Genomic DNA, 72089 nt, shown 5'->3' on the forward strand with positions numbered 1-72089 from the left:
TGCATGGCTGTCTTTTGAGGATACTTTCAGGGGGCCTGGCAAGAGTCGGCTTTATGAGGACCTTCACTGGTCTACTTGGCAAGATCCTTACTTTGCTTTCCCAAGCCCAGCTATATTTCCCCTTTATACTTATAAAGATGGATTTAATGTTGAGGCCCATGGGAAGGGGAAGAATAGGAACATTGGAAGATAAATTGGTGTAGGCAGGATGCTATATGAAAAAAATGATAGGGGAGAGTATGGAGTAGTAAGTCCATGGAGGTATTCCACTGGGGAATCAGAAATATTATGGCCATGTTTTTTTACCTGTCCTTCAGTTAATGCTATTCTCCACCATCCCTGATTCATTAACATAACAACATTGTTCAACAAGAAATATATATGCCCTGCATTTGTCTGCTGTGATCAAGTCCAAGGTATGTTGGTTCTGGAGGACCACCAGTCAACGAAGTTGTAGAGTGACCAGGGATGCAATGGACATGTTGATGGTCTCTTGCAGGTGCTGGGTGAAATCACAGACCAAGATCAGTCTTTGTGCCAGGGCCCTACTCCAAAGGTCAATCAATGTCAGGTTGCAAGTGGTAGTACTCTTATTCTATTGGCATGAAGCTGAAAGGGTAAAGTTGCACCCAACAAAAGTGGCAAGGTGGGGGGTGGCACTTCAGGGCACAAGAATACAAGAATACAGGGGTAGTTGTGTCTGTAGTTGTTGTGACATTACTGATTTGGTGCTCTGTGGAGTCAGGTTTGTAAAATTAACAGGGATAATAGCGAATAACAGCCAGGATAGAAAAGCACAGAGAAAGCAAACTTGTGTCCTGTTGCATTAAATAATTAACGATGGTTGCAGATGGTGAAGGGATTTTTCTCTGCCATCTCAGGCCACATAGCTCCGTAACCCCCATCCAGCTGGCAGGTCCCAGGTTTAGGTGAACGGCGGAATCAGACTCATCCAGAGACAGGCATCAAGAAGCATCTTTATTCATGCCCTATTCACCACATGTGTGTGGCCTATATCATAACCTTTCAAGCACAGTCATTCTTAGCTACCCTGCATCTTAACTCCTTTCAGCCATCTTCCCTTTGACCTCCATGCTGGCCAAAGACCAAAAGGGCAAAGACCCTAATCCCCTGGGTCAAAGGCTTTATATAACCTTCCAAGACCACTCCCCGGAATGGGAGGGGTCTTGCAGGTAAGGTTACACCTAATATCCGGTTCCCAAGACCCCTCCCAGAAAAGGGCGGGTCTCAGGTAGGTACAGCTAAATCCAGGGTGGAGTTACAGTGTCCCATCTGGTTGCCAGGATCTAGGACCTGTATTCCTGGCTATAATAATTCACCATAACACAGACAGACATATGAATTAATTATAAACAGAAAAGTACCTCCTATACCACATACAGTTGATCTATCAATTTGTTCCAGTTGTTATTCTGACCCTTCTAGGGTGGTAGGGATGAAACTGATGTGGGCTGAGAAAGGATAGGACAGATCCCAGTGCAAAAACTGAACTATGGACCATGTTTAAAAAAAAAAAAGTAAGTCTACGGCCTTACCACCCTGAATGCGCCCTATCTTGTCTGATCTCGGAAGCTAAGCAGGGTCTATCTTGTCTGATCTCGGAAGCTAAGCAGGGTCGGGCCTGGCTAGTACTTGGATTGGAGACTGCTGGGGAATACTAGTGCTGTAGGCTATAAAAAAAAAACCTGAAAGTTGAACTGTTGGCGAACTGAACTTTGTCCCATATTTACCAACTCACATACTGGACTCTGGACCCAGACTATTTGACATGCAATTGAGTCAAAGCCCTTCTTTGGTATAAAGCTAGCAAGTATGGCCTAGTAGATTAATCTAAGACAGTAAGATGTTAGCATTAGAAGCCAGAGTGGTGGTGCAGCGGTAAGGCGTTTGCCTTGCACGTGGCTGACCTAGGATGGACCTCAGTTTGATCCTCCGGTGTCCCATATGGTCCCCCAAGCCAGGAGTGATTTCTGAGTGCCACTGGGTGTGGCCCAAAACTAAAAACAAAACAAAAAAAAGAGATGTTAGCATTGAAAGTTCTCCTGTTCTGAGAGAGGTAATTAATATTTTCTTAGATACAAGGAGATGCTGCCATAGTGACCTTTACCAAAAGAATAGTAAGGAAACTTTAATTTTCATTTTCTAGGAATTACTGCCAGTGAGAGTAGGCTTGGCTGTAAAGGTCCCATTGGTTAAATTTCTGCATTCACCATTCTCAAACCAATCAGCTTTTTCCATATCTCTGTATTGCATATCACAAAAACTAAGGAGTTCCAAAGACTGTGGAAAAGTTTTTTTATCTAAACAAATTCTTTGATAAGATCTTTTACCTCAGCCAATTTTTTTAATTTAAGGGTCACTGTCCCACCCAGATGGCCTGAGTAGATTCCATACCAAGTGTGTGGGTTTACTATTCACAGCAACAGTAGCCCAGGTCAAGATTTTAGAAGTCAGGATCTTGCCTTAGGGGATTTTCATTTTCTTTAGCAGGCTATAGAGTTGTAGGGTGCCAATTTTTAAATCTAGCTTTTCACTTTTAAGAATTTGCCTCATTTCATAAAAAGGACACGTATGTCTTTTCAACATTTTATGGGTGTTTTCTTTGACGGCTATAACTTTTGCTGAATATTTTCTTATACAATGACGACCCGCCCCCTTTTTTTTATCTTCTCTTTGTGAACTGCTCAATATGGAATTTGGTGTGAAAGAATCCCTCAGTTTAATGCTTATGTTTGAACCAAGTCATGGGTATTGTTAGACGTGTTCTTACACCCCCATATGCTCAGATAACATCACATGGCTTTATTTCTTGTTTGCTTAGGCACACTAAAACGGGAAAATACTATACATACCAATAAGTTCTTATCTAATAGAGATGGGAACACACAAATCTTGTAGTGCAATGGAACCTTACACTCTGAACATTGACATAAAGACCTGGCACAGGCCTCAGAAGAATGGGCATTCTCCATTCACCCCTGATCTAGAGAAGACATCTACAACACATCCAAGGTTGTCTATAACATCACCTGGAGGCAATTCTCTACCAGGGAACACCCTACAGCTGCTCTGACATCGATCTACTCAAAAGAAACTTCCTTTAACACTGAGAAGACTTAACAAGAACAATGACCTGCTTACTGGACAGGGCTTGCTGTATTGCCCTTTAATTGTGAGGTGAAACTAGAGGATACTCCACACCAGCCTGATTTCAATGTAGGATGTGCAGATTCCAGGATCTTTAATACAGAAACCTGATGCCAACAATAGGACTGCGTGAAAAATAAAACTGTATTGGCACTACAGACAATGACTTGGATTGAATAAACTAGTTTGCCTGGAGCCTAGAGTTGGCCTTATGCCAGGAAACCTCAGAGGTAGGGTCTCCTTGTATTTAGACCAAGGCTATTCCTTTCTATGACCCCCATATTTTGGTGGGCCTATGCAAACAATATTTGCCACCCTAACACCATTTTTACTGTGCCCTTTTGACTAACCCTTAAAAAAAAATCTCAAACTTTTGATGTTAACTTAAACTAATATGTATGTGCATGAATATATAAAAATACTATGCCTTCAAAGTTAAGGAGTCACATAAATCTCATGGCTTTAGGTTGCTTTGTGTACTGCCAAGAAATGTTATAATGTACTACAATCTGGGGACTTGTGGACAAAGCAATTTGTACATGGGTTCTGCCTTATTTTTCTTAATGTTTTTTTGACTGTAAGTTTAATATTTAGGCGTCAGCAAGGGGATTTCTTCTGAGAACTTTGTTTATGGGCGATTGTTCTTTCACTATAACTTTACCTTGTCCTCTTTGCATCATTGTTCTCATAATTAAAAATTAAAAAAAAAGAATTTGCCTCATTTAACAATTTGTCTCATCTTGTACATTGCTGGTGTTAAATGGCTTGAGGTCAAATATTACATGAAACTAAAATAATACTGTCCTGAGCATGAGGCAATGGATACTGGGTTGCCAAGGTCTCCATCTTTTCAAAGGAGATGGAGATTTGTTCAGCAGCATCAGATGCCTCATCTTCTTGGCCAACTGGAGGAATCAGCCATGCCTCCCTGGGACCAACACTGACTTCTTTCCCTTCATGGGTAGGACAGAGACAAATCCTCACCTGATGAAATAAAAGGGTCTGGGCAATTAAATTGTTTGAATTTGAGGTTGTCAATATCTGAAAAAGATCAGATTAGAGAAAGAAATGCCTTTTAAAATTTCAAGCCCTGGGGCCGGAGAGATAGAATGGAGGTAAAGTGCTTGCCTTGGTTGCAGAAGGTTAGTGGTTCATCCTATAAGGTCCCCTGAGCCTGCCCGGAGCAATTTCTGAGTAAAGAACCAGGAGTAACCCCTGAGCGTTGCCAGGTGTGACCCAAAAACAAACAAACAAAATTTTCAAGCCCTGGAGCAATATAGGGTCCTCTCTCCTTGGAAGGGCAGAGCAGTTCACTGTTCGAAGAATCTCTCTGGAATGGTGACACAGAAGTTGAAGCAACAAAATCTTTCTCAGTTTACAGAACACACAGAACAACAATTACATACATAATTTTGAATTCCATTCAGAAAATCTTGACTTAAATTTTTCTATACTTGGATGTGCATGGAATCTATTATGTTAATTGAAATAAGTCAGAGGGAGAGAGATAGACATAGAATAGTCTCACTCATCTATGGGTTTTAAGAAAAATAAAAGATATTACTGTAATAAGGCCCAGAGACAATAAAGTTAAGGACTGGAAGAGCGGGAAGGACTGGGTCACCATTTGAAGCTCACCACAAAGAGTGGTGAACTCTGTTAGGGAAATAACTACACTAACAGCTAACATGACAATGTTAAAGAATGAGAGAAGTAGAATGACTGTCGCAAATACAGGTAGGGGTGGAACAGGAGGGCGGGCATTGGTGGTGAGAATGTTGCACTGATGATGGGAAGGGTGTTCTGTTTATAACTGAAACCCATGGTGCTTAAATAAAGATTTATATTAAAAAAAAAAAAAAAGAGAGACATGCCAGGATTTCTGGGTCTTTGACTGGTATGTTGGGGGCTCTGGGTAGGACAGCTAGCCACAGGCCCCCTGAGCTGAACTCCTAGTCCAGGGGACCAAGATCCCCCCAAACCTGGTGGGTCTTCAGGGCCACGCCTGGTTAATCGGGCCCTGGGGGGAGGGGGGAGAAATCCCTCCCTATGCATCCCAAAACTGCAGAGGCGCAGCTGGGCTCAGAACACTCCACATGCCAGGATTCCTGGGTCTTTGACTGGTATGTTGGGGGCTCTGGGTAGGACAGCTAGCCACAGGCCCCCTGGGCTGAACTCCTAGTCCAGGGGACCAAGATCCCCCCAAACCTGGTGGGTCTTCAGGGCCACGCCTGGTTAATCAGGCCCTGGGGGGAGGGGGGAGAAATCCCTCCCTATGCATCCCAAAACTACAGAGGCGCAGCTGGGCTCAGAACACTCCACATGCCAGGATTCCTGGGTCTTTGACTGGTATGTTGGGGGTTCTGGGTAGGACAGCTAGCCACAGGCCCCCTGGGCTGAACTCCTAGTCCAGGGGACCAAGATCCCCCCAAACCTGGTGGGTCTTCAGGGCCACGCCTGGTTAATAGGGCCCTGGGGGGAGGGGGGAGAAATCCCTCCCTATGCATCCCAAAACTTCATGTATTAAGAGTATTCCTTACTGTTATGTTACGTTTTACGTATCCAGAATCTTTATTTTGTATTGTGCCCTTTCCCACATCCCTACAAAGCTCTTTTTTATCCCTTTACTCTCTATCCCCCCCCCAAAACATCTCTAATCTACATTACTCTTTTTAATCAGTAGTGTACAAGCCTTATCACAGACCAAAGGCGTGTATTGTGTGTTACAACCCCAAACTGTTTCAAGATACATAAAATGGACATGTATTTCTTTAGAATATTTTGTGTTTTTTCTCTGACAGCTACAATTCTTACTAAATGTTGTCTTATATAGTGATGATTCTAACCACTTTTCATCTTCTCTTTTTGAGCTGTTTAACAAGGAATGTTAGAGAAAGAGTCCCCCAGATTAATGCTTATGATTGAACCATAATTGTTCTTATCACCCCCATATGCGCCAAGAACACCACGTGGCATTGCTCCTTTTTTGCATAGGCACATTAAAATGGGAAAATACTATACATATAAATAAGATCCTATCTAATAGAGATTGGTACAGACAAATCTTATAGTGCAAAGGGACCTTACACCCTGAACATTGACATAATGACCTGGCACAGACCTCAGAAGAAAGGGCATTTCCCTGAACCAGGGAAGCCATCCACAAAACATCCAGGCTGGTCTATAGCATCACATGGAAGCAATCCGCTACCAAGGAAGACTCTACACTGCTCAGACATTGTCCTGCACAAAAGAGACTTCCATTAACACTGAGAAGACTTAACAACAACAACGACCTGCTTACAGGACAGAGCTCCCTGCGTTGCACTTTGACTGTGAGGTGAAACCAGAGGATGCTCCACATCCTGACTTCAATGTTGGATATACAGATTCCAGGATCTTTAATACAGAAGCTTGATACCAACAACAGAGACTGTGTGAAAAATATAAGTGTGTTGGCACTACAGACAATGTCTTGGATTGGACGATCTAGCTTGCCTGGAGCCTAGAGTTGGTCTTGTGCCAGGAACCTTCAGGGGTCGGGTCTTTTTGTATTTAGACCAAGGTTATTTCTTTCCAGGTCCCTCATATTTTAGTGGGCCTATGCAAACAACAATTGCCACTCTAACACCGTTTTTGCGGTGCTCCTTTGACTCTAATCTTTAAAAAGAACCCACTTAAGATTTGAGGTTAACTTAAGCTAATATGCATGAATATGGAAATGTAAAAAAAATGCTATGCCTATAATGTCTAAGGAGTTATGTAAGTTTTATGGCTTTAGATTGCCTTGTGTGCTGTTAAGAAATATTACAGTGTGTTACAATCTTAATGTTCTTTGGATGAAATTTCAAAGTTGGGATATCAGCAAGGAGACTTCTGAGAATTATGTTATGTATTGTCCTTCCATTGTAACTTTACCTTGTCCTCTTTCTTTGCATCCTTGTTCTCATAATTAAAATAAAAAATTAAAAAAAAAAAAAAAGAAAACTTTGATTTCCAAAGGCTCAATTTTCTAAGACCTCAGTTCTATAGATAAGTTGTTAGATATTCTTAGCAGGACAAAACTGTACTCTATGTTACATAGTAAAGACCTTTAGGGCCTTCTTAAATCAGTTCTATAGACTTCCAATGGCTTTCAGATATTCACAATTACTATTACATTTGGAAAACAATCACTAAGATTAGCATGAACCACTAAGAATCTCACAGGTAGGGGCTACGCTCCCGGGTGTGACCCAAAAACTAAAAATAATAAATAAATAAATACATACATACATAAGTAAAAGAATCTCACAGGTAAAGCTATCTTAATGCCAACATTAAGTTTGATACTTGGTGACAAAATTGACATGAATTAAGTTTCCTTAACAATATCATGCATTTCCCCAAACTGGACAGACTAATAAACAATGTGGCCTGAAAAAAATAACCATAGTAATTTGCAACATTTGATTTATAATTTCTTTACTTAAGCACCGTGGTTAGCATGGTTACTTAAGTACATGTTCATAGTTGTGTTTCAGTCATTGAATTTACAACATTTTAAACCACTAGTGCTCTTTGCTGGAGCTTTTAACTTATTAAACTTGAATTTTCTTTTTTCAGTCAGAAAAGTCTTTTTCAGCGGCTGACTGTTGGGATTTTGTGTTCTCTGATTTAAGGGCAGACATGGTTTCCCTTTAGGCTGCTCTGCTAACCTGGAAAGAATTTTCATTGTTAGGAAAGTCTTGAGCCACAGGGCAAGGATTCACCATCTCTATCCCAAACATCTTTTGCACAATGGTGGGAAGCTTTGAAGATCCCCCTGACATGTTGGATCCAAAATAGAAAAAGATGTTTCTTCCAGACAGGTGGGATTGGGAGTGGTCCATGAGAGTGGTGCCCTGGAGGTGCTAATCAGCAGACAGACTCTCCCTGAAGATCCCCCCCTAGTAGATTCATGGAGAGATAGCTGGTGACTAGGAGGGTAATTAGGGCAGAGGTGTCTGGGCTAAACCATGCTAAGGTGGTGCTGGTGATATAGGAGAAAGTAGAGCCTCCCACTCCCATTAATTCAGAGCCTGGCATCAACCTCCAGGAGTCAAGCACTTCCTCTTTATGGGGGAGGATGAAGTCAGCCCCAGTTTCAAGCAGACATTTAAAGTTTAGTAATACTTGATCTTGATAGTAATAATGAGATAAGTGCCCTTCGTGATGGTTTTAGTCCAAAAAATCTACAGGGGGAAGGGAAAGGGCGGGGATTTAGAGGATCCCAGTGTTTCCCTTGTATTGAGGGCAGGGATTTGCCCCTTAATTAGTTTAAAGGCTACACTAGAGAGCCATCCTTAAGGTAATTAGATATGCAATTCTTTTTTCAATGATAACCTTTATTGCAGGGTGGGCATATACTCGCTGGATCCTTTTTTTTTTTGGGGGGGGGGAGTCACATCTGGCAGCGCTCAGGGGTTACTTCTGCTCAGAAATCACCCCTGGCAGGCATAGGGGACCATATGGGATGCCGGGATTTGAACCAATGACCTTCTGCATGAAAGGCAAGCGCCTTACCTCCATGCTATCTCTCCGGCCCCCTCGCTGGATCCTTAATTGGGTCTTTCTTTCCCGTGTGGGCATGCCCTTTTCCAGTGATCTTTACTTCCGCAGAAAAAAATATGGGCAAGAAGGATCTTTATTGGAGCCAGTCTTTTGTTCCTTAAAGGCAGCGGCCATGGCCATTGCCTAGTAGGAGACAGACCCTACAATTCAGTCCCAATAATGGCTATGCCTCATGCCTTCACAAGCCCTTTTGCATTCAGGTTCATTCCTTCCCAAATATATTGGTGCAGCATTTCCTCCTGTTGGAGTGGGTCAGAGATCTCTCTATGGCCCTTTGAACAAAACTGGGGAAGGGCTTGGTGGCCTTCTGGCAAAGCGAGGCAAGAGAGGCCTATTGGAAATCTTCATCTGTAGGGGTAGGGTGTCTCAGTACTGCATTGTGAAAAGGCGCACCTCATCAAAGTAGCTGGGGGCAGTCAGAGTAGTGTTCAAGGGTTTCTCCCTTGCCCTCAGCCAATAGCAGGCTGAGGGTCCAGGGTGACAGTACAGAACACCTAATACTGTGCCTATCTGCCTCAAGACATTTGTTATGGTAAATGTTTCTCATTGTAGGAACAGAGATCTGGGCAGGGTGGCATCCCTCCAATCCTGGGGAGTACTAAGAGATTGCCCTATGGAGTAGATGGACTTGGTTCAAGGGGCTCAGACTCTGTTCTTTTCGAGAGTTGTTCTCCGTCCTTTTGAGTTCCTGAGAGACGTAAGACCAAGTGGGGATGCCCCAGGGATGGTTCAGACAAGGTAGAATTCAGATCCATTGAAGAGAATTGGCCTCTAACTTTTATGGAGTATGGAGGATAACCCATGTTATTAGGAGGGTCAGTGTCTGAGGGGTGAGTGGTAAATGGACAGAGGGTATCACCTTGTGGCAGAGACAGGAGCAAGTTTCCTGAGAGGGAAGGTGAAGTATCAAGAATGCCTATGTTTTTGTCAGGCAGAGGTTGAATCTAGTTGAGCTGCACAGGGTTGGGGAGGTTCATACAGAGCTAAATTTACAAATTTGGAGTACAAAGATGATATCAGAGAAGTTAAAAAGAACTTTCTGGTACTGAAATTGGGCACAGGCTGCTAAACATATGTGAATTTTTTTTAGTCAAATTCTATAATTAAAATAAAATCACAACATTAATTCCTAACAAGTAACTGGTACTGGTGAGTAGCTTAATACGCTAACAAGCTAAAAATTACTGTACAGACAACATAAATATGCACTTAACTTTATTTTTCCCATGTAGAATAAAGTTTCACATGCTTTTCAGATTTCTGGAAAGAACATCAGGAAAATTTCTACTCTAAAATACTAAACTCTTCAACTTCACAAATATTTATGCCTAATAATCAAATGTTGAATACTGAATGTACTAGAAATTATAGTACACTGACACAAAAGAGCAACTGGGTGCCATTTCTTTAGAAAATAATTAGGGCTTAGCTATTAAAGTCCATGCATGCTTTTTATCATACAATACAACAATTCTATTCAAATTATACATCTATGCTTGTGTTTGTGCATCAGGATTAATATAATAGTCATAGCAATATTTCCTGTTTCTATTCAATATCCACCAACAGGAGAAGAGGAGAAAAATAAATATATTCATATAATAAAATAGTAGTTAACAGTAAAAAAAATTTAACTAGATTCTTGTTTCAATCAGTAACAGCCAAGAACAAAAAACAAAAAGAACTGACAGAAGAATAAGGTTTAATTTCATGTTTGAGAGTATATAATTTACATGGTGGCTCAGGACTCAGGAGAGGGGAGCCTGGTCCAAATAAATAAATAAATAAATAAATAAATAAATTAATAAATAAATGGAATAGTACAAAGGAAAGTGAGCAAGTTGGTGGCAGGCACTGAGGAGTATCTATTATTCTTTACATCGTTGTGTGTGTGTGTATGTGTGTGTGTGTGTGTGTGTGTGTGTGTGGAAAATATACTGAATATATGAAATAACTTTCTAAAACTGGAGCTGTTATAATAAAGAGAAACATGGATAGTGTTTCATGTGCTGAACCAAATATGGCCTGGAACAAATATCATGAACTGAAATCGCCACTTGGTTGTAACTGCTTTTCTTACATTTCATTCTCTTCCATCTGAACAGTAGTGGAGACAACTATCCTTACACAGCACTTAGAACATCTTTTGATTCATGGAGGCCGGAGCAGTGGTGCTAGCTGTAAGGCATCTGCCTTGAGCACACTAGCCTAGGATGGACCGAGGTTCAATCCCCTGGCATCCCATATGGTTCCCCAAGCCAGGAGCGATTTCTGAATACATAACCAGGAGTAACCCCTGAGCGTCACCAGGTGCTTATAATGATTTAGAGGTTGACCTAACTCACTTGACCTGTGTCTCTAGAAGAACTGGTAAAAATATCTGGAAAAAGCAGGTGGCAATTTGTTGGTCTGGTTTTACCATTTAGCAAGGTTCTGCAAAATTAGAATCTATTATTTTTGTTTGCTTGTTTTTTGGGTCACACCCAGCAGCATCAGGGGATACTCCTGGCTCTCTGCTCAGAAATCACTCCTGGCAGGCTCAGGGGACCATATGGAATGCCAGGATTCGAACCAATGACCTTCTGCACGAAAGGCAAACGCCTTACCTCCATGCTATCTCTCCGGCCCAGAATCTATCATCTTTTATCTCCCCTACAGACACACCTTCCAATTGGTCTTGGTGTTTTGGGGGTTTGGTGTCCATAATTGGCCATTCCCAGGTCGTGTCCCTGTGGCACTTGGGTAAACCATGGAATAAATGCCAGGGACTGAACCAAGATTTCTACATGCAAAGCAACATTCCAGTCCTTTCTTGCCAGCCCTGTGTTGAGTTCTAAATGTTGAAACAGTTGAGTTTCTACTGCTGCCTTCAGAGACATCTGCATTCAGAGAATGTAGTTAAGAGACTTGCTAAGAGTAGTTGAGGCTACATTTCTCTACTTTCTGTAGCCAACTGAAGAACAAATCAACCAGTTGTGGGTTCCATGCACTCAGAATCAGTTATCCCTCTGAACCATGCATGTGGTTCAGAGGGGTAAGTGCATAATGCCAGTATGGGCTATGTTCACAGTTTGAGAAAATTCTGTGGCCATTTTCCAACAAGCACACACAAACATGGGACAAGGTATGCATTTCCTAGAATGGTCAAATGATTCATCTGCATTTAGTATTCATCTGCAGCTTTTATGTACAGGCTTCACAAATGGGAACAGGAAAGCTTTAACCAAACAGAACCCCAAAATAGAGAAAAACATTCCATTTACAGAATGAGTTTTCTGGAATTTATTTCTCTTTATTGCTGAAAATAAAATACCAAACTTACCAGTGCTTTTAGGAACGAGCATATACAAATTTAAATCTAAGAACAATACTCATGCAAATCAAATGGACCCTAACACTTAAGAAACACTATGCCACAAAAGTTAACAAACAAAATTAGACAATCAGAAAAAGGCTTTTGTACAAATAACAAGGACAAATTTAATTAACTATTAAATTCATGTAATATAAAACATCTATGAAGGAGTATTGCATTCAATCTGTAAAAAAAGGAAATATATTCAAAATATATTAGAATCTAAGAGAGCAATAACCTTCATTTTTCCCTTCTTTGATTTAAAAGATACCAGAACTTGCAATAACAAGTATGTCTCCAGATAAATTGTCCCTTGATCTACTTATCTAGCAGAATAGTACTCTATCTTACCTAATTTTAAAATGATGAGATTGATTAATTAGCAGCATTATTTTCTTTGCTCTAATAAGCCTAACACAGGAAATAAAAATTCTATTTTAAAATACCTTTGATACCATATCTATATACTCTTTCTCTTCTTTCCTAGGTTTTTAAGACTGATTATCAAAATTAAAGGCAACTAGTTAAAGAAGTGAACAGAACTCAGCTGGTTAAAGGGACAAGTGGGGATCCAACACTCTGAACATGGAATGTGTGTACATACTTCCAGTTTGCTCCACAAGTCCAGTAGAGTAAAATTTTTTTATAGTCAACAGGGTGTGTGCTTGCATGCATATGTTTGTTGTGTGTGCATGTGTGCCTCTCCTTTACTTTTCTGATTTAAAAAAATTTGGGTTTGTAATATCTGTTCCAGTCAAATAGAAATCTGTCTCATACTTTTCTTCTGGAGATTAAAATTTCAATTTGGGGGCCGGAGAGATAGCACAGCAGTGTTTTCCTTGCAAGCAGCCAATCCAGGATCTAAGGTGGTTGGTTGGAATCCTGGCATCCCATGTGGTCCCCTGTGCCTGCCAGGAGCTATTTCTAAGCAGATAGCCAGGAGTAACCCCTGAGCACTGCCGGGTGTGCCCAAAAACCAAAAAAAAAAAAAAAAAAAAAAAGTCAATATGGGAGTTTATTTTTAGCATTCAACAAGTTTTCTAGAACAGTCCACATTTAGCAATCTGGGAGGTGAGAGGGGTAGGAGGTGGAAGCCACCTGACATGGCTTTACCTCTTCTGTTCTTTTTAGCCTCTTACAAATGTCCCTCTTGAGATCTGAATGGCAAGACCAATTCTAGGATATAGAGAACAGCAGACTGTTTTAGGCATCAGACTAAGAGTACATCTATCTTTAATTGTTCCCATGTTTTGCAACTAGGCAACTACCACTGAAAAGTGTAAGCAGGGATAGGGATGTATAGAAGTTATCTATTCCCTAATGAAATACACATGCTCAGCTTCTCACAACAGTTATTCTAACAGACTAGAGATTCTGTGTGTAAAGACAATTCAGAGTTGATCTCCAGTAGCCCCTCTCCCTTATATGCTGCTCTGAAAACTCACTGGTGCTTATATATGGAATGAGACATTTGCAATATTTTGAAAAATCTTAAATTGCATTGGCAAGAAAAAAGAGCTAGTAAAGTGTAGAGGATCAAATACAATAACACAGAAAATCAAATAGTACAGCACAATTAGTTTTTTAAATACATCTCATCAAGAGTTTACAAAATATAAACTTTAATATCTTCCCTTCTCAAAAAATATAATCCCTTCACAAAATAGAATAAGCAGCTATTGGCATTAAAATATATATGTGCCTTTACACATAAGTGGCTAGAGCTAAAAATGATTTTAGATATTCAATTTCACATATATTTACTACCCGATTAGTATACTTCTTAAAATATAACTTTTAAACAGCCTTATGCATTTAGGTGAAATTTTCTCCCGTTAAGAGATAAAGAAGCATATATTTTTCAGAAAAGCAATTATTTGCTTCCCTGTAACTTAGTCTGATTATAGTTACAACAGTGGTTTTGGAAATAATCTGTAGGAGAATTTGGCAAGGTAAGCATTTCCATTACCAAGGGAACAACAGAGCATCTGTTTCTACAGATACAACACAAATGCAGTGGAACAGCAAAATTGGCATTCTGCAGGATAAGCCTTGGTCTTCATCAAACATTGTTGCTTTTTTTCTATTCTAACAGCCTGACAAATCAACTTCAAGACTGCAGTGCAAGTAGTCTAAAGAGAAACAGTTCTGAACAATAGAGGTGTCAAGGGCAATTCAGGGCAGATGTGCTATGTGCTCTCTGATGATGGCACACACTTCTCTCTCAGTCATCAAGAAGCAATCCTGGAACAGGTTCATGAACCTCCAGGTGAGAGAGGCACCTGCAGGTAAATCTGAAAACAAGGGGGAAAAAACCCACCCAGTTTTGATTTGGTTTAAAATTGTTCATGCAGTCCCATCACACCCACTTATCCAAAACCCTTTTCCTGGTTAGCAATATGACTTATGACGCATGAGGCTTCTGGCACGGTGATGCATTATGTAAGTAGATGTAAACGAAGTTTCGGGGTGCTATATCCAAAATGCATCTCCATCATCTTCCACTTTTCTTCTCTAAGGTTTTGCCTGTTCATTTAAAAAAATATTTAAAGCCAATTACTGGATTGCATTGCACTGACAAAATAAAACAGCCTAGCAGTGAATTCTGAAATGTCACAAAGAGGAATGCCGGAGAGCACAATTAATCACCCACATGTGCTAGATAAGAGAACATTGTGGGTTTCAGGATCAGAGCCCAGATTTAAGTCATACCCACGCCTAACCTGCCAAATAGGAAAATAGACAGACATCAACATGTTTCCAGTAACGTTTATCACAACTGGATAATCTGTTTCTGAAATATTGGCAACCCAATAAAATCCTACATTTTCCACAGGAAAAATATTCCTAGGAGCCATCATGGCCTGCAGGCTATCCTCTGACCTGCTTTTCTACATCCTGTCCATTTTTGAACCCTGTCAATTTTCACTGCAGCTGTGGCTATGGAGCCTATAAATATTCTTTCCTTGCCATTCTCTCTGCTGTATAAGCACCATGACAGAAATCAGTTGATGCCTTTATATGGCCCTGGATCACATTCTAGTTCTGGCCTTCATCACATGTAGACTGCATGTAGGAGCAGACAGTAGAAAGAGAGGCTTCCAGTGTTTCGTACAATGTATCTGTAGGTGCTCTACCATGGCCTTAGACTCTGTAGCTGTGAAATAATTTACTGACAAAGCAAGCCAAGTGTCTTAAGTCCTGTACTATCCTTCTGACCCTTGACATATATAACTAGGAAGGGGGAAAACTCATAAGTATTTTCCAGTTTATTTCTAAGAAAACAAGTATGAGTTGCTATTAACCTTCTAGGCACTGCATGCTTCCTGAGAAGAAGTGGCACAAATCCTGCACCCCACACCTACACTCTGGTTCCAAGCATTCCTGTTGAGGTGTGGCACTTAAAAATGGAGGCTAGAATGTGTGGAGAGGCCCAGAATGGTCTATAAAAATCAAGACCACTGACTTTGAAGTCAAATAATGACATCAAGTCTAATTTCCAAACTACAGCCCAATAAGTCATTTGAAAATCAACTAGAGAGCATAGATAAGGCTTATGAAGAAGTTATTGGGTTTTTCTCCCATACAAAGTGCAATTAGACCTTTGGCCTCTCATATTTGGGGACTAGAAATGAACCCCTGGTTTAGGCAAAAGAGTGGGGCCTTGGGGACGGGATCTAGGGAAAACAGTGGTGCCTGAACACTTGTTCACCTGCCCAGAGCCAGCTGCATCCTGTTTTCCTACAGAGAAGGGAAGAATCCCTTGAGAGAAGAGGCACAGAAGGGTATCATAAACTCAAGAATTTTCCCTGACCACAGAATGGCTGGGGAAGGCAGATAGTCACTGCTGCCCCTGGCCCATGAGAAAGCAGAGTTGTGAGGAGACCTGAGAGTCACAGGCTGCCCCAATCCTTGAGAGCAGAGCCCAGAGTTGCATCTAAGACAGAGATCACTAAGAGAGAGAAAGCAGATAATCTAAGAAATGATCTAAGAAAGCTACCACCTAAGAAAGAGAGGCCATCTAAGAAAGAGAGGCCATGGGAGAGGGATGGTGGAGGCTCCAACAAAGGAGGGTCTGTCCCTCCTCTGCTTCCACTCCAGGAAGGCCCAGAGATTCCAAAACAAGAATCCACCACATGGCCCCTCATTGGCAAGGCATGAAACTCAACAAGAGGTGCACAACTGGCAGGACTCGGTGGAAAGAGCATCATAGTGTCAGACAATAGATATCCTAGTTATTCCTAAATTATTTTGAGAATTTTTTTTAAGAGTAAAAAAAAAAAAAAGGCAGCCTAGCCTCAAGAGCCTCTAAGAAAATTAGCATTTCTGGGGAAATGAGAACAAAGATAAGATGGGGCTTACAGGTTTTTGCACAGGCAATGATAGCTACTGAATTGATGTACAATTGACTGTTACCCCATTTTTCCCTCCAGCCTTTAGAGATAAATCTAGATCATTTAATATCTTTAGAAAAAACATTTTATAAAAATACTATGATTTCATTACAAACATTTCAATGTTTTAACTATAAAAATAAGCCTTAAAAACCTCTAAGTACTGTACATGTGAGTTTGCCACAAATGCATGGGAACCATCTATGGGTTTATTGATGTGAAAACAAGACTTCACAGCACCCCAAGTTGCAATTCCTGGTATATAATTTATGCTGCTTAAAGTCTTCATTTTCCACCCACAGGTGTTCCAGAAATGGTACAAATCCTGGGAAGCCTCAAATAACCTGTTACTGGGGCTGGAGAGGCAACACAGTAAGTAGGTGCAAGGAGCTGACTCGGGTTCGATCCCTGGCATCCCTAGAGTCGGTCTCTGAGCCTGCCAGGAATAATATCTGAGCACAGAGTCAGGAATAATCCCTGAGCGCCACCAGGAGTGGCCCCCAAAACAATAAGCAACAAAAAATAAACAAAATAAACAAAAAGACCTGTTACTTATAGTATTGAAGTTCTCAGTAAGGTACTTTCATTTCAATTAAGAGTTAAAAATAGGTAAGTTAATTAGAAATCAGTCTCAATTTGAAATATAGTCAAAACCTCAACTACAATGTACTATATAAAGTAATACGACAAAAGTTCTATGCAATTGTCTCTAGGTAGGGGGCTAATAGGTGATTTTTACTTTCTATTTTTCTACTTACAACATGAGTCTAGCCTACTTTCATAATCAGAAAATAAACAGCATTTTTTTGTTTTGTTTTTTGTTTTTGGGTCACACCCAGCAACGCTTAGGGGGTTACTCCTGGCTCTACGCTCAGAAATCACTCCTGGGTGGCTCGGGAACCATATGGAATACGAGGACTTAAACTACCATCAAACCAGGCAAACACCCTACCTCCATGCTATCTCTCCGGCCCCATAAACAGTATTTTTAAAAAGGGGAATATAGCAATCAAAATTAACTTAACTTATTACCTACTTTGTAACTGATTGCTTAACCAATTAAGAATTATTTCAGGGCCGGAGAGATAACATGCAGGTAGGACATTTGCCTTGCATACAGAAGGATGGTGGTTCAAATCCTGGCATCCCATATGGTCCCCTGAGCCTGCCAGGAGCGATTTTTGAGCATAGAGTCAGGAGTAACCCATAAACACTGCCGGGTGTGAGGCCCCTCTCCCCAAAAATTGAATTATTTCAGGATTAGGCTGATGGTTTACAGGGCTGGGTACATGAACTCCAGGTTTGAATCTCAGAAATACACTTTTTGACAACCACAGAGCATACTTGCCCCCCTAACCTTCAGAAACTGCTATTTCTATTTTCAAAAGGAAACTCACAAGTTTCAAAATGCTGTAATAATATACTTCATTTCTAGATCTAAGTTTTAGAGAAGTTTGAATCTTTCATGTTCTCTAAAAAATTTAAGTCATATTGCAGCATTTTTTTCAAGTCTGATTGCTCTTTCATTTCTGCATATCCCCCTCATTCCCTCTTAGCCATGTAAAGGATTATACACAAAGCAAAAGACCTTAGAAATAAGGCTTTTATTTTACTATTAAAAATGTATTATATAATATACCTCAGTAACAGTACTGCAAACCACAGTATCTAAAAGGGAGAAAGGAATGGAAGTGAGAGTGAGAAGAAAGGAGAAAGAAGGAAGGAGATGGAAGGAGGAGGATGATGGGAGAAGGAGGAAGAGGAGAGGAAGTATGAGGAGGAGAGGGAAGAAGAGAGGGAAAGGAAATGGGGGAGAGGGAGGAAGAGGAGAGGAAAAAGGAAATTGGGAGACAGCAATCACAAAAATTCATTTAAAAAATGGTCTTCATGGTGTCTTTAACTTTTTTTTTGGGGGGGGGGGGCACACCTGGCAGCACTCAGGAGTTACTCCTGGCTCTGTGTTCAGAAATCGCTCCTGGCTCAGGGACCATATGAGATTCTGGGGACAGAACCACATCTGTCCTGGGTCAGTCACGTGCAAGTGACCTACCACTGTGCTATTGGTCTGGCCCCTTCATGGTGTTTTTATACTGGAAACTCTTAATCTATGAAATAAAAGCTAAATTTTTAGAAGCCTGTATAGGATTTTTCATTGCCTCAGTCTCTAGAACAATTCAAGTAAGATGAATTCCAAAGCAAGCAAAGATTTACCTACCTTTGGTGCCAACTGTGATTTCAGGCCTAAGAATGAATGGACTGTGTTGCTTTCCTTTGATTCAAAAAAACAGTCATAATCCTACAATAAAAAGTTTGAAAAGAAAATAAATAAAAGCAAGCAAGTATTGTTTTATTTGCTTTTTAAATATTTCTTTATGGAATTATAAAAACTATTACTGTTCCATCCAGGCCAGCTGCTGCATTGGCAACTGAAATTAAAAATATCTTTAAGTGTAATGAGTATAGTGTTTGTAATCTAAAACCTGCAATAAGATTAAAATGTAAAATTCAGATTAAAATAAAGCAGGAAACTAATTCCCTCCCTAGTGTACCACATATATTCCAACAGCACTTATATATGAAGGCTGCTTCCTAAGGATACAGACACAGACACAGACACACAGACACAGACACACAGACACACAGACACACAGACACACACACACACACACACACACACACACACACACACATAACCCAAATAAAAAAGAAGAGTAGTATAGGGGCCAGAGTAGTGGCGTGGAGCAGTAAGGTGTCTGCCTTGCCAGTGCTAGCCTAGGATGAACCGAAGTTTGATCCCGGGCCTCCCATATGGTCCCCCAAGCCAGGAGCAATTTCTGAGTGCATAGCCAGGAGTAACCCCTGAGCGTCACCAGGAGTGGCCCAAAAAATAAAATAAAATAAAATAAATAAAATAAAATAAACAGAATAGGAGGTCAGAGTGGTGGCACAAGCCGTAAGAAGTCTGCCTTGCACGAGCTATCCGAGGACGGATGGCAGTTCGATCCCCCCCCCCACCCCCGGCATCCCACATGGTCCCCCAAGCCAGTAGTGATTTCTGAATGAACAGCCAGGAGTAACCCTGAGCGTCACCGGGTGTGGCCCAAAAAACAAAAAAAGTATAGTCTCCCTGTGGCAATACAAATGCTTTTGAACTTCTTTATTTTCTGATACTGTGTGTTAAGAGAGAATAAAAATAAAATAAAAGGGGCTGAAGAGATAGCATGAAGGTAGTGCATTTGCCTTGCATTCAGAAGGACGGTGGTTCGAATCCTGGCATCCCATATGGTCCCCCGAGCCTGCCATGAGCGATTTCTGAGCGTAGAGCCAGGAGGAACCCCTGAGCGTTCCCAGGTGTAACCCAAAAAACCAAAAAATAAAATGGTAAGTATAGTCTCTTATATTTAGCTCTGCCTCAGACATTCCATCATGTATTTCTTCCTACTTTCACAAGAAAAGTCATCATAGTTTTCTGGTTACTGTGTTTAGCAACTTTCCTTTCACAAAGTTACTCATACTACATATCATCTGATACTGCATAATATCTAAGCTGATATAAAGCAGTATTATCACTTGATAGAAGTCTCTTTAATAACTATGGATAAATGTGCTAAAAAAAAAAAAAAACCAACAACATCAGAGCCATTTTTTAAAGTTACTTTTTACTAGGTGCCTAACAACTAGTACAATATTTCATCTATACTACAACCCACCAGGATGGCGTTATTAAGAACAACAACAAAAATAATGCTGCCAAAGTTTGATAGTCAATAGATGGAAAAGCTAAAATTTGGGCCCAATCTAATTGATATTAAAATGGATAATTTTTGTGCTTGATACTTCTGGATCCAAAAGGAAACCACGTATGGGCTCCCTATATAATAGTCATTGAGTCCTCAGCCAGGATCTGACCCAAGTAACATGCAAGGCAAGCACCCTCCCCACTGTAATGCTGCCCCATCTCTTATAGAATAAAATTAATAAAATTCTTAATTTATCCAAAGAAAAAGGAGGTGAAGGTCTGGCACTAAAGTAGCCAAGATTGAGGAACTCATCAGCTCTGCCTGCATCATCCACTATCTGGTTTACAGATTTCTAGGAAACTGAGTGGAATATATACTCAATCATTGTAGAAATGGTATCTAACAACTTACTTTGAGTTAAAGAACCTTGATTGATTCTCTTAACTATATTAGATGGTTTCTGCTTCAGAATCAGATAATATCAAGGTTCCAAGAAGCTTGCAGTGAGGTCACTTTTAATCGTGTGCAACTGTTGTCTAGCCTAGATACACTAGTTATTAAAGACAGCTGCTTGAAAAGTTGAATCCGGATCCTTCTCTGCTCTGGAGGCTGATATTTGCCGGCATGTGGTGCGGGGAAGCCCCATGCAAGGCCTCTTCCCTAGCTAAGAGGGTGCTTTGGGGCCAGGGAGGCTCTCAGTGATCTCCCCCTTCCATCCTCCCGGACTCCAGGCCATCCCTAGGTGCCTGCCCACAGGGCTAGCAAAGTGGGTGCCGGGGAGTCTAGAGGGGACCCCAGGTCTTCCCCAACTCCCATCTTGCACAAGAGGGGGTGGGGACAGTCACTGGCAGCTTTTTTATTCACCAGGCTCCATTTTCAAAACTGCGCAGGGGCTAGCACCCCCCCTTTGTAAGAGTATAGATAGTTTAATATGATTTCCTAAGATTATTGTATGTTTGCTATATAAAGAATGTCTGTTGTATTCTGTCCATGCCCACTGCCTTACAAGCTCATTTCTAGTCCTTCACTCCCTCACCCCCAACCATCATTACCCCACATTTAACCCCTTTTACTTTCAGTACTTGCCTCCTCAAGAAGCAGATCATTATCCCCACACAAAGCCAGCTGCCAAACAGCATCCTAAGTGATAAGATAGGCTCTCAACCTGAGAAGATTCCAATACAGTGTTGCTATTGATCTACTCTCAGAGGCATCCTCTCCTCCTCCTTCCTTCATTGTGGACCTTTGCTTGCTACGACTCTTTCTTAGAAGTCACGGCTCAAGGATTTTTTTCTGATATGGGACTATCATCAGCCGTTTATCAGACTACACAGGCCAAATCACAGACCAAAGTGGTGCACCAGAATTATCACCCCCCCCAACTATCTCAAAAGACATAAAAGGGACGTGTATATTTCCTTTGAATATCTTATACATATTTCCTTAACAGCTATCACCCTTACTGAATATTCTCTTATACAGTGCAATTTCCCCCACTGTTTTGTTCTGTTCTTTTCTTTGTGATCTGTTCAATAAGGAATTCTGGTAGAAGAGTCCCTTGGTTTAGAGCTTACATTAGAACCAAGTTACGGGGATTGTTGGACTTGTTCCTGTGGCCAGGAGTGATTTCACAGCCAGGAGTAATCTCTGAGTGTCACCAGACATGCCACCCCCCCAAAAAAAAAAGAATGAAAGAAAGAAATCAGGGAGAAAAAAAATTTAAGGAAAATAATACGAGAAAATATTTACTAACTCACACATCACATTCTTAGGTCATAATAGTCTGATGAGCCCTCTGGACAATAATGCAAAGTAGCTAGTATCATAGTCATTCGCCAGAATTCTAGGCCATTAATTCTAGAAACTCTCTCTCTTTCTCTCTCTCTCTCTCTCTTCATACACACACACACACACACACACACACACACACACACACACACAGCAATGGCATGTAAAAATAAAAAACAGGAAAAATTGTGGCACTGGAAACAGAAAATGCAGAAAAGCCCTGAAATTCTTTCAAACCCAGAATCTTATGCCCATCTAAACCACCCTTCAAGGCTAGTATTAAAGAACTTTTCATAATAGCACAGTGGAAGAAAAAGAAAACTGCTGAATGTTTTTTGTTGGTTTGGTTTGGTTTTTGGGCCACATGTGGTATGCTCAGGGTTTATCCTAAGCTCTGCAATCAGATATCACTCAGTGGACTAAGGGGACCATATGGGATAATAGGGATTGAATCCAGATCATCTGCATGAAAGAAAAAAACCCTAGCCACTCTACTATCACTCTGGCTGAATATTTTCTGGCTGAAAACTGCTGAATATTTCTTTTTTTTTTTTTTTTTTTGGTTTTTGGGCCACACCCGGCGGTGCTCAGGGGTTACTCCTGGCTGTCTGCTCAGAAATAGCTCCTGGCAGGCACGGGGGACCATATGGGACACCGGGATTCGAACCAACCACCTTTGGTCCTGGATCGGTTGCTTGCAAGGCAAATGCCGCTGTGCTATCTCTCCGGGCCCTGAATATTTCTAAGACTTTTAGCATGATTTGACTAACAGCTTTACTCTATTTTGAAGTGTCCAGTTTACAAAACTTCATACCACCCTATTTGGTTACATGTGACACAAGAGGTTTAGCCACATAAATCCCTCAATGAAACATAATACCATGATATTTAAAATTTTCATATAGGTTTTATCATCTCTTGCTTAAAGATGAGACAAATGAAACTTAAAGATTTGGGTTTGGGGCTGGAGAGATAGCATGGAGGTAAGGCGTTTGCCTTTCATGCAGAGGGTTATCGGTTCGAATCCCGGCGTCCCATATGGTCCCCCGTGCCTGCCAGGAGCAATTTCTGAGCATGGAGCCAGGAGTTTTCCCTGAGCACTGCCGGGTGTGACCCAAAAACCACAAAAAAAAAAAACAAAAAACCAAAAAAACAAAAAAAAAGATTTGGGTTTAAAAACTGTGAATACAAGTCTTTATGTTCCAGCATCTCATTCTCCTTACAGCATATGAAGAAAGGCAACTGTTTTCTTTCAATCTTCTCAAAACTCTTTTTTTTTTTTTTTTTTTTTGGTTTTTGGGTCACACCTGGCAGCACTCAGGGGTTACTCCTGGCTCTATGCTCAGAAATTGCTCCTGGCGGGCTTGGGAGACCATATGGGATGCTGGGATTTGAACTACCAGGATTCAAACCACCCTCCTTCTGCGTCTAATGCAAACGCCTTACTGCTGTGCCTTCTCTCCAGCCCCTTCTCAAAACTCTTTAACCTTGATGGCAGCCTAGCTACTTACTAAATATCCCTAAAAATCCCTTTCCTCTATAGGTCATCCTTAAAGAAATGGAGCAAAAATATTCAGAGTCCAAACAACAAACAAAACAATAAGAAAATAAGGAGATAAAAAACACTTTGCCTTCTCAGATGCTTCATAGACAGACAGGCACCTAATGTAGTTTTAGATCTTTTCATAATGGTGTACCTTGCTCATTATCATTTAAAATAATGAAATTCTAGAGCTGAGGAGAGAGAACCAGTGGTAAGGCGTGTGCCCAGCATGAGCAAGGTTCTAAAATTCAATCCCACACACAGTGTATCCCACCCTGAACACTACTGGCTATGGTACTTGTGGTCTATGACCTCTGCTGGCCCTGAACCACATCTGGCTCACAGGGTAGGGAGTGGCCCCTGGCCTCCCAAGCACCTCTCAAGAGGGGATTGGCCTCTAGGGGGAAGAGGTGGCAGAGAAAGAACTCTGGTCTACTATGAATGATTTTTTTTTTTAGTAGAGGAATGAAGACTTGAGAATAATGAAGCCGGGGCCAGAGAGATAGCATGGAGGGTAAGGCATTTGCCTTTCATGCAGAAGGTCATCGGTTCGAATCCCAGCGTCCCAGATGGTCCCCCGAGCCTGCCAGGAGCGATTTCTGAGCATAGAGCCAGGAGTAACCCCTGAGCGATGCCGGGTGTGACTCAAAAACCAAAAAAAAAAAAAAAAAAAAAAAAAAAAAGAGAGAGAGAATAATGAAGCCTTCTAGTTTTGTCTCCAAAAATGTATTAATAATTAAAAAAAACTTAAAAAATTAGAATACAATTAAATTGCATACATGATTTCTCTTTCTCCTTCCTTTCCCAGAGAAAGATAAACATGCAGGCTGGCACTCATAGCCACTCAGTACATGGCCTATCAACTTCACCCTCTATTGGATATGAAGACCTGACTAGATCACAGAGTAGAGGAATCACAGGTCTCACTAAGAAATCCCATCCTTTTCCTAGATTATTCTCTGGTTTTATAATGCATAGAAATTAACATAAATATAAATCTAGTTACTCACTCCACAGTATTGATCACCATTGAATATCTGAGGAGGAAGAGGGTTCCCCTGAGCAGGTTTCTTTTCTTGGGGGATGTTTCTATACATCCACTGCCTCTTCTCTTCTGAAGAGGTGATATCCACCTCTTCAAACTCAATCTTGTTGGCTTCTAGAAATGTAAGCACATCCTGCTGTTTCTTCTTTAACTAGAAGAAATGAAACACATCAGGAGAAATGTTGATTTTAAGCATTTTAAAATAAATTTTAAAAATTTAAAATTAATTGTAAATTTTTTTAAATTTCAAGTAATGGGTAAATAAATATTCCCCAAATGAACTAATTTGGTTCTCATTGCAGTAGGTCACTGACACCACAAAGAAGAGATTTATGCAGGTCCCACACTGTTTAGACACTAGAGATTTAGCTGAAGTCTTGGCAAATTGTGACACAGTGACCTCTTTACCTAAATGTTCCAGAACTTGGGGGATACAGTCCAGATACTACTAGTATTTGTATCAATTCATAAGAGGAAAAATATTCCCCGTTTCTCAGGTGAAAGTAAATAACAAGCACCTCTACTTTGAAATCTACCGATTAGCTCTTTATCCCTTAGCTCTCATGTTTCCTTCCACAGTCACTAGAGATCAGGGGTACTCTGAAGAACTGCAAATGCATTGGTACAGTTTTGAAATACTGGTCATTTTCTGGTGAATGAGGTGATAATACTCAAAGTCTTATACAAGATCTTAAATACATGTAGCCAAGAAGGCTTACTTTTTCTAAGTATCTAAAAACCTGCATAAAACATGTTAAAGTGACTAAAAAGATATCACACTGAGTAAACCAGGGTTTGATTCCTCGGGATATATGGTTCCTGAAACTCCAGAAGTGATCCCTGAGTACAGAGTCAGTCTCTGTACTCACAGATGAGTGACACATCCAAATCAAATCAAAAGAAGTTTAAACAGTGTACACAGGGATAACGAAGGGATTAAAGTACTGCAGCCTATCAAGAGTAAGCCTTGAATGAACATCACGAGGTATGGCCCAACTTGACCCCATCTCCCATAGCAACACACAACTTAAATAGTAAATATTATAAATGGCCAAGAATCACTGTAATAAATCAATCAATCGCTTGTCATAAGAAAATGCAAGGATGGTTCAATACATGCAAATAATCATCATCATACACCACAACTGTAAAAGGAAGGATAAAAATCACATAATCATATCAATCAATGCAAAGAAAGCATTTGGCAAAAATCCAACACCATGAATAAAAATAGGTATGAAAGGAACCTTCCTTAAGATAGTAACAGCTATCTATAACAAAGCCCCAACAACATTGTCCTTAATGGTGAAAAACTCAAAGCATTTCTATTAAGGTCAGGCACTAGGCAAAGAGGTTCACTGTTGCCACTCTTATTCAACACAGTATTAGAAGTTCTAGCAATAGCAATCAGACAAGACAAGGAAATCAAAGAATCCAAATTGAAAAAGAAGTCAAACTATTTCTATTTGCAGATAACATAATGATATAAATCAAAGACTGAAAAGTCCACAAAAAAGTTTTAGAAACAATACACCAATACAGCAAAGTGGAGAGCTACAAAGTCAATATATAGAGGACAGCTGCATTTCTTTATAAATACAAACTAACAACAACAAAAATGTCCCCCCACATACCTTATTTTTAATTAGGTTTTTTAAACCTCTTATCTTTTAAATTGGGGCTCCCACCTTTTTCATTGAACCTTGGGACATTAATTACTTTATTTTACCATATATTCCCACCTTTTTCTATAAAACTATGAAAGGATCAAAGAAAAGCTAGGGACCAGGAGCCAAGTGGTCTTGGATACATTAGCAGAAAAATAAATAAGGACAGAACTAAATATCCAAGCCAAAGTCAATGATAATAGAATCAAGGGACCTAGAATTTAACAATCTAAACTTTAGTCTGTTATACTGACAGGCCAGGGGCAAAGAATGGTGAAAAAGGATGCACTTTGGTGCCTTTGTTAGAGGAGGTTGACACTGGTGGTGGGAACAGTCCTGACTCATTGTATATCTCAAATTCAACCATGAAGAATTCTGTTGATCACAATTGTTTCAATAAAATAAAATAAAATAAATAAACAAAAGAAAAATAAAAGACAGTACTGTAATAATACCCAGAAACAATAGAATGAGGACTAGAAGGACTGGACCATCATATGAAGCTTACCACAAAGAGTGGTGAGTGCAGTAAGAAAAATAACTACACTAACAATTATCATGACAATGGTAGTGAGTGAGAGAAATAGAATACCGATCTTGAATACAGGCAAGGGGTGTAGGAGGAGAGTGGGGCACTGGTATTGAGAAGGTTTCACTGGTGAAGGGGGTGTTCTTTCATATAACTGAAACCTGACAACAATCATGTTTGTAAACATGGTGTCTAACTAAAGATATAAAAAAAAATATCCAACTATACATAGACGGACGTGGAGGCTATTATGCTGAATGAAATGAGCCAGAGGGAGAGGGATAAATACAGAATAGTCTCACTTATCTGTGGGATGTAAGAAAAATAAATGACAGTATGGCAATAATATCCAGAGACAATAGAGCTGAATGCAGGGAGGACCAGCTCATGACATGAAGTTTGCCCACACAGAGCAGTGAATACAGCTAGAGCACTAATCACAGTGAAAACTACCATAGCAATGATAGTGAGGTTAAGAGACAAAATGTCTGTCTGAAACAGGCAAGGGTTTGGGGTAAGGAAGGGAAATGAGGGTAATTTTGTAGTGGGAAGATTGCAATGGTGAAGAGTGTATATATTCTATGACTAAACCCCAGTATGAAAATTTTTGTAAATATGGTTATTAAGTAAAAATTAAAAAGTCACTAATCCTAGCTCTAATCTAACCCTAGCCCTAGGCCAAGCCCTAAGCCTAAACATAACCCTAACCCTAATACTAATCAAATCCCAACACCCAAAATCTAAACCTAACCCAAACATAAAACTATCTGTAACCCTAATCCTAACTGTAACCTTAACACTAACCATATCCATAACCCTAACATTAACACCACCCTAACCCTAAACCTAACTGTAACCCTAAGTCTAAAAAAAAAAAAAAACATAATTGTGTGTAGATCAAGAACATTTTGTGGAATAAAGCAGTTCCTTTGCTTTTGGGAGAGTAAGAATATGCCAAAGAAAGAAAAATAATTTTCATTCTCTACATATGTAAACATTCAAGTTTTAGAACAGCATGAATTTATCTCTACTCAAAAATCAAATGGAAGGATCTTACTTTCAGAAAAAGATTTTGAGACAGAGAAGTTTCTGGGTAGGGGATGGACCCAGATATCTGGCATTTTATGTAAAACAAATTTTCCCATTAGACCAAAAAATAGAAGTTAAAGTCCTTTATTTTTAATTAAATTTATTTATTTTAGATACAGTGGTTTACAAAGTTGTTCATTATACACAGTTATTTCTGGTATTTAATCTTCCAACACCAATTCAGCCGTTTCCCTGAAGTTGACTCATTGACAAGTACAAATAATTCATGTAATCTTGCTTGGTACAACTAAATGGTAATGAAATTACAAAAAAAAATTCATTAAAAGAAAATTTGCGAAAATTGTCATATCTTGCAATGAGATCATTATGTCATTGTCTGTGGATCTACTAAGCTGTATGATGCTAGTTGTGCATTCTGTTGTTTGGTTTTATTTATTGACTTTATGATGATTTCATATCTAAATTGATATATTCCTACTGGGAAATCAGTATTAAAATTATGGGAATGTGGCATAGCCACATAAGTGACCCCACAGTCCAAGAATCTGTGAAATTGGGCAAATGAGCTAACATGGGTTCAGTGATGGGGCATGGCTGCCCAGACTTATGAAAGTATAAAGGCACTGGAGGAAGTAGCCCATCCTGGCTCCAAAGAGTTCCCAGACATGTCTTCCATAAAACTGGTATACCTAAAGTTTTTGGCAGGTAGGTGTCTCTGCAGAGATTAGTGGAAAAGTGGTGAAATTGAGCCACTGGTGTGGTATCAGTTGTAGGGTGGGTCTGTGTGTGTAGCTGCCATGCATTCAATAGGGTGGAGGACTTGCTCTGAACCCCTTCCAAAGGACCCCAGTGTCAGCTGTGGGGCCAATATAGCCATGAGTTTCTTCTGTTAGTTAGATAAATCTATGGCTCAAACACTTTTGAAACTCATTGGCCTCCATGTTTCCTTACATTACAAGTACCAAGAGATTAAAAAAATATATTTTAAATGAACTAAAACTATATATATATATATATTTTTAAAAATAATCTAAGATTACACAAACTACCAATTAAACTTAGAAAAGAAAGTTTCCGAGTGGATATTTGTGATATGAACACTAGGAAGGAAGATGAGTCACAACAACATCAATTGTTTTTACAAGGTTGTTTTAAGAACCTCTGTGAACCGGGAGGGCTGTGGAAACCCAGGAATGACAGCTGGAGGGCCAGGCCAGCTTAGGAGATAGGCACTTGAACAAAATCACCTGTCTGGGGTGGAGCAATAGCAAAGTGGTTAGATCATTTACTTTGCATGTGGCCAACCTGGGTTCAATTCCCAGCATCCAATATGGTCCCCAAAGCCTACCAGGAGTGATTTCTTGGCACAGAGTCAGGAGTAACCCCTGAGTATTGCCAAGTGTGGCCCAAAACAAAAATAATAATAAAAAATAAAAAACAAAAGCACCTGACAGCAGGGCACAAGTAACACAAATGTTTCCAGAGTGGGAAGAGGAAGCTGCCAAGGGCACATGATCTGCTGGCAGCAACCCAGTGTTCAATACAATAACATAAAGTCATTTCCTTCATACAAAGAGCTTTATTCTCTCTACACTAATTCTGAAACAAAATGTACAATCAGTTTGCAGAGCAAATAGAAGACAAGATGTATGTCTGGGGGCAATAATCACTGCCTTTAATCATGACAATTTAATTGTAAGTAAACATAAGTCATAATGTTTATTTTTTGTCCTTTTTCACACTAAAATGTCATGGCAGATTTAGTTACCTATTAGCCGAGCTCCCTTTTGTGATACCAGGAAAGCAGTTTTGTTGAGAAAAGAAATGTGTTCAGTTATACAAACTTATTTACCCAAATGTTGTAGTAGGGATGATCACATGACAGAGTTCTAGCCAATGAGCTGCTTTCTTGGGAAGTTTACATTTTAATAAGTGAAAAGACAAAGACTAATTTGAGCTCAGTCCTTCCATTTTACTTGCAGAAATGCAGCTGTGGTGGCTGGAAGTAGAAAACAATTTTCTCCATGTGCTAAGGATGGTCAAGCAGAATGACAGGTGTCCTTCAGGACATGTAACAGCTTCCATGCTAGTCCAGTGCAAAGTACTTCCTCACCTTCCGGATCAGAGAAAAAGTAGTTAAACCACTCTTCATCAAGTTTTCTAAGCCTGCACCCAAATGCACTGCTATTTTGTAAATATTCTTAATTGAAACTATTTAGAATGCCTTCAGAAATATTATCGAACAATAAATTAAAAATAAAAGCTGGGGCCGGAGAGATTGCATGGAGGTAAGGCATTTGCCTTCCATGCAGAAGGACAGTGGTTCGAATCCCGGCATCCCATTTGGCCCCCTGCACCTGTCAGGAACGATTTCTGAGTATAGAGCCAGAAGTAATGCCTGGGTGTGACCCAAAAACCAAATAAATAAATAAATAAAAAATAAATAAAAGCTATCACTGCACAGCAGAGCTTAGAAATAAAAGCCATAAATATAAACTTAATTTAACTGAAGTATTTGTTATTCAGTAAACAGATAAATTTTCATTATTTCCTTCATAAAACATTGAAGTTATTGGAAGATATGTACAAAATGCTTTGATACAAAAGCACAAAAGTTGCATTTTTCCTCATATGCTATTATTACCCAGCATTCAAAGCCATTAAATGAGCAGACACTGGTAATTCTCTCAAGCTAGATCACTGATAGGCAAAGCTGAGACCACTAACTTGTTTCATATGCCTACAGCTAAAAAAAAGCTTTTATATTTTTAAATGGTTGAAAAAAATCAAAACAACATAGCATTTCGTGTAAAAATAGTATGTAATCCAAATTTTAATGTCATAAATAAAAAGTTTAAAGCCAATTACTCTCATTCATAGGCATCTTGGCTGCTAGCTGCCCTGTACCTACAAAGGCACTAGAAATGGTTGTGATAAAGGTGACATGGTAGGCTGTCCTTGATCAAAGTTTGCCTGATTGGTTTCTGGTTGGTTCAAAGTTCACTCTCTGTTGAGGTCTTTCATAACTACTTTCTTTGAAATGTTTACCAGCTATCCCCAAATTTCACTCCAATGTTTGCATCTGAAATCTACCTTTTACATATTTCTTTGTCCACTTCCTAGTACTGAAATATAAATTATAAAATGATGGGAGAACTGTGCTGTTTATTGTTCTAGGCCCCAAGTCTAGAAAGTCTGAAACAGAACAAACATCTAATACACTTCTGTTAATGAATAAACATGTTTTTAATAAGTAGCAGAAAAGTTTTCCTCCTGAGCTCCAGGTACACCACTAAGAATATGATATCTTAAGTAACATTTCTTTGGAGTCCTCTCTAACCCTTCTCCTCTGAGATACTAAATTTATTTAGCACATTCTTCTCCTGCTTACTTGTTTCTATGTTCACCTCATCTGGCAATTCTGAACACACAGGAACTAGCATGCAGGAAGTTCTCTGTAAATACTAATTAAATTAATGATTAAAGAATCATTATCCTAGGGTCCAGAAAGATAGTACAGCAGGTAAGGCACTTGCATAGATTGAGGCCAATTCCAACCAAGCCATGTTCAGTCCCCAGTATCCCATATACCTCCCATCCCTGAGCCTTTCAGGAATGATCCTGAAACATAGAGCCAGAAGTAAGCCCTGCATACTGCCAAGTGTGGCCAAAAAGAAACAAATAAAATAGAAATATTATCCCACAGATAAACATTGAAGATTTCTAGGGACTCTAGATTCTAGAGACTGAACTGAGTTGTTAATTTATTAATAAGTGTAACTGAAGCTCAGACAAATGATGTTGACTAAATTGACAATATTTCTCAATTAATATTATAAAGTTATAGGAACTTGAAGTAATGTTTCTAGAATGCTATACCAAACAATACCTAACTAGTCTAAATAATTCAGAAGAATCCAGAGCCAAAACATGAAAAAGGCTTTGCTTCTAATATTAACAATGGCAGCAAAAAAGTCAGTGTTGATGACTAGTATGTGTAAATAAAGACAGTGCAACTCAATTAGAAAAATTGCATGTGATGTCTTCCCCCAGATGTTTTTATTAAATTCTTGACATACTTGCAAGTTGAAAATTAAGAAAACATGTTAGTATTTCCCTTTCACTGGAAGAATCCTTTGGTACTTCTAATTATAATGTACCATAGGATTCTAGCACCTCAACTCCTCCTTCTGAATGTCTCTATGAGCTTTGAAGCAGGCAGCTCAGGCTGTGTGTATAGGCAACTTCTTAGCATAGCATGAATGCTATGATTAGACTGTGCTCCCAGCCCTACTGCATACACACAACAGATCACCATATTCCTAACAGTATGCTGAAACCTAACATCCAAGATAATGAGTCCAGAAGTGGGGGCTTTGGGAAGGAATTTAATTATGGGGGCAGAGCCCCTAGGAAGGAAATGGGTATTCTTTTGAAAGGGGCCCTGTATTACCTTGCCCCTTCAAGCATGTGAGGACACTGAAGTCCAGGCTCACCCTCTCCCATCTTGGCTCTAACCTATGAGATACATGATACATACAATGCCATACATTTCTGTGTGTCCATTCAGTCAGTGAAATTTTGTTATAGTATCTCAAATGGATAAAGACCTTTAGCCTTTCAAATCCAAGTCCCTGCAAGACCTGGATCAGTTGAGGACCCCATTACCTATACCAGAACCCTGGATGCCCCAAAGGTTCCTGAAATGATATATACTATCTGGGGAGGTGTTGTCGCAATTAAGATGTGGGTGAATTCTAAAGAGACCCATGTAATTCTTAGTAAAGATGCCAGAGCTTCCACTAGCATCCTTCTGATATGAACGATCTCTAGGCACTGGGTCTAAGGACTGAGTTAAACACTGCTCTACTCTCAGATGTACTCCCTACTCTGCAGCAATGACTTCTAAGTAAACCCCACTGTTTCTTCTGGTAGGTCTGTTCTGTCCCATGCTGCTACCTGATTGATGTAATTTTACAGCCCTTGCCAGATCTTTTCCATAGACTTCCAGACATATCTAGTCATGTTTGCATTCCAAGATGTTCATAGCTAATGCTGCCGTCTGGGACCTCAGAAGTCACTAGTTAATTGAGAAGATACAAATGAGTAAGGAACATCTCATGTTTATATGTTTAATTGAGATGTAATGTAAGCTACTGTGGGAAAATAAATTTATTTATTTATTACCCTATTTTTTGTATATTTGTATGGGGACCCATATCTGAGAAAATGAAGAACAGGACAGGAAGAAACCCAGAGGAGGAGGGAGTGTATACTACAGAGTTTTAGCCTGTCTTGGTTTTAGTCCTGGTCTTGGCAATTCAGTAGCCTAGGGGAAATTACAGTGCTGCTCAGTCTGTTTCTAAATCTGTGAAATGAATCCAATTATCTTTTTGTTTCGTTTTTTTTTTTTTTATTTTTGGGTCACACCGAGCGGCGCTCAGGGGTCACTCCTGGCTCCATGCTCAGAAATCACTCCTGGCAGGCTCGGGGGACCATATGGGATGCCGAGATTCGAACCAATGGCCTTTTGCATGAAAGGCAAACGCCTTACCTCCATGCTATTTCTCTGGCCCCCCAATTATCTTTTTTATATAGGTTCACAGGAGGAATAGGAAAAAAAGCTAAGCAGTGAAAATATACACTTGTCTTGCCTGCACTAGCCTAGGACGGACCACGGTTCGATCCCCTGGCGTCCCATATGGTCCCCCAAGCCAGGAGCGACTTCTGAGCGCATAGCCAGGAGTAACCCCTGAGCGTCACCAGGTATGGCCCAAAAACAAAAAAAAAAAAAAAAAAGAAAATATACACTTGTACAACTTTCATTCATACAAAGCATCTTTTATTTCTTTGAGGTATGAGCTTCATTAAAAATATACAGCAATTTTTGGTTAACATTTCAAATTTTTTTGTTTTTGTTTTTGGGCCACACCCAGTGGTGCTCAGGGGTTACTCCTGGCTGTCTGCTCAGAAATAGCTCCTGGCAGGCATGGGAGACCATATGGGACACCGGGATTTGAACTAACCACCTTTGGTCCTGGATCAGCTGCTTGCAAGGCAAACACCGCTGTGCTATCTCTCCGGGCCCTAATATTTCAATTTTTAAGCAATTGTTCTTTATGCTACCTATTTTCATACTTCAGGTATGGACTCTTCTTTCTTCTTGACTTTAGATAAATGTACTTGGGACCTTTTATATATTTCAAATGTAAAAGGTAAAAACTGGGCTGAAAAAATATTTTTCCTAAGCTTAAAAAATTTATAAGATTCACCACAAAGAGTGGTAAGTGAAGATATAGAAATAACTACACTGAGAACTAACATAACCATGTGAAAGAATGAGGGAACTGGAAAGCCTGTCTAGAGTACAGGTGGGGTGAGGTGGGATGGAGGGAGATTTGGGACATTGATGGTGGGAATGTTTCACTGGAGAAGGGGGGTGTTCTTTACATGACTGAAACCTAATCACAATCATATTTGTAATCAAGATGTTTAAATAAAGAAAAAAATAACCAAAAAAATTTATAAGATGCCAGCAACTCTATCGATTCAGAAGTTACTTCAAAAGTATTTAATTTGGGGCCAGAGAGATAACATGGAGTAGAGTGTTTGCCTTGCAAGCAGAAGAATGGTGGTTCGATTCCTGTCATCCCATATGGTCCCCTGAACCTGCCAGGAGTGATTTCTGAGCATAGATACAGGAGTAACCCCTGAGCGCTGCCGGGTGTGACCCAAAAACCAAAAAAAAAAAAAAAAGTATTTAATTTTGGGGTCAGCATGGTGGCACAAGGGGTAAGGCCAGTGCTAACCTAGGACGGATTGTGGTTCAATCCCCTGGCATCCTATATGGTCCCCCAAGCCAGGATTGATTTTCTGAGTGCATAGCCAAGCGTAACCCCTGAGCGTTACCAGGTATGCCCTCCCACAAAATAGATTCAATTTTGTAAAACCTTACTTGTGATCTTAGAAATTACATTTATAAGGAGGATGCAAATGGCATAAATTCTCATGGCAACCAACAGACTAAAAGGAATTTACACTCTTGTAATGATTGGAAAACTATTGCTCCCTTTTACACAATGACCACTGCAACTGGGACAATCCTGAGACCCAGAGTGCAGGCCATGAAGGATGAATCCAAGTCTACAGAGTGAAGTTTCCAGACAAGGTTTGGTCATCCAGCTGAAAAAGGATGAAGATGGAACCTGTTCTTCCTCTCACATGCAGTTCTACACTGTGAGGATTAAAGGTACTGCACTTTTTTTCAGGGTCAGCACCAAATTTTCAGGAAGGGCCAAGAGGATCCCAGAAAAACAGGCTCTGACCAGTTAGCCTCCACTCCTATTAGGATGGACCATAAACACTCCTACTCACTAAGCTGGCATTAGCCAGGTTCTCTCCTACTTAAAGATGATCATGTTCTAACTATAAATACTCACTATTAAGCACCATAGTTGGGGAGTAAGGCCAGAATGTCAAAGAAATCTCAATAAATCATCTGCTGACACTCTAACAAAGTTAGAGCAATAGCACAGGAAGGAGTGTCTCTGGTTTCTAATTCAGCTTATCATTCTAGAAAGCAAATACAGGGTTACCAAGCCAAAGACAACAATAGAAGAGGTTGTCTTGAAGACTGAAACTTGCGTTTTAAAGAATCAGAGTATCAGAAAGATAGATTATGAAACAGCACAATTCTTGAAAGGACCTTTATTACAAAGGAATACAATTTTACAAATCGTGCTTTTATACTTTTGTATCAGTACAGTCCCTGGTACTCAATGTTTGTATTAAACAAACATTATTGAACTTGAAAAAATGCTCCTAGCATATTTTCCTTTTTAATGTGTTAACTTTTGGAGGCCATTTTCTTAGCCAACTTGCATTATTTTATTTCATGTGTAAAATGTTAAATTATATTTTAAATTAAAAATTTAAGGGGCCAGAGCAAAAGCACAGTGGTAGGGTGTTTGTCTTACATGCAGCCAACCCTGGACAGACCCTGGTTCAATCCCCAAGACTGCCAGAACCGATTTCTAGTGCCACTGGGTATGGCCCCAAAACAAAACAAAAAAAATTTACTTAGCTAGAGAGACAGAATAGCAATTAGGGAAATTGCTGTGCATGCAGCTGATCTGCTTTGATTTCCTAGCACCAGATACAGTCCCCCAAATGTGAACAGTAGTGATCCTTAAGCACTCAGGCAGGAGTGTACAGCTGAGTGTGACCTAAATCTCCCCCTTCCCCAATTTTTAAAATAAATAAATGCCTTCTGCTAAAGAAAATAAAGTAATATTTCATATTACTTTTGAAGGTTTCCAATAAAGCTGGTATAACAACACATGTTTTAGGATAGGAAATTTCAGCTATATTACACATATTTTCTAGGATGAGAAAAAGAGCTTACTGGGCTGAGCATGATTTGCATGTGGGAGTCACAGATCTATCCCTGCTTAGGATGGTCTACAGGAGCAACTGCAAATCACAGAATCAAGAGCAGCCCCTGAGCATGCCAGGTATGACCCAAACAAATAAAAAGCAAAATCAATTGTTTTGTCTCTTCACAGCTACATTATTCTGTGCATAAATTCTAACATTTTGCTCCTGAAGATAATACATATTCCACATCTTCAAGTATTATCTTTTGTAAAAGATATACAAAATTTGCACATCAAACACTGCTGACATTAAAACCAAATATTGGATGATCTCACTCATCTGTGTAATAGAGAGACAAAGGGAAGCAGAAAGTATTGAATAATGACAAACTCTGAGCCTTGTATTACCAAATGGATTCACCAACAGTTGGTTAGAGAAGAAAAGGGGAAAAAAGATACAAGTAGAAGTAATATAAGAACAGGAAGAAGGTAATGAACAATATGATGATAGTGGTGTCCAGTAATTGTACATCAGCATCAGAGATCTTAACACTATTGTACTGTATAAAACTATAATAAAACATATAAACAACACAAAATGAAATGTACATATATACAACACACTCTGGTTCTTTAACAAGAGCGAATGTCATACTTTCAAGTTCTTCTTTAAATGTGTGCTTAAATGTCCCATTATCCCTCCAATATGACTGACAAAACAAAACACAAATCCCATTATCATCAGTTGTCAAAACCATCAGTTTATCACTCTTTTTTTTTTTTTTTTTTGGTTTTTGGGTCTCACCCGGCAGTGCTCAGGAGTTACTCCTGGCTCCATGCTCAGAAGTCGCTCCTGGCGAGCACGGGGGACCATATGGGACGCCGGGATTCGAACCGATGACCTTTTGCATGAGAGGCAAACGCCTTACCTCCATGCTATCTCTCCGGCCCCCAGTTTATCACTCTTAACTTTCTCAGAACTGCTTACAAGTCCCAACCCTTTTCCTGTTATGAAAATCAAAACATTCACCCATGCATGCAAAGGCACAGAGACATGTTTTGAGACAAGATAAGGAGTCTCTTGTATTTAGTTTGACAGTTCTGAAATAGAGAAGTGGAGAGAAGATGAAGTCGATCTGGCTAGGGAGGAATCCTAGTTTATCTGACTTTACCCCTGATGATCTGTGATAATGTGACTGAGGACACTGTTAATAGTGCCAGTGGCCAGATTTAGTTTCATCTGGGCCTCCTTAATTTCTGTTCTAGTAAGAAATTGGGACTTGGCTCCAATCAAAGATTGGGCCCCCTTATCAAAAATTGATTATATGTCTGGGGGGTCATTTTCTGAAAACTCAAGTTTATTCCATTGATCTGTGGATCTGTCTTTATTTGAAGAACACCATGCTGTTTTAATGACTATTGCTTTGTAGTACAATTTAAAGTTGGGGAAAGTGGGGCTTCCCACCTTCCTTTTTCAAAGGGTTGCTTTAGCTATTCATGAGTAATTACTGTTCCCAATGAATTTCAGGGGTGTTTGATATGTCTTTGAATAATGTCATGGATGTCCTTAAAGGGAATGCATTATATCTGTATTATTTGGGGGGAGTATTATCACCACCACAATCTACTTAAAACTATGCTGGTATGCTGGTACTTTTTTTTTTAACAGGTGGCTGTCAATTTAAACCTGACTTTTTATTTTGAGTCACAGTGGGTTGTCTCTGTTTTTGAATTACAGATTAAGATCAAAAAATTAGGGCCGGAGAGATAGTATGGAGGTAAGGCATTTGCCTTTCATGCAGAAGGCCTGTGGTTCGAACCCCGTCGTCCCATATGGTCCCCTGAGTCTGCCAGGAGCAATTTCTGAGCATAGAGCCAGGAGTAACCTCTGAGTGCTGCCGGGTGTGACCCAAACTCCAAAAACCAAAAAAAAAAAAAAAAAGATCAAGAAATTAATATGTAATTAAATTCAGCAGCTTCATTTTCTTTCCTAACTGATGTCAATTTCAGAGTTTGTCTTCCACTTGAACACTATAACAGTTAATTTTTTTTTTTTTTAATGTGCAGGGCAGAAGATGAGAGGGGGCACCTTGTAACATTGGAGGAACTTGACAAGGGAGTTTGAGGGAGTATTTCAAAACAGATTAAAGGGATTACTAGTGCCCTTGGCAAAAATGATTCCTTCTACAAACAAGAATCTACCTCATATTAACAAAAGTGTTGTTGCAGTGACATCCTGGTCACACTTTAATCAGGGTGATGGTGTGGGTATTAGACAATGCACAATTGTGCTGGGGATTTCATCTTACAATGTGGGGCAAGAGACAGAGACCAAGCTGGAGGCATCATGCCTGCAAGACTGGAGCTCGATCCTGGAACCTGGATTCAACCCACTCCACTTCTGCCTTACATTTCTGGGCCCCTCACCCTTATGGTCCTGCACCATCTCAGAATCCTGGGATCCTGGAGAGCACTGCATCACACCTTTCTTGAATCACAATACCTCAAGTTCACCTTGTAAAGGGCTTTAGAGGGCTCCACAATTCTTTGTTCAAATTTGATTCAAGTTCTTTGGTCACACTTTTATTTTCCACCTACTCAGACATTTACCAATTTTATTTTGTATAGTCATACCCACATTAATACTGATGTCTTTTATAAATGAGGATATTTTCCAAGGGTATTTTCCACACAGTATATACTCAATGTCATCACTATATTGTCTCTGCAAGTTGCCTAAAAGAGTCTTTTCTAGAGGAATGGAAGACTGTGGTTACCCTTATAGCTGAAAACCAGAAAATGGACATTGAATTGGTAGAATCACCACCTTTCACCTGCTCTTCCAAAAAACTTGAACTTCACCATTGACACTATCTGGTGATGCTACTGATCAGCTCAGGACCTTTCTGTTTCAACACAGGCTTATATTGAGGCATAGGGATAACTCAGGGGTAGGGAACAGGCTGAGAACTGTGTGGCACTGCCATTTGTGACTCCCAGCACTATACAACTAAAGTACATAATCAAGGGTACACCCCCTTCATGACTATAAAGGAAAGGAGAAGGGAGAAGTTTTTTCCTGAACTACATTTCTACATTTTTACTCCCACCAACCTAGATCAAGCCATCATCTCTGGCCTAGTTTTGAATACCTAGTCAGATTCCCCTAAATTACCTTTCACCAGACAAACTTACTTATTTTAATTTTTTAAGTCTAAGCCTAACAATTTTATGTCTCTGCTGAAAGGTTTTTAGTAATTTCTTATACTTGAGATAAAGGTAGAAAACCATGCACAGGCCCACATGATCTACCTCCATACTTAGGCCCTTCTCCCCTTGGCTATCTCCGCACTGCAGGTGTGTTTGGATGACTTGTCAGTCAATGTCAAATTTGATTCAGTTTATACTTGGGTGGAAGCTCAAATGCTTGCATTCTATATTCATACAAAGAAAAATTAGACCACAGAAATAAAGTATTTCTATTTAGCAAGAGATGAATAAACCTTGAAAATATGCAACATAGAAAAAGATACTCATAAAGTATAGACTATTATATGACTCCATTTACATGGAATGTCCATAGACTAGGCCTATCTACAGACTACCAATGAGCTAGCACAGGAGTGAGAAAGAAGGAGCCCTGGAGCAATGAAATCTGAGGTCTACTTCTCCCTAAGATGATCTCTCTCCTACTTACTTCTTCACCACAGTAATTGGCTCTTGTTTTCCTTGCCTTGAAAGATATTTGTCAAAGGGCAAATCCTATTCTGCCTGCAAGGCTGAACTCGGAGTCACCCCATATGTACCTCAGACCAAAACATACTGAATTTCCATGGAATGTGTGTACCCTAATTACACATCCTTGAGCCAGTGTTACAGAATTGGAGGGGGTTGAGGAGAAATGATACCACCTATAAACACTTCAGAACTAAAATGATTGGATATAGAATATAAAATGGGTGCTTTTACAATGTTCAAAAAAACAAAACAAAACAAAAAAACAAAAAAAACCCAAAAAACAAAAAACCAAAGGAGCAATAAAGAAAGTAGTGAAGTGATCTCAGCAAACTCTCCAAAGGTTCTTGAAAGAATAGCACAGGTTCATGGGCACTGTTAGTCAACCTGCACAACTTCACACCAACACTTTGCTTGAGCCCAATTAAAAATCCAAATTTCATACAGATAAAGGCACAGACCTGCTACTAGATAAACTGCAAAAGCATGGAGCACTTTCAACTCAAAAAAAAAAAAAGGCAAAAGTACCCAAATGCATTCTCCTTTCTTTCTCTAAGGTACAACTAGAACAGCCAAACCAGCACAAAAGTTAGTATGTACTAAAGACATGACATGCTCAAGATAAAAAAGAGTACACATTATTTAACTCAGGAGACCTAAAATAATGAATAGATGTATACAAATTCAAGTTTCAAATGGGCAACTGTAAGCTCAAAACTGTGGGCAAGGTGATACAATTAGAGAATGTTCTTAATGGAGTTATTAGATAACCAGAAGGCAACATCTACAGAGACAGGAAAAAAGGCATCAGACTGTAAAGCCAAAAGTTGTTGTTCCCATCTCATAAGTATCCTACTTATATCCTATAAGTCTCTACTCTTTAGGTCCACTCTGCTATTTAAAGACTTTCTAAACATTCACTTATTCATCTTAAAAATATCTATTGAGCCTACATAAGATGCATTAGAGACGGTCTGAAATTCAGAAACTGGTCTGAGTTCTTAATCCCTTTGGGCCATGATAAGCCCTTATTACTTCAACATCACCCACCTAAAATGGCTGTGATCCAGTATAGTGCTTACAGTTTCCTCAATGCTTACAATTTCCATGATAAAATACCATGGTCTTATTTTAATGTTCCAATAGCTCCTGAACCGATACTCAACGATTTCTAAAAAAAAGTAAATACTGAACAAATACACTTTTAGAGTTTTTACCATTATACTAAAAACATAATAAAATGATTCTCAACTTACTATGAAAATTTCTAAATATCAACCCTCAATTGTAGTATACAAGAAGAGTAACATCATTTAGCTCACAGGTCACATGAGTGTCACTGAAACTGACTAGGTCTCCATGTCAATGTCCCAGGACTTCATGCCAGCGCCCCATCCACTTCCACCACCTAACTGAATACATACACTTATCATCCATCTACACATCATAATTAAGTGCTGCTGACCCTTCAGTGTTTACCTCCAAATCATGTCTCCTCAGGACTCTCAAATGAGGAGGTTTTGTCCCCGTCCCCATCCCCCCCCATTCCCCAAAAGACACCTGCCTATAGGACATTTAGGGACTGTCAAAAACTTGTAAGTTCTACTGGCATCCTGAAAGCACAGGTCAGGGATGCTGTTAAGCATGTCACGAGACACAGGACAGCTACAAGAAAGAACTGCCTGGTTCAAATGTTAATAGTGACCAAATTTAATAAACCAGACCTACGTCAAAAAGTTTCCCACCCCAAACATCCTCTAAGAAGACCTACAGTCAACACCAACCTAACCATGAATTATTTATGCAACCTGGCACTGTATAGTACATTTTCATGTAAATGTGCCTCTTTCCCCAACCTAACCATGGAAATAAATCTCTGCAAGGTGAAAACCTTATTGGTAATACAGGGTAGCCTGGAGGGAGCTGATCTTCATACTGTCAGTCCCACTGCTCTGGTAACTAGACTGCCTCTTGCTAATTTCACAATAGCACATTTAATACACTATTTTTAGTCTGAATTTCAAAAACAAAATAAACAAAATGTCATATTGAGCTATGTGAAGCTGTAATTTAAGGAACAAATTAGCATAAAAAATGAAATAAAAGATGAAGGTTCTTTGACTTAATTGTTATTTCCCAATAATCCTTACTCCCTTTTTTTTTTTTTTTTTTTGGTTTTTGGGTCACATCTGGCAGCGCTCAGAGGTTACTCCTGGCTCTACGCTCAGAAATCGTTCCTGGCAGGCTCAGGGGACCATATAAGATGCCAGGATTCGAATCACTGACCTTCTGCATGAAAGGCAAATGCCTTACCTCCATGCTATCTCTCTAGCCCCAGGTTGTTAAAATGGTTTTTGAAGTTAACATGTGCATTATAGGGGGAAGATAAGGAACATGGAAGAGAAGGAGGGGGAGATAATACATAACAGTTAACTCAAATGAAAATCAAAATTTCTAAAATGACCAAGGAGACATTATTTCTCAACAAGGTTTTATAAGACATATGGAGACTGTACAGACATGCTAGGTGTTGCCCTGGGATCTAAAAGGTATGGGTGTCCAGATGTGGCCTCTAATATGATTAATGTATAGACAATGGGAAGGGGGCAAAAGAAAGAATCTGTCTACTAATGACTTCCAGGAAAAAAGTGACAGTCATAGAAAATGAAAAATAACAAGAAGCAAAGAACAGTCAATATTTACACAGTTACACCTGAAATGTCCTTCTAGATCCTTTTTACTAACACTACTAAGAAACCATTGTATTATTAAAATCATAGGTTATACATCATGATTCTTTATACACCATGAATATTTACCATCTAAAATGATGATCAGAATATAAAAACTGCCCACAGATTAGGAAAATTATTCACCTGATATCTATCTTAAAAGGGTTTAATATTGGGGCCAGAGAGATAGCATGGAGGTAAGGCGTTTGCCTTTCATGCAAAAGGTCATCAGTTCGAATCCCGGCGTCCCATATGGTCCCCCGTGCTTGCCAGGAGCAATTTCTGAGCATGGAGCCAGGAGTAACCCCTGAGCACTGCCGGGTGAGACCCAAAAAAAAAAAAAGGGTTTAATATTTAAGAAATATAAGATACGGGTAAAGTGTAACAAGAAAAAAATCTAATATCTTCGAAAAATTGGAAGAGCTGAACATAAACTTCCTCAAAGAAATACAGATGGACAAAAAACACATGAAAAAATGCTCCATATCATTAATCATCAAAGAGATGCAAATCAAAACAATGAGATATCATCTCACACTACAGAGATTGGCACACATCACAAAGAACAAGAACAACCAGTACTGGCACACATTCAGGGAAAAGGGGGACTCTAATTCACTGCTGGTGAGAATTAGTCTGGCCCAACCTTTTGATAAACAATATTGACATTCCTCAAAAACTACAAATTGAACTCCCATATTATTGATGAAATAGTATTTGGACTTGGATACGCCCCTTGGATAATCTCACTGTAACAACAGTTGGAACTGGACATGATCCCTGCCATGCCGGTCAAAAGGAAAAAAAAGAAAAACTTGGACATTTACATTTGAAGGGGGGCCCAAAATAGTGACCAGAGCCACATCTGCAGGTCTGCGAGGGAGCATAAGTGGCTGGAGATTAGCATTAGCAAGATGCTGCCTGCTTTGTAACTATCCCTCTATCTTTCTTGAACCCAAATCTACAGGCCTCCCCGGCTCCCTCTGGCCAGTCTCTCCCTTTTTCTCCCTCTTTTTCCTCTCTCTCCCCTCCCTCTCTGCTCTCTTTCCCTTCTCTTTCTTCCCCTCCTCTCCTCTCCCCACCTCTCCCTCCACTCACTACAAATTGGTGTCCCTAGGTAGGCACAAGACCCCACCAAGCAGCTGTGCCCCACAAATCCCTGTGAGCCTTGCAGCATCTGGCTCTGGCAGCCTTGGGCCTCTGCAGCTATCTGCAGCTAACTAACTGCAGCCTGGAAGACCTTGCAGATAACTGCAGTAATCAGCAGATAACTGAATTCTACACCATATGACCCAGCAATACCACCACTCAAAACATACCCTACAGGCTCAAAACACAATGCAGGGAAGGCATCTAAACCCCTATGCTCATTGCAGCACTACTCAAAATAGCCAGAATTTGAAAACAACCCAAGTGCCAGAGAACAGATTAGTGGATAAAGAAACTATAATAAATCTACACAATGGAATACTGAAAAATGAAGTCAATTTGTTTATACATAAAAGGGTATTGAGAGTACTATGATGAGTAAAAGGACTCAGAGGGAAAGGGATAAACATAGAATGATCGCACTCATTTGTGAGATAAAAAATTAAAAATAATATGATAGTAGTATCCAGAGACATTAGAGACAAGGATTACTCCATTGTAGGAAGCTTGCCGTAAAGATGGGGTGGAATACAGTTAGTTAGGGCAGAGAAGGGACCCCTATGACAATGATTGTAGCAAAAGATTTCTCTGGACAAGAGCTGGGTGCTGATAGGAGATAAATTAATATTCATGATACTCCGCCAGTAACAATATTACAAACCACAGTGCCTAAAAGAAAGAGAAAATCAGAAGAGAGAAAGAGTGACAAAGACAGAAAAGTAAATGTCTACCATAGTGGTGCAGTGGGGGCGGAGAGGAACAAGAGGAAAACTGGTGGTAGGAAATGTGCCCTGGTAAAGGGATGGGTATTGGGACATTGCATGACTGAAACTCAATCATGAACAACTTTGAAACTATGTCTCCCACAGTGATTCAATTAAAAAAATACTAGTTAAAAAAAAAATATATATATATATATATCAGTGTGAAATTCACTACAGACCATCTAGAAATAAAAAGGAAGAGGTTTTCTTATTCAAGACCAGAGGCAGTAGGCATATGCAGATCAAGTTCACTTCTCACACTAAAAGAACAATGGAGATGGCAGTTACTCTACCCTGGAAACTCAAAGTGTTTCAAAATAATTGTCTCTTAAATTTCTACTGAAGTTGTTTTTTTGTTTGTTGTTTGTTTGGGGGACACACCTGGCAGCGCTCAGGTGTTACTCCTAGCTCTTCGCTCTGAAATCGCTCCTGACAGGCTCAGGGGACCATATGGGATGCTGGGATAGAACCCGGGTCAGCAGCATGCAAAGCATGCCCTATTGCTGTGCTATACTCTGGCCCTCTACTGGAGTTTAGTGGCATCTTCTAGAATCTTCAAAACTGCCATTCTCTCAGTTTTCAACATTATTTTTCTATATAGTTCAGACTATGGTCTTCTGTCTTCATCCAAATAAATATACTTGTCCTTGTGGCTTACCTATCAATATTTTTTGTATTATACTCAATGACTCTAGAATAACCTATATTTTCTATGTTCATCTTTTTTCCCCAGATTATGTTCTATTTGTGGGTGAAAAGGATCAGCTCAAATACTCAATATACAACTTGAACATGGCTTAACACTGCACAATAACAGGTATTTATAAATAAATGAAAACTAATCCAAAAATACGTCCGCTAAAAATTTAAGTACATCTTACTAATTTATATATGAAAGGGCAGAGTAAGCCCTTCTTAACTTTAAAAGGGTTAGACTTTAACTATGAAAAGTTCTTCAAAACGAAAACAGTAGTCCCTAAGGAGAGCACATCAAAATTACACCAATCAGATCCATGTGACTACAATAAAAAAGATAGACAATAACATATGTTGGTAAGGATGGACAGAAATGGGAACCAAAAAAAAAAAAGGGAACCATTTGTTAATGGGAAGGTAAAAATTAAGAGCTGCTTTGGGAAACAGTTTGGCTGTTCTATAGAGTTAACAGAGTTACTATATTTTGATTAATAATTTACTTATCATAAATGACAGTACAACCCTAAGCTCCTTTCAACTCCTTTCAACTGGTTTTCTGAGTGGTCAATTGCCATTCAAAGCTCTATGCTAAGTAAGATAATTGCTCAGAGGAGCACAAAGTTTCAATCCCTAACACAATGTCATGAACGATTAAGACCATATTCCCACTCTTTGTGGAAGACCCAGAAAAGAAGAAAACAAAAACAAACACTCAAAAGCTATGCAGGTTGCATTGCTTTGAGAATTTTGGTTAGCTATGTTTTGATTTTTAACAGCTGAATGGACTGCAGCACAGGCTGTTGACTTTAACCATACTCTCATTTACCAAATATCACTGAACTGACCTGTCTAGCAAGTCACCTGAGTGACTCTCAGCCTCTCAGCCCTCCACTCCCAAAACTACCAGATTACAAATGGCAAAGGGTCATTCCAGATCAGGGCCATTACAGTGGGAAAGGGAAACTGATTTCCCATAGTTAGAAGCCTTTGTTCTCAGTGGCAGCCCACATTCCATTCCTGGCTTCAGGAGCTCTGAAATAGTATTGGCTGAGAGGCAATAAGGTCACTTATGAAGACAAATCCAGATCCTGTTGTACCCTGAAGTCCCACCCTTCCCCAATCAGGGGTCAGAGGAAAACCTCTCTGGGTCCTGCCACCTCATGAGCCAACCCCAAAGAACCAAGCCCCTTGATATAAATAAGCTGTCTCAAAGGAAACCAGATCCAGGGGACCAACTAAACTGCTGAATTTTTCAGGGCTAGTCAAGTCTACAAGTTATCGGGGTTTCTTGGGGCCGGAGTGGTGGTGCAAGCGGTAATGCATCTGCCTTGCCCGTGCTAGCCTAGGATAGACCGCGGTTCGATCCCCCAGCATCCCAGATGGTCCCCAAGCCAGGAGCGATTTCTGAGTGCATAGTCAGGAGTAACCCCTAAGCATCACCGGGTGTGGCCCAAAAACAAAAAACAAACAAACAAAAAAGTTATCAGGGTTTCAGCTGGAGCAATAGTACAGGCAGTGAGATGTTTTCTTCATAAATTGTTAAGCAGGGCTTTATCCTCAGCATCTCATATGGTTTACTGAGTATTGCAAGGTGTGGCCCAAAAGTCAAAAAAAGGAAAATAGGGCCGGGGAAATAGCATGGAGGTAGGGCGCTTGCCTTGCATGCAGAAGGATGGTGGTTCGAATCCCAGCATTCTATATGGTCCCCTGAGCCTGCCAGGAGCAATTTCTGAGCATAGAGCCAGAAGTAATCCCTGAGCATTGTCGGGTGTGACCTAAAAACAAAAACAAAAACAAAAACAAAAAAAAAGAGAGAGAAATAGAAAATAAAAGTAATCTGGGTTTGCTGGAAGAAAGTTGAATCCCAGTTCAACTTTCAGTTCCACAGAAAAGTTGTCATCTGAAAAGGAAACATTAAATTAAATTATTTTCCTAAGTTGATAAATGGGGGTGTGGGTGGAAACAACCAGAAAAAAGTAAAATAAAAAAACTTTAAATTACCATAATAATCCAGTCCCTAGTAACCAGACAGAGCAGGCAGGCAGACTTAGAAAAACCCATTCAGAGCAAGGCAGAAGAAAGAACAGTGCCTTAAATGGTGAACTCTGCTGCAGTTAGAGAAATAGGCTTTTTAATCGCCAGCTCCTTCCTCTTCTTTCTGGTCACCCTGACCACAGAAAATACCTACCAACATTGGCTAAAAATCTAGTACAGGGCCAATTACATGTTTTTAAGTTATAATTAAAAAGAACTAGAAAGGCAATTATACATAACTAAAAAGTGGAAAATTTCCCTCAAAGTTATTAAGTATTTGATATTTGACATTAAAAAATAGGGCCAGAGAGATAGCATAGCAGTAGGGCGTTTGCTTTGCATGGGGCTGACCTTGGTACCCAGGTTCGTTTCGGGCATCCCATATGGTCACCCTGAGCCTGCCAAGGGCAATTTCTGAGAGCAGAGCTAGGAGTAACCCCTGAGTACTGCCGGGCGTGGCCCCAAACCCAAAAATAAATAAATAGTAAAATTAAAAAAAAAAGTTATTAAATTTCACTAATTTCTAATCTAGAAAGCTAAGGTCCTTTCCATAAAATGAACAAATAGCCGGGGTGATAGCACAGCAGATAGGTTGTTTGCCTTGAATGTGTCCTACCTGGGTTTGATCCCCAGTATCCCACATGGTCCTCCAAGCTTGCCAGGAGTGATTTCTGAGTACAGAGTCAGGAGTCACTCCTAAAGGCCACCAGGTGTGGTCCAAATCCTCTCCTCCCAAAAATAATAAACAATATATATAAAAATCAATCACAGGAAATATCACTACAGAAATACAACTTTAATAAGAACAATTTAGTTTCAACTCTACCTATAATAAATCCATTCAAGCAATTCCAGGTGCAAAATTGTTTAAACTGGGCTGGAGTGATAGTGCTGTGGGTAAGGTGTTTTCCTTGTACAACCTAGATTCAATCTCCACCATCCCCTATGGTTCCCAGAGCCCTACCAAGAGCAACCTTTGAGCTCAGAGCCAGAAATTAGCCCTGAGCACTGCTGGGTAGATTCTCCCCACACAGAAAAAAAAGAAAAAGGAAAGAAAAATGGTTAAGCTCCAAGTTTCCTGATTTTAGAGTCTAGAGAATAACTTTTTAAGAAATTAATACAAAGAAGCTGAACAAATATTTTATTGATTACAGCTTTTGAATTTGAAAAATCCAAATTAAAATATTTGTTTTTATTTTATTTAAGGGTGTGGCCCAAACCCATCAGTTCTTAGTGCTCAATATGGCTCTGTGCTCAGGGTTCACTTTTGGCAGTGCTTGGGGACCATATGGGTTGCCAGGGAGGGAACCCCGGTGGGTGACATGCAAGGCAAGTACCTGCCTACTGAACCATCTTTCTGACAACATCAAAGTAAAGCATTTTACAGCTACGTGATAATAGGCTGTGGTTAAAAGAAATAAATAAATAAAAGAAATATGTTCAAGGAACATATTCCACTGAAAGTGCAAGGCCCTCAGCTGGATCACCCAACCATATCAGGAATGACCCTGGAGATGGTCACTATCACCCAAGCACTGCCTGGATGTGACCACCCACCCTCCCAAAATAGCAACAACAAAGTAAGGTTTTAAACTTTGATATACAATGATCTGAATGTCATGTTAATCTAAACTACCCACTTCTAACTTTATCGGGAAACATAGAAATTCCTTTAAAAATGAAAAATGAAAAAAATTCTTTAAACATGAAAAAAAATCTAAAGAAACCCTTTTTTAGAATTCACATTACTTACTACTAAATTGTTAAGCTTTTTCACAATAGTTTCTCATTTATTTTTACAAAAAAACAAATAACAATATGGGGTCGGAGGAATGGCGTGGAGCAGTAAGGCACATGCCTTGCTGGCGCTAGCCTAGGACAGACCAGAGTTCCATCCCCCAGTGTCCCATATGGTCCCCTGAGCTAGGAGCAATTTTCGAGCACATAGCCAGGAATAACCCCTGAGGGTCACCCGGTGTGGCCTAAAACAAAAACAAAAACAAAAAATAAAAAATAATAACAATAAAAATAGACTGAAGTAGTGTTTCTTTCCTGTAATGTCCAAACACCTATACTTCATATTGTATTTGTAAAATGTAATCTCATCAAATATATTAAAATAATATCAAACCACCCTGTACACATATTATATTTGTAAAAATGTCATATCCTCAAATACATTGAAATATTTACTTACAGTGTACTCATTAGAATGGATAAAATTCCTAATCTTATAAAGGAATCCATACTCCTGATTATGTTTACAAGAAACAAGAAACTATAAAGCAAACAAACATCAAATATGTTAAATATTTAAGAACAATCTAGAAAACTTGATTTCAGCTTGTCAGTGGGGTACTAAATAAGAAGTCTCCTTTGTAGCAGCAGACCTTATACAGTGACTGTGATCCCGAATATCCCAGAGCCAGTCACTGACTTCATGAATAAAGAAATTTATCTCACAGTCTTCCCCATTCAAGTGAGAAGTCTGGGCTAGAAGTCCTAGGAAATAGCAAAGGGATATAAGGTACTTGTCATGCATGGCTGACTCAGTTTGATTGCCAGCACTGCATTAGATTCCGAGTACAGATGTGAGTAAACCTTGAGTATTGCTGGATGTGGGGTCCCAAACACCCCCCCCAAGTAACTCATGTGACAGAGGGTAAGAGTTACAAGTGACAGGCACCACATGAATATCCCTACCACCCCTGAAGCAGCAGCAGCAGCTCCACCACCAGATCCATCACCTCCATTACCAATCACCTTCACCACAGGATGCCAGTGACCCTTGAATACCAAGGCCAAGCATAACCCACGGCAATAATAAAATAACATGTTAATAAAAATAAAGAGGAAAATTTTCATCCACTAGCCTATGTTGACCATCATCCAAAAGGGTGGAATAGTCTCATCCCCAGTATACTCAAGTCCTAAACTTCAGATCACAAGATTTTTATTTTATTCCAGTTTATGTAGAAACAAAATATTTGCAGATGATCATATTAAGATGAGATTCCTAGGATAAGCTATAGTTTAATATGCCTAGGCACGTCTAAAAGACGGGAAGTTTGAATGGTTACAGAAAGGTGCACAGAAGAATTTACACAGCATGCAACTGAATACTGAGGACTGCTAGCAAACTATGGGAAGCCAAGGCAGACACAGGGAACATTCTTCCTCAGAACCCTAAGGAGAGAGTAATACTGACCTCACCTAGTATGAGTGACAAGATGAACTGATGTTGCTAAACCTCCCATGCTTGGGGGTATACATTCTGTTGATGGTAAACCTTGGGGAAACCAATACACAATACTTCTTAGCCTACCTTCCAGAAAAACCCAAATCTTCAGCACTGAGGGCAGTTGCTTTACATGCATATAAAATCCAACCTCAACACACCACTTACAATCCTGGAGGACCCTGAGCATTGCCAGGTTCCCCCTTGGAAGATCCAAAGGCATTTCCTGGATGGCCTTGGTTGTCCTAGCACACAAGCATTAAACCACCTGGTTCAGTTGATAGTACAACTGCATCCCCTGCTCCTTCTGGTGTAATCACCTCTTCTCTGACTTATCTCTAACAATGCCCTTCAGCACTGTCTCTTGACCAGAGGTGCTCTGCATTTGAGGTAGCAGTTATTATGGGGCACTGTCCTGTACACTACAAAATGGCACTAAAGAATGCACCTGCACCCCATAGTGTGACCCTGGACACCACCATCACATGTACTACCAGTCAGGTCAACTAACTTCAGTCTTTCCTGCTGTAAAATGAAATCACTACCATGTCAATAGAATGAGGATTCAATAAGTGAAAGTTTCTAAATAAGCCCAGGCTCAGTTTTGATAGATCTTCCTGGGCTTAAAACCAAGCTAGAATTAGTGTCTATTCCACATGGTCATCTCCTTTTAACTTGGGCAGTTTCTATGTATCTGCCTCCAGCTCCATCCCCACCTAAAAACATAGCTGTAGCCCTGAGTACAGCTCCACTTTGTTTTCCAACTTCCTTCCTAATCTCTTGATCTTTTGCTCTTTCCCTCTCAGCCACAGGTAAACTAGCTTATCAACAACCCCCAAAAATCATTCTTTTGGCCCTTTCTTTTCTCTGATTAATGAGTGGCTTTTAATAGGGCAGAAGCCAATGCACAAGGGGAAAAAAGTTTAAAGACAACTAAACTAAATGGTTTACAACCCAAGTCTTTAAGCTTTAATGAGTTAGCACACCAAGACAGTTTATATCCTGACCATCACATACACAAGTATCTAGGAGCACCTGATACTGTTTTGACACATGGTTTTCAGTGACTGATGAATGCATGAATCGATCAATGCACCCATGACACAGGCTGAATGGCTGAATTCAGAAGTCAGGAAGACCCCCTACTTCTTTTAACCCTTAACTCATCTCTGACATAAATTATCTCTTTAATATATCTATGTTCAAATTTTCCTCTCTGGGACCTCAGGAGTCAATTGGGGTTCATTATATAATCTCTTGAAATTTTGTCTTAGCTCTAACATCTGAGCCAAGGAGCTTGCATAAAGAAAAAAATACTTTGAGGACTCTTAATCAAGACAATACTTGAAGGACTTTTAGTCAAGACAAGCAGAGGATAAACTTTTTTCTAGTCACCTAGCGGATTGCCTACTAGTCTGATAGCACCTGTGAGACAAAAAACTGCAAATATGAGAGATTTGCTGAAACCATGTTCATTGACAAGTTTATTATTATAGGCATTATTATGAGACTTAAGAACCCACCTGGGCCTAGAGCGATAGTACAGTGGGCAGAGCCCTTGCCTTGCATGTTGCATGTTATTGACTTAGATTTGATTCCTAACATCCCAGACAGTGAACACTGAGCACAGACAGGAGTGGGTCTTAAGCACTGCTGGATGAGCCCCAAAAATAAAAAATCAATTGTCCTTGGGGACCAATATTGCCTGTACCTCTCACACTCAAAGTTCCTCTCTTCCCTAAAGGAACAAGGTGGGTTCACAAGCTTTCCACTAGACTCCAAATCTAATTCAGTGCCTCTCCCAACATTTTCCAATTCATATTTCATAATTTTTAGAATAGTTATTCTTTATATGCCATTCTGGAATGCATCCCTCTGCTACCTATATTATTTTTGTCTCTGCTAAGAATGTTCCATAGAGAGGGATATGTGTTGGTTTGCACCAGATTAGGACTGGTTTATCTTTCTTATCTAATCTCTACACCTGACACAGTTCCCAGAACACAGAAACCACACCTTTCATTCTCCAGCTGACAGGCACAGACAAAGCTGAGCACAGCATACCCTTAGAAATACTCATTTGCTTTTCATGCAGAAGGTCATTAGTTCAAATGCTGGCATCCCATATGGTCCCCTGAGCCTGCCAGGACTAATTTCTGAGGTTGGAGCCAGGAGTAACCCCTGAGCACTGCCGGGTGTGACCCAACCAAAAAAAAAGAAAGAAATACTATTGATGGGACAGAAGTAATAGCACAGCAGGCAAGGCACTTGCCTTGAACATGTCCAACCCAAGTTCTATTCTTGGTACCCCATATAGTCCCCTGAGTCTGCCAGGAGTGATCCTTGAGCACAGAGGCAGAAGTAAATCTTGAACACAGATGGGTATTGACCCCCTCCAGTAAATACAACAAAAATACAACTAGAAAATGAATAATGAATTATCATTCATTAATTGGCCAATTTCAATATCTTTAAATGTGAGAAAAAACATATTTTTCAGACAAAGTCACCAAGATTTCTGGGTATACAACTAGAATAAATTAACATTTAAAATAGCACTTCTTTGAATCTACTAGAACTAAAATAAAAAAATATCCTTTACTACAAACATGAATGACAGACAGAAACATCATCAGTGTTAGAGTATTAGAAATGTGATTTTCAGGTTTCTAAAGCATAAGACAACATAGCTTTGGGGTGGGGGGAGGTTGGTGAGGAGTAGGACATACCTGGATGCTAAGACCAAGGGGTGTCAGGGATCCAAAAGGAGTTGAAATCAAACCAGTACTCTCTGTCTCTCTGTCTCTCTGTCTCTCTCTCTCTCTCTCTCTCTCTCTCTCTCTCTCTCTCTCTCTCTGTCTCTCTCTCTCTCTCTCTCTCTCTCTCTCTCACACACACACACACACACACACACACACACACACATATCTCTCAGGAAGGAAATAAAGACATTGACAGACATTGACCTTTTTGTGTTAATTATTCCTGTTACCACAGGTAAATGTGTTGGAACACAACAAGAAGTTTCTTGTATTGTCTATTGCTGGAAATCTCTGTAACTTACTTAGCGAAGTCTAATTCTAGTCACATTCCTCCTTTAGTTAGGCTAAAATAAAATTGAATTGGAAATGAGAAACTGTCCGTCCATACTCTTGCTGGTTACAGTTCACTCAATAAAACAATGCTAAAGGTCAATGACAAGTGATGGAAAAGAAAACACAATGATTCTGCCATGAAAGCTCTAATGCTATAGGCTCTTTTAGCCTGCTCATTCCACCAATTCACCTAAATAATCTTATGAATCTTACCTATAAGCATAAATTTAGCTTGGCCAAAAGTATCTATACCACTCTACTGCAGAAAAAACTGCATACTGATATTACAGCTGATTCAGTGGTTGAGAATTGTCTGAGACTTGATGATACTAGGTCTTTAAATGGACATTAAAGTAATGCTGGGTCACACCTACCCAGTCTTGAGTGACTCCTGGCTTAGACTCAGTGACCTTAAAGGACTGTGTGCCTCCTACAAGCAAAGCCTGTCCGCCAGCCAGCTGCACTATCTCCCAACCTTCAAAGAATGTTTATGGGCTGCACATACAGTTCAATTACGTATATTTCCCAGCTCAGACAACCCATGTGAGAACACAGACTTCATATTAAAGAATCTTAGGAGGAACCTCAGATCAAAGGAAAAGAACAAATTCCTACAAGGCAAATACGTATATTAAAGTACAAGCAAATGTTACGTGGATTTAGCTATATTTTCCCAACTTAAGATTTGGGCTTTTTAGCATATGACTTAACTCTCTACACAAGAGAAATTGAGACAGACTTTAGCATAGTTTATGCTACTACTAGTCAGAGCCCACACTAAAATTTAGGCCTGAAAATTCTACCTTCATGAACAGAACATTAAATTTAAAAATTAGAAAGGACACACAGGCAATACACATTTGGCAGTGGAATGAAGAAAAATAGACATGCAGTGTTCTGGGGCGTTGGGGAAAAGAGAGAGAGGGTGAATAGACCTGTCTCTTTCAATAAATAACCTATTGACAAAATCGTCTCATGTAGTATCTTGTTTGGCTTTAACCTATCAAGCATAGCTAAGGCTTCTTAATACTATGAAGTAGCCCTCTGCAATCAATAAAATGCTGTGGGAGCATTTACTGGAGAAGAAACTGATGCTGACACCAAAAAACTTTGTAACCTTCTTACCAAGGAGTGTGTTTGAGGAAAATCTATTCATAAAAAGAGTATGGGTTTTCAAACACAAAGTATAGCTTCCATGGAGAAAGCTATAAAAGGCAGTGTGACTAAGCAACCACAGATAACTAGAAAAACCAAAATTCAGCTGTTGGGAAACCAAGGAATGCTGGTAGATACTGATAAGTGAGTTTTCTCCCAGTGCCCATCCATAAGAATGCAAAAAAAGGGTATTTCTGCAAAGTCCTACTTTTATTTCTTTTAAGTAAAAAAAAAAGTCAATTGTTTATTCGCAACCTATATTTCATCTCAATTTAACTTGGATGAGTTGATGGGCAAGCAACCTTCAGGATAAAATGTGGCACCATCTATAGGGAACTTTCTGGTGGAGTTGACTACAGACTTTGCTAGTTCAAGTCTTTAGCTAGGAAATCAAGTTTTAATCATCGTGTAAAACATACTGTTGCTACGTGTCTTGGTGGTCTGGCAAATAGAGTACTTATTTTTTTCTTGAATTCTGACATCCTTGGATACTTCACTTTTCTTAAAAAGAAAAAAACTGCTTCCTAAAAACAAAAAGTCAAGAACTTGGCCAAATGAAACAGTATCCCAAGATGACATTGACCACTGTATTGAAGGCAGGAAGAAACCAAATATGTTCATAGAAAACATGTAAGATATGTAAGGTAACCTAAGCTTTAAAAAAAATAAAATGACAGGGGTTGGAGCAGAGGTGCAAGCCGTAGGGCATTTGTCCTGCAGGCGCTAACCTAGGACTGACCGAGGTTCAATCCCCTGGCATCCCATATGGTCCCCCAAGCCAGGAGCGATTTCTGAGCACATAGCTAGAAGTAACCCCTGAGCGTCCCCGGGTGTGGCCCAAACAGCGGAAACAACAAAAAAAGACGATGAAAAACAAATCCTGGCCAGACAGGGCACACCTGACTGCCCTTTTGCGCAGATGTAAAACTAGGTTCTGGGTGGCTGACAAGGGTGTGTGCGAGCGGCGCCAGAATCAAAGAATCTCGTTTCAATAAGGTGCAGGCAAGGAGCCAAGTGGATCTGGAACAAGTGCTATCAGCTAAGAGCCTCCAGACTGAATGGACGGCACCTCGAGAAGTAGGACCCCGAGTTCCAGGCACCATCGCGTCCCCAAATTGCCTGGCTAAGCTAGTCACGAGGCCGGTGCGGGCCTAGGTGAGTCCCAACCAGCGCCCACACCGGCGCCCGCGAGGTCCCTAGGTACAGCGGTGGCTGAGACGCCTCGCCGGCCCGCGCCCCCCGCGTCCCGCGCCGCAACTCCCCGCCCTCCGCACTGCTGAGTCCCCGCGAGCTCACCGCCACGGAGCACGAGGAGGACGCGGTGAACACTCGGATGGACATCTCGGTCTCCGCCTGGACACACGGGCGGTCTTCACGCCCACTCCCGACGGGCTGGATCGTGGAGGCTCGAAGTGACTGAGCTGCCCCACTGCAGCCAGGAAGACGCGGGGACCAGCTCGCTCTCCGCCGGGAGCAGTGCCGCGATCGCCCGATCCCGCCCGATCCCGCCCCGGGCTGCTCTGAGAGAGCCGCGGGAGGTGGGGCGGGGACTTGCAGAGCAGCGGCTGCGGGGAGTGCCGGGAGATGTAGTCTGGGTGTGTCTGGCCCAGAGAGGCCCGAGAGGAAGGAAGCGGAGGTGATGACCCAAGAAGGGCGCCCGAGGGGAAGGGGACAGGAGAGGAAGAAGCGTTGAGGTCGGAAGAAGGGAGTGGGGAGAAGATGGAGCTGGAGAGAAGAAAGAGGGAAAGGGTGACGAGCCCAGAGGAAGGAGATGGGAGGAGAGGGGAGAGGGCCAGAAAGTAGAGGGGGAAGCAGGAGGGAGAGGGCAAAATGCTGCTTCCAATGCCAGATGTTGCCCTTTACCGATTTGCTGTTTCACCCCCTTGCACACCCGTCATCACTGCCCAGTAACAGGAACCGCTCTGTCCTGCAAGCAGGCGGTGGCTGATGGGGCTACCTGGCTTTCGAGGGGCGGTGGTGGGCCTTGGGACTGGACTCTGAGCTAAAATTCAGGACTCTACAGAAAGATGGTTTTTCTAGAGATGAGAGTTTTTTACTTCCTGAGAGGCTGAAAATCTGAAATCCAGGTTAGAGCAAAACCGATTTATTTTTCTTAGCAAAGTGACTTAAGTAGGAAAAAAATCGATTTCTGGCTCAATAAGTAAGCTATCAACTTTAAGAATGTGGATCCCTTAGAGGTAGGAGATATAGCACAGCGGTAGGGCGTCTGCCTTGCATGCAGGTTGGTGGTTCGAATCCCAGCATCCCACATGGCCCCCTGAGCCTGCCAGGAGCGATTTCTGAGCATAAAAGCCAGGAGTAACCCCTAAGTGCTGCCGGGTGTGATCCAAAAACCAAAACAAAACAAAACAAAAAATCAGTGAACTGAATTCAAACGGCTGAACACGTTTTATTTGCAGGAGAACCAGATTTGATGCCCAGCATCAATTGGTCCTCTAAACTACCACCTAAAGTGACCCCCAAGCACTGAATCTGAAGTAGCCCTTGAGCAGTAAACATGTTACCTCCCCCAAAGTACTTTTAAATAAAATAAAGATTAGTAGAATTTCAGCGATGACAGATAGAGGGTGGCTACAGGATAAAAATAAGCAATTTGAGAACAGTGAATGCATTTTTGCTTCAGAAGGGATCTGAAGGCAATATGGGAAACAATGCTGGGAAAGACAGGTCTGAAAGATTGCTGCAAGAATCTTTAGGTCCCAGCTCCTGACTTTTCCCTGGAATCTATTTCTTTGATTTAGGAGGTTGTAGACATGGTGCGGGACTCAAGCAAGGCTAGACTACATCCTACTCAAATTATTTGAATTGGGGTTTGGAAACAGAAAGAGACCTTGAACTTCAAACGCTGTCAACAAAAGAAAGCTTGAAAACCCTTTGTTTTATAAAGATACATTCTTTTTTTTTTTTTGGTTTTTGGGCCACACCCAGTAACGCTCAGGGGTTACTCCTGGCTATGCGCTAAGAAGTCGCTCTTGGCTTGGGGGACCATATGGGACGCCGGGGGATCAAACCGCGGTCCGTCCAAGGCTAGCGCAGGCAAGGCAGGCACCTTACCTCTTTGCGCCACCGCCCGGCCCCTTATAAAGCTACATTCTAATATGAAACCTGAAGAAGCTGAAGAGTTTAATATAGTAGGAAGAGAGCATTGATACTGATTGTTACCAGATGACTCCAGACAATACTTGAATTTAAGGGTCTTTAAACTTGAACAGTTATGTCCACTTTGGTCTATTCTCTTTTCTAAAGAAACTTTTATTGTAACATTACTTTTCAACCTATAACAGAGTACCAAAAAAGAATATGTTCTACAAAACTTAACAGATTGACTCTCTGATTCTTTAAAAAAGTGTTTCAAAATCCCTGTTCAACATTTCTGTTCTTGAGGACTTTGTCATACCCTGTATTTATCTCTTAAGCTACTTCAACTAGATGTCTGTGTTGTGCAACAACAACAAAAATGCCCTGGCTGAGAAATGTGTGCTTTATAAGCACCCTGGAGAAAAGAAGAGTGGCGTTAGAATTGCACCTCAAGAAGCTAATAGTACAGTAAGGCTCTATAATACAGCCCATTTAGTAGTTACAGACAGTGTATATGTGCTTATTACTGGCTGGAATATCATGAAAGGTGACTTGCCTATGGTCCTCTTGTCTGATCAACGTGAAAAGTTCATTATTAAAACCTATAGTTAGGACAAATTGTCTAGTAATCCATGAATAATCTATTGTGGAAAAAAGGGAATTGAGAATCAATAATTAGTAAATGAAATGGAAGAGTACTAAGAAAGAAATATCTGTGCAATAAGCTTAGAGACCCAAAATCAATGCAGGTAGCTTACAAAAGGAAAAATTACATATCAATTTAGCATGTTGAAATCTATAAAGTAGAAAAGATAAATGAGTTTGTCTGAGGCAGATAAATGAGTCTGTCAGAGGCAGAAGTTAGTATTAAAGATGGGGTTTACTCCCTTCACAAAGTCATGTTCTGAGAAACATGTCATTATCAATCATTTCATATCAAAACATCAATCATATCAAAACATGTCATTTACAATCATTGTAAAGTGTTATCACACCAAATGTTATGGCAGAGACTACTACCTTGCAATCTGGCAAGATAAAATCTTCAAATGAAGAAGTCACCTGAAATGAAAACAGAAGTGGGGTAATTAAGTCATTAGTCTTTTTTTTTTTTTTTTTTTTTTTTTGCTTTTTTGGGTCATACTGGGCAGCACTCAGGGGCTATTTCTGGCTCTATGCTCAGAAATCATCCCCCAGCAGGCTCGGGGGACCATATGGGATGCCGGGATTCGAACCACAGTCCTTTGGTAACGCCTTACCGCTGTGCCATTACTCTGGCCCCAAATTAATACAAATTAATTTGTATTTTCTAAGACTTGATATTCTTTATAAATCGTAAGTCATATGTACACAATATAGAATACTACTCAACTATAAAAAAGAAGAAAATTTTGCAATTTGCTGCAACTTGGATGGAATTGGAAGGTGTTATGTTAAGCTAAGTGAGTCAGAAAGTAAAAGACATATAATATTACCTTGCTCACATACAGAATATTGTATTAACAAGCAATGGTAAAATAAAAAATAGTATTAGGCAATCTCCAATAGAAAACAATCCTGAGATATGATTAATACAGGTGGAAACTGAGGAAGCTAAGGGGAGAGAAGTAACTGGGGGACAAAGATGAAGAGATCTCAGGTGGAAGATTTGTGTCACAGCACTATACATATAATGATGTCACTACTATTGTTACCTCAATTTAAAAAATTAGAAAATGTCTCTGAGACTGGAGAGACAGTGCACATACTTTGCATAAAGGTGCCTGAAGTTAGCTCCCAGCAGCAAATGGTCCCCTAGAAACTGCCTGAAGCAGCCCCCAAATATGGAATCCAAAATACAGAACTCAGAGAAGTCTCAGAGCATCATTGGGTGTTCCTAAATTGAAAATTAATAGTTTATTATTATCAAAATATAAAAAGAAATAAAATTAAGCCCTAAGGACTCCCTTGTAGAACTCTGAGAAGTTAAACAAGTAATTAAAAATGGAAGAGGAATGATTAGAAAAGTACTAAACCTAAGTACCGCAGACACCATGATAAATGTTTTAAGTTTGGAGAAATATAGAAGAGTTCAGAATCCTGCTCAAACTGAAAAGCAAAATTATACTGAAAATGGAGGTTTTGTTTGTTTGGAATTCTTATCTCACGTTCCAACTTTGGCATTGAATACCTTGGGCAAATTTTGTTATTTCTATAAGCCTTTTTATTTTTGTAAAGTGATGACTGTCACTGAAAATGGTTAAAAGACTTAATTGTGCTTAGAATATTTTCCAAATTATACTTGGATACACATGTGTAAACCATATCTGTATGCTTTCTCCAGTGTGCTCTAGTATAGCTTGAAAGTTATTTATGTCATGTATGGCCAGACTTGAAAATACATGCTCCTGACCCTCTGTCAGGAGTTTTCAATTGGAAAATAGAAAGGCAATTAGCAGCAGGAGTATAAAGGAGGGTGCTGGGGTATAGAGAAAGGGTATTCTAAAAGGGTATAGAGAAAAGAAGCTGTGAAGGCAGGCCAGAGTGATTACACAGCAGGTAGGGTGTTTGCCTTGCATGCTGCCAACCTGTTTTTGATTGCATATAGTTAGTTCCCTGAGCCTGCCTGGAATGATTCCTGAGCATAGAGCCATGAGTAATCCCTGAGCCCAGCCAGGTGTGGCCCAAAAATTAAAAAAAAAAAATCTATCAAAGCATAAAAGCATTGAGGCATGTACTGAAACTGAATTGAAGAAAACGAAGTCAGTTCATAAGAAAAGAAGAATGGGGGAGCCTAGCAGTATGGGGTTCGGGAGGCCTCCGCCATGCTGGAGGCCTTCTTAACCAGGCCTGGGGGGTGCCCCTCTGCTGCCTTGCTCCAGATCTCCAGAGCTTCCCCGGGCCACATGCCTGGGCAAGCCGGTGAGTTGGGTCCCTTGGTGGAGCTTTCCCCCATTATCCATTCAGCTCCTTAGGGTGGGTCTGGGTGGGGCCCTGAACTTCTGGCCTCCCAGCTTCACTGGTAATCTCTTTTCAGTATATATTTTCAAAATCGCACGGGGGCGCTAGCAGAAGATACATTAATAGTACTCACTATCATTGAATTATGTATTATGTATGCATAATATTCATTTTGTACTCTGCCCTTTTGTACACCCCTACAAAAAGATCATTTTTCTCTTTAACTTCCTTAACTCCTGTCATCTACTCCTCATTTACACTTTCTAACTTAAATACTGTAGAGTCCTAAGTCACAGACCACAAGTGGTTCCCTGTAGTTAACACCCACCCAACTATTCCAAAAGGCATAAAAAGGACACGTATGTCTTTTCAACATTTTATGGGTGTTTTCTTTGACGGCTAAAACTTTTGCTGAATATTTTCTTATGCAGTAACGATTCCCCCCCCCTTTTTTTATCTTCTCTTTGTATACTGCTCAATATGGAATTTGGTGTGAAAGAATCCCTCAGTTTAATATTTATGTTTGAACCAAGTCATGGGTATTGTTGGATGTGTTTTTACGCCCCCATATACTCTGATGACGCCACATGGCTCTATTTATTGTTTGCTTAGGCACACTAAAACGGGAAAATACTATACATACCAATAAGTTCTTATCTAATAAAGATGGGAACACACAAATCTTGTAGTGCAATGGAACCTTACACTCTGAACATTGACATGGCAATGACCTGGCACAGGCGTCAGAAGAATGGGCATTCTCCATTCACCCCTGATCTAGGGAAGACATCTACAAAACATCCAAGGTTGTCTATAACATCACCTGGAGGCAATCCTCTACCAGGGAACACCCTACAGCTGCTCTGACATGAATCTACTCAAAAGAGACTTCTCTTAACACTGAAAAGACTTAACAAGAACAATGACCTTCTTACTGGACAGGGCTTGCTGTATTGCCCCTTAATTGTGAGGTGAAACTAGAAGATACTCTACACCAGCCTGACTTCAATGTAGGATGTGCAGATTCCAGGATCTTTAATACAGAAATTTGATGCCAACAATAGGACTGCATGAAAAATAAAACTGTATTGGCACTACAGACAATGACTTGGATTGAATAAACTAGTTTGCCTGGAGCCTAGAGTTAGTCTTATGCCAGGAAACTTCAGGGGTAGGGTCTCCTTATATTTAGACCAAGGCTATTCCTTTCTATGACCCCCATATTTTGGTGGGCCTATGCAAACAATATTTGCCACTCTAACACTGTTTTTACTGTGCCCTTTTGAATAACCCCCCCCCAAAAAACCTCTTAAACTTTTGATGTTAACTTAAACTAATACATATGTGCATGAATATATAAAATTACTATGCCTTCAAAGTTAAGGAGTCACATAAATCTCATGGCTTTACGTTGCTTTGTGTACTGCTAAGAAATGTTATAATGTCCTACAATCTGGCGACTTGTGGACAAAGTAATTGTACATGGGTTCTGCCTTATTTTTCTTAATTTTTTTTTGACTGTACGTTCAATATTTAGGCGTCAGCAAGGGGATTTCTTCTGAGAACTCTTTTATGGGCGATTGTTCTTTCACTGTAACTTTACCTTGTCCTCTTTGCATCATTGTTTCTCAATGAAATTGGTGGTGGGAATCCTGCACTGGTGAAGGGGGGTGTTCTTTACATGACTGTAATCATACAACTACAATTATATTTATAATCATGGTGTTTAAATAAAGATAATTAAAAAATAAATAAATATATACACTCACATATAAAAAAAGAAAAGATGAATGAAGTTATAATAAAGTGAAAAAAGAGTCAGTACTAAATAGATATCTCATTTCTAATCTATCTCCATAAATCCAGGTCTGCCCTAGTTCCTGTACCAGGCTAGCTTTTAATAACTTCTACCTTTTTATCTTAAGCTGGTGTAAATGTGTCTCTTTTTACTGGTAATTATAAACTCTGGACCAAAATATCTATATACCGTGTGACTAGTAAATAGTGTTTCTATAGGGGTCAGGCAGATGATGTAAAAAATACATAAATAAAAAGGCAAGAAAACCCTGATGTTGTGTGTTACCATGAGGACCATAGGAAACTTAGAGAGCAACATGTCCTACCAAATTGAGGTTTTAACTGAAACATTGTGATTTTACATCAAATTTTGACTCAATTTTTTGAGTGGGGAGGTTCACAATCAGCAGTATACTTGTCTCTGCACCCAGGGATCACTCCTAATGGTACTTAGGGACCATGTGTGATACTAGGATTTAAACCAGGGTTGTGGGTGGTCTGAACCTTTGTACCATCTCTTTGTACTATCTCTCCAAACTTTATTTGTGTGGGTTTTTTTTGTTTGCTTGTTTGGCCACACCTCGCAGTGCTCAGGGGTTATTCGTGGTTCTGTGCTCAGAAATCGCTCTTGGCAGGCTCAGGGAACCAAATGGAATGCTGGGAATTGAATCTGGGTCTGTTCCAGGCGAACACCCTACTACTGTGCTATCTCTTTGACCCTTGACCTTATTTTTAAAAACTGAATCAGCTATGCCAGGAGCATTAGTATATCATGCAATGTCTGTATGTCTCTTCAGGTTTCTTGCTCTAAAAGTGCAGGGTCTAGTACTTCCACGAGAATCCTTAGGTGTTATAATGATGGTTTATTACCATTACTTGTGAGCTCACCTTTAGTGAAGCTAGATTACAGTAGCATCAGGACTGAAAGTTAACAAGATAGTAAAGAAAAATGTAGTCTTTTCTAATTGCAAGTTGTAATGATTCAGAAAATCTGAGCAAATTCAATAGTTTAAAAGGAAATCAAGAAACATAAAATTATTCATTAAAATTTAGCTATAGATTAAATAAAGAACTACTCTAAATAGTCTGGCATTCTTTTATATTCTTGTTATTGTTGCAATGACCATAAATTGAACACACATGATTGTGATGTTCTCATATTTGGTCACAGTACACCAGAGGTGGCACTTGGATTCCAAATAGCAGTGCCATGGGTCGTGCTTACTATATGTTGGCCAATGTCTGAGATTCAAATCAAAGCTTCATGTTTGCAAAACAGGCACTTCGACACTGAGCTATCTCTGGCCTTTATCCATTTTCTTTTATGTTTTTGTTTAGGGCCATGCCTGGCAGTGCTCAGAGGCAACTCCTAATGGTGCTCAGGTGACCAAGCACTATGAGACATCAAACCAAAGCCACTTACAAGAAATGCACACATTTTTACATTTCTACATTTTCTTTTACCATTTAATTTTTTTTACTTTATTTAAAAAAATGCATCATATAGGGCCAGAGAGAGAGAGCATGGAGGTAAAGCATTTGTCTTTCATGCAGAAGGTCATTGGTTGAATTCCAGCATCCCATATGATCCCCTGAGCCAGGAGCGATTTCTTAGCATAGAGCCAGGAGTAACCCCTGAGCACTGCCGATGTGACCCAAAAATTAAAAAAAAAAGAAAAATAAACATCATATAGTTGAGATAGTTGACCATAATTTCCAAGTAAGAGCAAAGTTATTTAAAAACAAAAGAAGAAGAAGAAGAAATGAACATTTCTGGAACCATGTTGCTTAAATAAAATATCATTTAAAAAAAGAAGAAAAAAGAATTTTTAAGTAAAAAAAGAAAAATACAGTAGTAAGCACATTTGGAAAATTAATGTATCTCCAATGAAGTTATTAATGCAATAACAGAAGTTTAGTAAGCTCTTGTTGATAGCTGTCTATTCTGTTAAATTGGTGTGTTTATAGAGATTGACGAAATCAAACAATTATTCAATAGTTCAAAGCACTATTACGGGTACTGAAGCTTTTATGAGGTATATTCTCAGAAGAGAGATGTGGGGAGGGGGAAGAAGTGAATGTTCTAGCACTAGCTCAAAAAGGCCTGGTGATATCAGCTCACAGACCTGCATTCCTGAAGTTTGGTCAGATTGGTCAGATTGGTGTTTCCGAAGAGAATTATAGAGGACTGCACAAGCATCAGGGCCATAAAAAAAACAGCAATTCTGAGTAAAAGTCACCACACCAGCAGGCATGGCTTCGGCAGGGGAGAGATTGGTCCACACACTGAAATAAGTCAGAGGGAGAGAGACACAGAATGGTCTTACTCATCTGTGGTATTTAAGAAAAATTAAAAAAATTATTGTAGTAATACACAGAGATAATAGAGATGAGTGGTGGAAGGGCCTGGCCACGAAGAGTGGTGAGTGCAGTTAGAGAAATAAGTACACTAACAACTATCAGGACAATGGTAGTGAATAAGAGATATAGAATGCCTGTCTTGAATACAGGCAGATGATGGGGGAGGAGTGAGATGGGAATCAATGATGGAGGGAAGGTTGCACTGATCAAGGGGAGTGTTGTTTTTTGTTTTGTTTTGTTTTGTTTTTGAATCACACCTGGCAGCTCTCAGAGGTTACTCCTGGCTCTATGCTCAGAAATCACTCCTGGCAGGCTCAGGAGACCATACGGGATGCCTGCATTTGAACCGCCAACCTTCTGCGTGCAAGGCAAATGCCTTACCTCCATGATATCATTCTGGCCCCAGGAGTGTTCTTTTTTATAAATAAAATACGATTACAAACATGTTTGTATTCATGGTGCTTAAAAATTATTTAAAAAGAATAAATTTAAAATATATCTGCTTTAATTTTTTAAAAAAATTGGATATGAGAAATAGCATGGAGGTACAGCATTTGCCTTACATGCAGAAGAACAGTGTTTCAAAAAATGGCATCCTATATGATCCCAGGAGCCTGCCAGGAGAAATTTCTTAGTGTAGAGCCAGGAGTAACCCCTGAGCACTGTCGGGTGTGACCCAAAAACCAGCAGAATAAGAATTGTGCTCCTGGAGCACAATTCTTATTCTGCTGTGAATGACACTAGGTGTGAAGACTAAAATGTAAAGATGATGACAGTAATCGAAAAATGTTGTATCCCCTATCAAAAATGGGAGAAGAAATGAACAGACACTTCCTCAAAGAAAAGATGGCCAAAAGACACATGAAAAAATGCTCCACATCACTAATCATCAGGGAGATGCAAATCAAAACAACAATGAGGTACCATCTCACAACTCAGAGACTGCACACATCACAAAGAACAAGAACCATCAGTGCTGGCAGGGATATGGAGAGAAAGAAACTCTATTCGCTGCTGGTGGGAATGCTGTCTAGTCCAGCCTTTATGGAAAACAATATGGAGATTCCTAAAAATATTGGAAATTGAGCTCCCATATGATCCAGCTATATCACTACTAGGGCTGTACCATAGAAACACAAAAATATAATTCAAAACTCCCTTGTTGCCCTATTTATAATAATCAGAATCTGGAAAAAATAGATGAGTGGCTAAAGAAACTGTGGTACATGTACACAATGGAATACTATGTAGCTATCAGGAAAAAAAATGAAGTCATGAAATTTTTCTATACATGGATGGACATGGAAACTATTATGCTGAGTGAAATAAGTCAGAGGAAGAGAGATAGACACAGAGTAGTCTCACTCATCTCTGGGTTTTAAAAAAAATAAAAGACATTATTTAATAATACACAGAGACAATAGAAATGGGGACTTGGAAGGTCCAACCCATAATATGAAGCTTACCACAAAGAGTGATGAGTTTTGTTAGAGAAATAACTACACTGACAACTACCATGACAATGGTAGTGAGAGAAATAGAATGCCTGTCTTGAATACAGCCAAGGAGTAGAAAAGGAGGGTGATGAAGGGAATTGGTGATGGGAATGTTGCCCTGGTGAGGCGGGTATTCTTTATATATAAAAAACTAAAACCCAGGGGTTGGGGCAATGGCACAAGAGATAGGGCATGTGACTTGCACGCAGTTAATCTAGGATGAACCACATTTGTGTGTCCCCAAGCGATTTCTGAGTGCATAGCTGGAGTAATCTCTGAGCAGCACAGGGAGTGTCCCAAAAACCAAAACAAACTAACTAAAACCCAAATACAAACATGCTTGTAATCATGGTGCTTAAATAAAGATATTTATAGAGCCAGAGCAATCGCACAGTGGTAGGGCATTTGCTTTGCGTGTGGCCAGTCCACAATGAACCTTGGTTTGATCCCTGGTGTCCCATATGATCCACTGAGCCAGGAGCAATTTCTGTGTGCATAGCCAGGAGTAACCCTGAGCATCACAGAGTGTGGCTCCAAAAGCAAAAATAAAATTATAAATAAAAAAAGTAGAGATAACAGTAGATGGTCCAAGAAAAGAAAAAGAAAAAAAATTGTATCCACTTCTATATTGACTCATTCCCGATTTGTACAGTACACCTCTATTGAGGACCTATTTATTATTTTTTTCTTTAAGTATAAAATGTGTCAAATGGGAACACAATTTCCAGACACTATCAGACCTTGTATAGGATTAGAATCAAGAATGTGAGATTGAGGTAATGGGGATAACAATGATCAGGGAGAATATTTCCAGCCTTCCCTAAAGAGGGAACAGAGAGAATAGAGTTGGTACATCAGATATATCTTTGATATAATACCATTCTGAGTAGTTTTTGGCCTATTTTGCTTTCATTTTGACATTTTAATGAAGATAGTGAATGAAGTTAATGCAAATGGCAAGAAACATCTGTTTCTAAATTGACAGCTATATTTATTAGATTTGTGACTTGTGAACTGCAGGGAATGTACAGATAAGAACAAATAAGACAGGTTCAGTATGTAACTTTGCCACTGACTTCAAAGGAAAGAAAAGTAAAGTCAAAAGCATGTATTCTGGAGCACTTTATTTGTGAGAATATTTTGACTTTTAATGCTAAATCATTTGCATATAATTTTAAGGAAAAAATGTCAACCTTAGAAAAGAGAGTTTAGTGAGTATAGTGATTTTCCAATTTTAGGTGACCAATTTACAGTAGACTTAAACTTGAAGCTTTGTCAAATTTAATTTTCCCATGAAAAATAAATTAGCTTCATTGTCATTTTTAACATTGTAAGGAAGGATAGAAATAGTGTACATGGCTTTAGTCTTAGAGTATTGGCAAAATGTCTTTACAATATGTCTTTGCAGCAGCATTTTCTCAGGCAGCATATCTTTAAAACTATAAAAGTTACATAACATGTTTTACAAGTATTCTAATCTGATATTTTAAATGTGCCTTCTAGAGGTATAATATTTCATTTATTTTAGGCCAAGCAGGTGTTACACATGCAAAGCAAGCTCCTTTCTTACTGTACTATCTTCTAGCCCAAAAGTGTAATATTAATCTATGTACTGAATTACATGAGAAGTGAAACGAGTTGCATCATCATTCAAATAAATGAATCATTCTAGCCAGTTTCTTCTAACTCTTTGTCCACAAGCATATTTGTGCATATATCTCATTTAATATAAGAATCTTAAAAATAAAGGTGGCTAGTCTGAGACAGACTGACTTGGATTTTTGTAATCTTGACAGCAAATGGAAATAGAGCTACATAACCATTTCATGTTTTTGTATTAGTACATTCATTTTGAATTGTAATATTTTTGAAGGAAACTCCAGATCCTATAAATTCAAAACTTTTTGAGCACTCAGCATGTGCCACTTCCTTTGCATAACCCAATGGGCTAAGTATATTTTGCATTTTTACCATAGGGAGCCAACACTAAATCTAGACACTGGTAAATATGACTTTTCTATATGAATTGGATACTTTGATGATAATCTTGAGACTGACAGACTCTCAAGTGCTAAAGTGTGTTACTGGTCCATGTTAGTAAGGGGCTTATGCTAACTCCCCCTAGGAGGCTAGGGAAGGCTTGTTTTAAATTCCTGCTGAATCTTTCTCACAATGGATAAAATCTCCGAGGTTGAACCCTGTAGCCATGCAGGGTTCAACAGCATCAAGACATTAGGATGGGCAGTATCAAAGTATATCCAGGTTTTGCAGAAAGGTTTGAAGAAAGGCTGGCATATCAAGGAAAGCTGTATGTTTGTGGGATTAGCATTCCACAGTACTATGAGGTTAAGGATGGGAGATGGTGATACTGGAAAAAAGGGAAAATGAAAGATCCAGAAGTTCTTCTTAGTATATTGGGAGTCCAGTAGGTGTTGTTTTGCCCATTTATGCCTCATGTTTTAGTGCTCTGCTTTATATCTCCACATATGTTCATCAGACATGCTCTATTCCCTATGAATATGTGTTCATTGCAAGGAAAATTTCTGCTGTTGTGCTATTTAGCCTCCAAGGACTCAACAAGGAACAAGACCAGTTGAAACAAACTGCATCAAATAAGACAGTAACTAACTCTGGGAACAAGCAAGGCCCATGAGAAAAAAGGTACCTTGTAGAACAAGGTAGATTCCTATAAAAAAAAAAAATCAGTGTTGAAGGGGAAATGAATAGAATTCAAGTTCACCATAAAGTTTCTTTTAAAATTCTAAAGAATTCCAAACCACTGAATCATATGAAAGCTCAATTTCTAGCTTTTTGAGGAATGTTCATATTGTTTTCCAAAAAGACTGGACCAGTTTGCATTTCCACCAGCAGCAAATGAGATTCCCTTTCTCCCTACATCCACATCAGCACTGTTTTTCTTTCTTTTTCTTTTTGGTTGTGTTTGCAAGTGATCCAGCAATACCCCCTCCTAGAGATATACTCTAAGAACACAAAAACACAATACAAAAATGCCCTCTGCGCTCATGTTCAGCGCAAACCTATTTATAATAACCAGCATCTGGAAACATCCCAGGTGCCCAACAACAGAGGAGTGACTGAAAAACTCTTATTTATCATCAATGGAATATACTATGCAGCCATTAGAAAAATGAAGCAATGAAATTTTCCTATACATGGATGTTCATGGAGATTATTATGCTGAGTGAAATGAGCCAGAAGAAAAGAGATAGGCCAGAATAATATCACTCATTTGTGGGATTCAAGAAAAACAAGTGATAGTATGGTAACAATATCCAGTGGCAATAGAGATAAGGGTCAGGAGGTCCAGCCCAGAGTAGGAAGCTCTCCACAAAAAGCAGTGAGGGCAGTTTAGTAGAGAAGGCTCTACTAGGACAATGATAGTTAGAACTGATTGTTCTGGACAAAACTTGGTGTTGAAAGAGAAACAGGAGATATAGGTGGTGGGAAAGGTGCACTGGTGAAGGATGGTGCACATTGTATGTCTAAAACTCAATAATGAACAATTTTGTAAACACAGTACTTAAATAAATCAATTATTAAAAAAACCCTCAAAACTGCACTGTGGAGAATTTGCTTTTCTCTATCTTAATAAAAAAAAAAAAAAAAGGCAAATTATTTTTCTCCTTATCTAGAAAATAAGTGTTTATGTATCTCAAAACTAAAATTCAAACTTTAATACTAAAAATATCCAAAAGAAAAAATATTCTTCTTTAAACAGTAAGAGAAAAAAACCGGGTTTGATATCTGGGACCTTAGACTCTCTTAAATTCTGCCAGGAGGAACCACCAAGCACAGAGTCAAGTTTCACCCTTGAATAGTGTTAAAGGTGACCCCAAGTGGTAGAAGTTAATACTACTACTTAAAAATTTATATGATTAGTAATACTTGATTTTAAATTTTGGGAAAATAAAAGATAAAGGTTGTTAATTTATATAAACTATAGGAAATAAACTAGTACTGATAAAATTGACCAAAGATGGTATTTAGTTAAAAAAAAGAAAGATTCCTTATTATTTATTTATTTATTTATTTATTTATTTATTTATTTTTGGTTTTGGGGACACATCCAGTGATGTTCAGGGGTTGCTCCTGGCTATGCACTCAGAAATCGCTCCTGGCTTTGGGGGACCATATGGGACATGGGGTGGCCACATGTAACGCAAATGCCCTACCACTGTGCTATCACTCTGGCACCCAAAGGTTCCTAATTTCTAAAATATCAAAGACCAAGTTTTCTTGACATAGTGACGTTTTAATGCAAATTATTTCTAAAGAGTCTGCTAGCCATCATGGCACATAAGGTCAAAAGAGGATTAGGACAATGTCAGTGCTGATTAGAACTATCAGCTAGATGGAACAAACACAGCATAAGCCTGCTTTCTTCAGCTGAGGATACTTAAAGCCAACTCAATGAAACTACTTTTTCAAAGACTCGGGAATACAAAAGAAGGTAACTGTGGGTATGCATGTAATAAATAAGCGATAAATAAAGCATAATATATACATCACCACTTAGATCCTAAATATCTCTTGTTAGGATTGTCCTGATTAAAGCATACCTAGCAACCTAAACAGGGAAAACTTGACCCTACTTTCTTCAGAAAAAAACAAAAACAAAAACAAAAAATGACGAGGTGATTTGTTAATCTCAATCTATGGTTTATAAGAACTCTTCCTAGATCCTGCCTGCAGGAAGGTCTTTTCTATATATTAGCACTGTTTATTCAACTTGCAAACTCAGATTTTGAATTATTTCTTTTTTATGTTTAAAAAATATCTCACACCTGGGCTAGAGAGATAGTGTGGAGGTAGGGCATTTGCCTTGCATGCATAAGGATGACGGTTCGAATCCCGGCATCCCATATGGTCCCCCAGGCCGGCCAGGAGCGATTTCTGAGCATAGAGCCAGGAATAACCCATGAGCACTGCCCGGTGTGACCCCAAACCCCCCCCCCCCAAAATCCCATACCTTTCCTTTTTTTCCTTCTCTCTCTCCCTCTTGTCCACTTTCAGTCACCATGAAATTACAAAGCTATTTATGATTTGATTTCAGGTGTAGAAAACAGATACCTTTACAATTGTCTATTTTCTTCCACCAATGTCTCTTCCCAGTCTCTCCACATTTGTCTCTCTTCTGCTAATCAGCTTCTTTTTTTTTTTTTCAGTTTTTGGGTCACACCCGGCGGTGCTCAGGGGTTACTCCTGGCTGTCTGCTCAGAAATAGCTCCTGGCAGGCACGGGGGAACATATGGGACACCGGGATTCGAACCAACCACCTTTGGTCCTGGTTTGGCTGCTTGCAAGGCAAACACCGCTGTGCTATCTCTCCGGGCCCGCTAATCAGCTTCTTATAGGAGTCTCTCTCTTCCTGGTTTTGGGCCCAGCTGGCAGTGCTCAGGGGCTACTTCTAGTTTAATGTTCAAGGAACATTCCTGGTTGTGTTCAGGAGCACTCTGAGGAGCTGGGGATTGAACCTGGAAATCCTCATGCAAACCTGTATTGCAGACCTTTCAGCAATCTTTTTTCTCTTT

Source organism: Suncus etruscus, chromosome 4, assembly GCF_024139225.1.
Source record: "Suncus etruscus isolate mSunEtr1 chromosome 4, mSunEtr1.pri.cur, whole genome shotgun sequence".
NCBI lineage: Eukaryota > Metazoa > Chordata > Mammalia > Eulipotyphla > Soricidae > Suncus > Suncus etruscus.